Genomic DNA, 72,089 nt, shown 5'->3' on the forward strand with positions numbered 1-72,089 from the left:
ATAAACAAATAAAAGATAAAAATTGATAAAGTACCTGATGAACAAATTCTTGCCTAGGTGGCTCCTTAGAGTTATGGGAGAAGCTACAGAGTGAAAAATCAGCAGGTGTAGGATCCAGTATTACTAATTACTCATAGGATTTTAGGCAATCTAAGATCTCTTTGGGTTTTAGTAAATGCAGATGTTGGAGAAAAGGAATTTTCCAGTTCTAATGCTTTATGACGTTACAGGAGAGATGTAAGTTCTAAATAAATGGATAAATATCAAAGTCCTTTGAATAGTATAAAATATTTGATAAATGAATGTTACAAAAATCATCCCATGAAGTACACTCACAATATGCTTTCAGGAACAGGATCCTGGGAGGAGAATGACCAGAAGCATTGCTGCTTGCTGGCATCATTTACCCTTTGGCCTCTGGCATTCAACCTGCTCAGCCATGCACATTGATTATTTTACCCATTTCCGCCTTCCACACATGGGGGATTAATCTCAATGCTAAGATCTCATGTGGCCTTAGAGCTCTATCTCCATAGAGATAGAAGAGGAGCTTTTTGACAAATCACCCGCAGCCATGGAGACTGTAGAGCCATGGTCAGATTGATTTGCTTTTTCAAGACAAAATTGGAAATTCAAATATTATGTTACAGACACTGTGCCTCCATGCCACAGTACATCTCACCTCTTTCCTTGTTATCTGTCTCTGTCTTGCCAGTTATTTCCATCATAACGGAGCAAGGCTAACAATGTGGGCATGGTACCAGCTCCTATTGCTGTCCGATGCTCCAATGGGCTTTGGATATATGCGCATGTTGAGGGAACATTTAAATAATGTTTGTGTGCTGCACAGTCATAGAAACAACATTTCCACACCAGCTCCTTTGATCTCCTAAAAACCAGCTATCATAATGCAAGCAGATGTTTGAATGGGTATAAATAAATCCAGGTGGCTCCAGCCTACCCCGTGGGGCCTCATACGACTCCATTGGCTCATTCAGATTTGCCATTCTCCTGATCTTAGTGGGCACAGTTATCACATTTCAAGTAGGCCTGAGTTCCAACCACAAAATTAAAACAAACAAACAAAAAAACCCTTTCTACTAGAATGGTAAGGGGTCAGTGTTAGAGTTGGGGGGGAAAAAAGCAAGGAGAATCAGTTTCTTCAACTGAAAAAATCAAGGAGAGCAGTCTATGTCATGGATTATTAGCAGCTCTGGAGCAAAAGATGTGCTTGACTTTAGTTTAAACCTGGTGCCAGTGTCAAAATACAGATGGCAGCAAATTGTAAATACTTAGCAGGTTGCCAAATTTGTTTGAAGCAACTTGGAAGTGGAAATAATTCAGGAGGGAGCCAGAATCAGAAAAGTCTCCACAAAGGAGATAAGAGCGTATGCTAGACCACATATTTTGTGAGGTGGGGGTGGATAAGGAAGAGGTAAGGTAAACTAATAGGGAATGTTTGGAGTCAGATTGAGGAATTGATGAGGAACTTAAATAAAGATGCCAGTAAAGTTGCAAATAACAGGAGTGAAGCCTTTGGTATCTATGTGAGGGGTAGGATCAGTAGAGTTGCAAATAACTATTAAAACTCTAGTTCGAGTTACTAGTTGGAGTTATAGGACTAAAAATACAGGAGAAAAATGTGATTGGGTGAAAAGTTAAAGTTTGTGTGTACTGCATCAGATACACACGTAGGACTTCTACATGGAATACTTAGGCTGGAAATACAGGTCTGGATGTGAGGAGAGAGAGAAGAGCTGAAAATCTGATGACAAGAGAAGTATAGGGAATGGAACGTTAAATTTGTATGAAGTTGGGAAGTTTCAAGGATAGGAAGATGAGCGTGATCAGTGTGGTGGGAAATGAGCCAGCATAAATGAAGGAGATTGGGTTGTTTGTTTTTTTGATTTTGAGCTGCATGAGCTGCCTGTATATTTTGGAGATTAATCCTTTGTCAGTTGCTTCATTTACAAATATTTTCTCCCATTCTGAGGGTTGTCTTTTCATCTTCAATACAAAAATGGGCAGAAGACCTAAATAGACATTTCCCCAAAGAAGATATACAGATTGCCAACAAACACATGACAGAATGCTCAGCATCACTAATCATTAGAGGAATGCAAATCAAAACTACAATGAGGTATCACCTCACACTGGTCAGAATGGCCATCATCAAAAAATCTACAAACAATAAATGCTGGAGAGGGTGTGGAGAAAAGGGAACCTTCTTGCAGTGTTGGTGGGAATGTAAATTGATACAGCCACTATGGAGAACAGTATGGAGGTTCCTTAAAAACCTAAAAATAGAACTACCATACGACCCAGCAATCCCACTACTGGGCATATACCCTGAGAAAACCATAATTCAAAAAGAGTCATGTACCACAATGTTCATTGCAGCTCTATTTACAGTAGCCAGGACACGGAAGCAACCTCAGTGTCCACTGACATATGAATGGATAAAGAAGATGTGGCACATATATACAATGGAATATTACTCAGCCATAAAAAGAAACGAAATTGAGTTATTTGTAGTGAGGTGGATGGACCTAGAGTTTGTCATACAGAGTGAAGTAAGTCAGAAAGAGAAAAACAAATACCGTATGCTAACACATATATAGAGAATCTAAAAAAAAAAAAAAAAGTTTCTGAAGAACTTAGGGTCAGGACAGGAATAAAGACACAGACATAGAGAATGGACTTGAGGACACGGGGAGGGGGAAGGGTAAGCTGGGACGAAGTGAGAGAGTGGCATGGACTTATATACACTACCTATATGCCTATAGGCCACATGGGTGAATCAGTCTATTAAGATGTTGGAGTAACTAAAGAAAAAAAAAAGGAAAAAATTATGTAAATAAAATAAAAAGTAGTAATTATTCTATACATTAGCTATTAAAAAAATACTTATTGCCCTGGTATTGGTGAGGGTATTTTGTCCATTTATCATCATGTGGTCCTAATTGGCCTTAGTAGGGAATTCTCATCTGTTTGGTCTTTATGTAGCATCACTGCCCTTGCTATGTCCACCATGGCTGTCATATCTCACACCTTCTCTGTGGACTTTAGTACAAACTCTAGGCTTCCAAACTCTTCAGTCTTCCAACTCTGACTCTTAAAGTCCAGATGTTTGAGAACCAAAATCTTCTTGGTCTCTAGTAGTCAAAAACCATGGATCTTTATGCAATTTTCTCTACTTTGAGTTAAAATAAGGCTGTTTAGAAGTCAGAATTAGACAATATTTTTCTTTTAATATAGGTTCTATTCTCATCTTCCTAAAAGGATCAAGAGCTGTGGGACAACAGAAGTGATCAGGAGGAAACTCATTCAAAATATTGTTATATTACTCAGGAATCCCACATAAAGATGGGCAATTTTGGGAATTTCCAGGATAATTTTGACTATATGAGCTAGCTATAGATCCTAACTGCTCAGTAGAATGCTATCCCTCTGAATGTGTTAGAAACATCCTCCTGTCAATACGTATTATAGTTTCCTGAGGCACTCTTTATTTTCTTTCATAGCACTTACCAAATATATATTTAAGTATATTTTAATGTATGCCATTATTAATGACTTTTCCTCTCTCTAGTTTTTAAACTCCATGAGGGTAAGGACCATGTTTGTTTTGCTCATCACTGGATTGATTCTTAGTGCCCTGAGTCTAATACTTAGAAATTGCTCATAAAAATTTGTGGAATGAATAAATAAATGAATGGATTAACCAAGGAATATCAAATAGAGGAATACTAATAGAAAGGGGCTCTTGTGTTCTTAGGTAAGAGTTGACCAAAGTATGAAGTTATCTTTATTGTTATTGGTACCCATGCAAAAACCTTTGATTTTTTTGGAGGTGGATTGATATCCAGCCAGAATATATCAGCATGGTGTCTCTTTTGATTGGCTGATTCCTGTGCTATGCCTGCTCATATGTATTTTGTACATCATCTCTATTGAGAAATATTTTCATTCTGAAATGATCACACTAATAGTCAATTATTTAATTAATTAGAGGGAAATGGGCACTTAAGATAAATAAATTATCACTTTATTATTAATTTGTTATCACTGTACTTCATGAAAGGATGAAGGAAGTAAATATACTAATATATCTTCAAAGATACTTCAGAAGAATAAAATGTACATGTATCTTGAAAATGAATGTGGTAAATTATTTTAAAAAAAGCTTTTAGAGTGACTTAGTTCAATCTGTCAGTACCCCAAAAACTAAGGTGCTAGAATAAATGTTCTAAACTAAACACTGTGGATCATTTAAATGCTACAGATTACTTGAGAAAACCCTCAACAGAAAGACAGGTGAGAAATGTGGGGAAAGGGAAATAAATGAGCACTCACTTTGTGTCAGAGAAAATTGGAGTAGGTTTTACTTTTAGAAACAACTTTTAGCATTCATATTTCTTCATAGTATACATCAGTATCTTTAGAATCATAAAATTTCTGAATGTCTTCTTGTTGACTAAACCTGTTTCCTTCTCTGTTTGAGGCATTATTCTGAAAGTACACGGTGTGTTTTATTCTTTGTTTAACAAGACAAGGACATTCTATGTTAAAGAATGTGTATGTACATAATAATGGATATTTCTGATGAAATTTTTATATTTTCATTTTCCTTTTAATATATATTTGCCTCTAATGTCCCAGTGCAAACACAGAAATAAAGAACATAGAGCTTCAGTCTAGACACCCAATGAAAAAACAGATTTCTTCATTAAATAGTCATTGTCTTCAGCATGGTAAAACTGGTCATTTTGGAGGGTGAGCTAATACGTCCTTTTTCTAGGGGCAAGACCATGTAACACCGTGAGACTTGACTGAGCAAGACAGCTGCCTACCTGTACGACTTCAGTGCCTTTTTGCCCCAGATCTTACCTGGGTCCTGTTGGTTCCTTTGAAGGCTGAAGTAGGGCTTTATTCTTTTAACTTAAATTTTGATCACTATTAAAATACGTGCATTTCTTCTCCTCCCCTTCCCTGGGAACTCTTCAAACTATTTGCAGTCATTTAAAGCTTAATGAACTGTTTCTGAACTCTTCTGAGAAGCAGGCTTGGGTGGGTCATACAGAAGCACCAGGAAAGAGGTTAAGCCCCCTGTAGGGGACAACAAGTCTGTGCAGAGTAGCAGGTCAGTAAATGTACAGGAGGGCTGAGAATGAGAGGATTAGGGTGATCACTGATGCTGAAGAGCCCATTCCATATTTTTGCGGATCTGTATGTTTAAACAATTTGCTTTAGTTTACTAAAAAAAATGCATGTCTTAGATTGATGATTAAATATTTGAAGAAATGATTTTTGGTTTGAATTTTCTATTTTTCTTCCCAACTAGAAGAGTATCATACACAGTAGCTCATATGAAGGTAGTAAATTTAAAGAAATATGAAATTTTGATGAATTGTTTCTGCAAAAGTTTTTTCTCGAAAGTAGGTAAAAGCACTTTTGAACAGATTCACTTTTTCTCAGGTCACAGGGGTGCTGTTTAATAAATTACTTTTCTTGGGTACTAAGAGCCAACTTTATTCATCTGAAAAGGTTAATGCAGCTGTTCAAAGTGTCCAAGTTATTCCCAGAGAATAATTTATGCACTGAAAATCTGTTTTATTTGGGAAATGCCTAAAGAGAAAAAAAAAAGTGAAGTACAAATTAAACACAGGTAGATGTGGTAGTTCATAAATGAAGTTGTTTTTTTCCCCCCGAGCTTCATTTATATGGACTGATTTATATCCCTGACCATTTAAAAGTTCAAAACTCCCTCTCCTCCGCCCCAGAATTTCCTATCATTCCTTTTACTTTTTCTCCATAGCACTAATTGTAAATATACTCTGTACTCCACTTATAGATTTCATTTTCTTCTGACTTCCCTCACTAGAATGTAAGTTCTATGCAAATAATTCTTTCTGATTGCATTACCTCAGCTCCCCTGGACACTACCAGGCACGTGTAAGCATTCAATAATATTTGATAAATGAATGTAGGAATAAATCAATATTGATTAAATTTACCAAGTAATCGCCAAATTTCCATTTGACGTACTGTTGTAAGGGTCATTTTCTGGAAGGCAGTGCCATATAATAGTTGAGGGTGGTTTCTGGAGTCATTGTGCATTGAATCTTTTTTAAAAATTTTTATTGGAGTATAGTTGCTTTACAATGTTGTGTTAGTTTCCGCTGTACAGCAAAGTGAATCAGCTATATGTATACTTATATCCCCTCTTTTTTGGATTTCCTTCCTATTTAGGTCACCACAAAGCATTGAGTAGAGTTCCCTGTGCTATACAGTAGGCATTAGTTATTTATTTTATACATAGTAGTGTATATATGTCAATTCCAGTCTCCCAATTCACCCGCCTTTCCCCCCTTGGTGTCCATACATTTGTTCCCTATGGCTGTGTATCTACTTCTGCTTTGCAAATAGGTTCATCTGTAGCATTTTTCTAGATTCCACATATATGTATTAATATGCAATATTTGTTTTTCTCTTTCTGACTTACTTCACACTGTATGACAGTCTCTAGGTCCATCCATGTCTCTGCAAATGGCACAATTTTGTTCCTTCTTATGGCTGAGGAATATTCCATTGTATATATGTACCACATCTTCTTTATCCATTCCTCTGTTGATGGACATTTAGGTTGCTTCCATGACCTGGCTATTGTACATGATGCTGCAATGAACACTGGGGTGCATGTATCTCTTTGAATTGTGGTTTTCTCTGGGTATATGCCCAGGAGTGGGATTTCTAGATCATATGGTGTGTATATTGAATCTTGATTCTCATACTGGTCGTCTGTTTAAACTTGGGCAAATTCCCTAACATTTCTGTGCCTCATTTTCTTCTCAGAATAAGGAGAATAATTTACCTGTATCATGGTTAGAAAATATACTTAGAAAATATGGTTAGAAAAGTGCTTAAAAAAACATTCTTGTGTATAATCAGCCCTTAACATTCACTGGCAGTATCATTAAATCAATTTGTGAAAATAATAATATTTTTTATGCACTCTGCCTAAGTGAAATAAAGTCATGACAATTATGTAGATATTAAAAATATTTTGCCTCAATCATCTGAAGCATCTAGCTCAAAGCATATTTTAAGAATTCATTATTAATATAATTTACTTTCTGAAAATTAACAAGACATGAATTTTATTTATTTGACAAACTCCAATTAAGTCGAACAGAGTATTACAGTAATTCCAAAGATCAAGCTTAGTTTTGAATTCTTCTCTGTCATTTACTAGGTCTGTGACCCTGGGCAAGTCAATTAAAAACCTTGGCTTCAGTTTCCACATTAGTAACATGGGTGAAAATTAAATCTATGTTAGTAGTTGAATATTAAACGTAGCACAGAATCTGGCACTTAACAGATCTTAATAAAAGGAGGGTCAAAAAATGATTATTAAATGTATAAAATCTAGAGAACAGTGTGACAGAACTATCTCAATTTATATAAAACTGAGTGAGAATTAAAAGTGAAATTCTGTTTTTCTGACTCCAAGTTCAATCTTAAGCAAATAAATTAGAAACTCATATTTTAGAAGTTATTTTAAAATGAGAACTTAATATGAGAAATATTGACATTTGATAGCAAGTCACTCAGCATATGACTTCCTTTGTATCACTAAGTATAAAACACAGAGCCTCAATACCAGTTTAAGAGACGCAAGTGTCTCTTTAAAATCAACACTTCTGAATTCCTTAAAATTCAGTGTTATACATACAATCCTCTCCCTCCCCTATCCCAATCAATTTAAATTTTTGGAGGTACTGAGTTAAGAAAGATGTACAAAAACCTTGTGATACATGTCTTCAAGGTCAGCGTTATCTAAGAATGTGTTGCTAATGTTTTGTAATATTGACCATGTCAGACAGTCTTGTACAACATTGTTAAGCACCAAAGTAGGGTCACTGGATGCTGCACTTAGTGATGGTGGAGAAGATGGGAAATGCTTCTGCTCAGGTTCTCTAATCAGAGTTTGCTGGAGCCACAAGCATTTCAGGTCATCCCAGGGTAAACCACAGACACTGGGTTCTACCTTGTGACATGAAGCTCAACTAAGTTTTTTAAGCCAGATTGAGACTGGAGTACACATGTCTAGAATTGCACATGTCCAGGAGCTGGGGAGTCTGAGCAAACAAGACATTATGCTTTAATGAGTGTAAAGAATCTGAACACAGTCTCCAAACCCCAAGCACTCCCATTTCAGAAAAAATTTTAGAAACTGTGGCAAGTAACGTCTCCAAGCTTGCTACTACTGTGAGTTAATACTCAAGTTTTCTATGTACAGAGCAAATGTTGGAGATGGATTGAGGATGGGGAGTGTACAAGAAAATAGTTCATTAACTCCCAAAGTCTTGAAAATGCCATGAGCACTGCCAATGTTATAGGGATCAGAATGTGGATACTGCCTATACAAAAGTTGTGGTGTCCTTCAAAATTCCCCTGCTTAATGTACCATAATATGAAAACACAGACCAATACAAATAACATTATAAATATAATAATGTGATGCAACTAATCAGGGCTGTTACTAGCCCATGGGACCCCTTTGTATTATTCAGTCTAGCTCCAGAGCATGTGGCTTAGTCAAAGGAGCACAGACCCTGTCACCATCCCTCTCCACAGGATTGAGAGTGCCTTCTGTATGTCCAGATTGTGCTATGTCCTTTACATGTTTGTAGTTTATAAAGTCTTATGATCATCATCTTGGTTTTCAAATGCTAAATCTAGAAAATGCCTGAGGGGGAATTTGAATCTGTATCTGCTGATATCAAAATCAATGGATTTTCTGTTAAAGCAAGCTGCCTTCTACCTCTACCTTCTTCTTGTCGAAAAAATATTTATTCAGAGTTTTAATCTCCATGACAGAGCTCTAAGTCTTATTCAAAGTGTAGAGATATGTCTTTTGGACAACCTCAGATCTGATCTAATGTTGTAAAGCAAAGACTTTACTACTGCTATTAGTGGTCCATTTCAAGTAGCACGTGTTTCTTAGCCATTTTTGCTAAATATAGATGTGTCCAGTTTAGTCTGTAGTAATAATTCTCACTGTTTCCACAATCAGGACCTCCTCTCCCTTTTTAAAAAATAATTTTCTTCCTCACAATGCCCATATTATTGAATACATCTATTAAACAAATTGCATTCACTATGTAAGAATTTGTTTATTTTTATATGAAAAGATCTAATAAAGGGTACATGATTTTAAAAGCTAAAGAAAACTGATGATAAATGGCAACCAAAATAACATGAAATTTATTTAATAACAGATGATATTTAGGTAGCTTGTGCAGCAAGCTCTTATCAGAAAGATCTGGAGTTGAATTCTAGTCCCTCCACTTGTTTTCCATGTCACTTTAGCATCCTGAGACTTATTTTTCCTTTTCTATACATGGAGTGGTGATTCCAGTATCATCCAGTGTTTATAAGGATTTGAATGAGAGACTATAGGTAAATGATCTGGCAACACACTGCCTTCTTTGTATACAGCATCCACTCGATAAGCATTATTTTTCTCCTGTGAGACAATATAAAACTAGAAAGCCTGGGCTTCCCTGGTGGCGCAGTGGTTGGGGGTCCGCCTGCCGATGTAGGGGACGCGGGTTCGTGCCCCGGTCCGGGAGGATCCCACATGCCGTGGAGCGGCTGGGCCCGTGAGCCATGGCTGCTGGGCCTGCGCGTCCGGAGCCTGTGCTCTTCATCGGGAGAGGCCATGGTGGTGAGAGGCCCGCGTACCGCAAAAAAAAAAAAAAAAAAAAAGGAAAGAAAACTAGAAAGCCTTTTGGAATAATAAAAATAACTCACTCTTGAAAATTCCTGACTCTGAATCCCTAGGGGTGGGAGACTTCTCTAGATTGAGAGACAACAGTGTGAGTCTAGAGTCTCCAGTGCCTTCTAGGAGTTAATGGGACCCATCATGAGAAGGAAGCGGTGGGGCATTGCATCGCTGTGTGTGTGATGAGATGTACCGTTCAGACACAAGCTGCTGTCTTTCCTAAAAGTCTTCCAAAGACTCCAAAAGAGCAAAGCTGTCTTCCTCTATTTGGAGTGTCCTGAGGAGCTAGACATTGAAGGCATAGGCATGGCCAAGAGACCCCAGGGTCTGGGTCAGCCATTTGTGTGAATCTTCTGTTTCTGGAGTGTCCTAGTGGATCAGAACTAACCAGACATGTGGCTGTTCTTCCTAAAGTGACTAGGTTTGTGCCTGAGTGGTATGTTATAGTGCCTAAGGAAGGAAGCTCCTGTTTAATTAATAGTTTTTGTGTCTATTTTGGGGAGTAAACTCATGCTTTCCTTTCCCACATCCTCACCAAAGTGACTTAGTTCACCATAAACATGTTGTATTAAAATGACGATTCAAAAGCAAGACGTATTTCCTTCCTTTTGCTAAAGACTTGATTGATCATCTAAGGGCAGATCTTTAAGGACAACTAAAACATCATTTTTTTTCCCCGAGCCCAAAGCTTTAAAAATGCAATAAATTATTTGAATAAGCCATTTGCAGTTTTCTTTTCTTTTTGTTTTTTATACATAGACCAAAACCACCAACCCAAAAGATTTTTTTCCAGTGCACAAACTATGCTCTGAGAATAAGTTGGGCACTTCTGGAAGATATTTTAACTTTATCAGGACAGTAAAAGGCCATATAGGAAAAGAAAATTAAATACCAGACTGACTGGAATTTAAGTATTAAAGTCAATTTGTATTTGTTCAACACACATTGACGATTTCCGTTACACTCTCCTAAGAATTCAAGGTTTTCATACTTCTGTATCAATTATCAACCACCAATGAGCAGCCATTGGAGAAACCAGGATGTCATTCTACACGTAGTATTTTTCTGTTCTCCCTTTTGCTTTATTCCTGTGTTTCCTAGGAAAATGATATACAAACCATTGATTTTGAGAAGCAGTAGTATCCTGGAATTCCTTTGTTGAGAGGAAATTTTTCTTGACATTATTTGGTCATTGAGAGTATTGAGAATTCTCTGAAAATCAACTATTGAATGTTAAATCCCTCTGACTATGGATATTGGTACTTTAAAGTGTAGCATTGCCTCCAAATCAGTCAGTCTGCCTAGCTATGCTGTTCTAATCTGCTAAATACTTGGTTTGAGTTCTTCCTATTTATAATAAAAATCTTTCTTTTGCAACTGTTATGATTTATATCTATCTTAGTTCTTCTACTACAAAAGCCTAGCTTTGTCACGCTTGCAAACTGGAGTCAAAGAATAAAAATAATTTTGAAATATTGTAGCCAAAATCTCTGCCTCATTGTTGATGATTATTTCTGATAATCCTTAGGTCTTTAATGAGCTTTGCCTGCATGGATGTAGACAGCCTGCCTATCCAACAGTGAGTTGAGATCAGCCTCAGTCTTCCCAGCAAGTGAGAGTGAAGGCTGGTGATGTCCACATGAAAAGTAACTCTTTGCTAGGTTTTGCAATGGAACGGATATGGTTGCTATTGCTTCTAACAATTAGAGTGCTTCCAGGGTCTGCTCAGTTCAATGGCTACAATTGTGACACCAACCTCCACAGTAGATTTCCTGGTAAGTCTGAACCCAATCTTTTCTCTAATTGTATCTGGAAAGAGCGATTATGTTTGAATAGTAAATCCTTTAAATACATATGGAAAATGAGGGGGATATCTGTCTATATTAAGTGGATGTTAACAAATGGCAAATGACAAAAGACATTTTTCTGAAGTTGTAACTTATAACCACATTAACGTACAAAGTGTTCATTGTAGTTTATATTATTATAATGACTGCTCACAGATGTGAAAAATATTGGCTAATGGTTGATAAAATTGGGAGAGGCTAATGCCATTCAAAATTTGTCTAATTGAGGGCTTTTTTCTCATAAATTAATTCAGACTTTAAAAATTGCCCTTATATGCTGATAAATTTATTTAGGAAGAATACTCAGAAAATGACTGTGAAATATTATGCAATACTCAAAAAAATACTATTTCAATGAAATGTTGGTCACCACCAAAGTACACACGCCAGCTTCAGAATGCATTTCATAGCAACCCATCAATATTATGACAGACATGAGATTTTGACCATATTGATGGACGTGTCCCACAGGTTCCTAAAATCTGCACTTTGTAGAGGTAATTTAAGGTTTCACTTAAGTAGTCATCTTTTTATATCAGCTAAAGTTATAGAACCACAGTTCAATAGTTATAAAATAAGAACTAGATGATCTGAAACTACTTTTCTACTTATGTATTGCAAACTGAAATACCTTCTGCAATGTTTTACATGCTCCTGTGTTTGGAGCATGCCAGAGTAACAACACACCTGCATAGAGCAATCAGTAGGTAGTTAGGTAGTTGATGTGAAGTTTCTAATTTATTTGAGGAGAAGTAATCTGGCTTGCTCCAGAATAAAGACAAGAGTATGTAGGAATGGCTTCATGAGCCCAGACCTAGTATGAAAGTACTTGACAGGTTAAGTAAAATAAGGAGGTCAGGATGGGGAATGTCCAAAGACAAGTTTACAAAGATAAGTTAAGGCAGGGTTCTTAATGATTTTGAATACCACAAATGATAAGATTTTTTTTTTACTATGGAAGATTTCAAACATATGCAAAAGTAGAGATTAGTAAAAAAGCACTCATAGTAATCATACAGCTTCATCAGTTGTCAGCATTTATAAATTTTGTTTATCTCTCCTTCTTACTACCTCCGTCTCTGAAATATTTTAAAATAAATTCATTATTCATGTTTCATTATATATATAAGTGAAAAGAACTTTAAGAAGTCATTACACTTGTATATCTAATAAACTTAACAATAATTACTCAATATCATCTTATACTCAGCCAATTTGCCTCTAAATCCACCTGGTGCATTTGTTGACATGTTTAAGTCTGTCTTAATTTATAGAAGTCCCTTGCTTTTCTGAAATGCCATTTATCTCTTTAAATAACTTGGTAATTTGTTTCTTAGAATTCCAACACTCTGGATCTGGTTGACTGTAACTCTTATGTGTCATTTAACATGCTCCTCTTTTCCTGTATAACCTGTCAACTAATGAGAGCTAGAAGTTTGAATAAATTCAGGTTCAGTTGTTTTGGCAAGGATACTTTTTGTATTATTTGTGTAATAAAAGTGTTTTGTCTTCATTTTGTAAGCAATGAAGAGCCATTGCATCTTTTTAAACATACCTTTTTAAGGATTTGATGTGGTCACATTTTGTTTCAGAAAGCAGATGTTGGGGAAAGTATGAAGGACAGAATCAAGTTAGAAGAGACTAAAGGCAGAGAGAAATGTCACGAAGGCAGTGGCAGTGGAAGCAGTAGAAGGAGACAGTTATTAAGAGATGCAGTATTTTGTGGTGGACTCTCCAGAACTTGAGAACTGATTTGACTTGGGAAGTGAGAGAAAGAGAAGGCTAGAGATTGTTTTGAACTTAGATAACTGGATGTCGATACTGTTAACTGACGCCAAAAGTATAGGGCATTTGCATGTTTTAGAAAGGAAGTTTGGGTTCGAAAATAATGACTTTGACATGCTCTTAGAGAGTAGAGTGGCAGCCTCTACTCAGAAGTAGGAAATATGGACCTGGGTCCGAGGAGAGAGGTTGAAACCGAAAATAGCTGTGTGAGAGTTGAATCCTTGTGCAGTGAGTGAGCAATGAATGAGGGGTAGGAAAAGGAAAGTTGTGGAAATAGACTACTATTTAAATAACCCTGGTGGTGAAAGAAAGGGAGGAGTATACTGAGCCAGCAGTTTAAATGAGAAAGGAAATTTTTGGATTAGAGGACTAGAGACACCTGAGTCTACATGAGCAAAGGGTAAGTATTCAGAGACTAGGAATACTAACAAAGAAATAATTGCTGTAATGAGGAAAGAAAATATGGAAGAGATCAAAGGTACAGGTGGAGGAGTTAACCTTGGAAAAGTAGCAGCTGTTTGTTTGATTTAGGAGAGAAGAGAAATAAAAGACAGAGGCAGAGAAGTTGAGAGATGCTAATTGTGTTCATCTTCTTGGTTGAAGTGGAAGGCAGAGGCCCTCAGAGAGTGAGGGGCCAGAGGCCTGGCTGGGGCCTGGGAAGGGTAGTCAAGTCTTACCCTGTTATGGATAAAAGAGAAGGCCAGAATGTAAGAAGATTGCTCGGCAGAGAGGAACTAGCTGATGATGTATTATACTTGTAAAGGTAAATAAAACCTGTAAATAAGCCAAGGAGTGACTAGGATAGCAAAAGGCAGTATTTTTTCATATGGTAACATTTAAAAATTATGTTAAAACTTCCATTTACAATGGTGCCCACTGACCATCAGCATCAAAATCACCTGAGATAGTCGTTCAGTGTGGACTTCACTGCTTTCCCCCAGATATGTAGTGTCAGAATCTCTGAATATGGTGCTGGGAATTTGTATTTTAAACCCTGCTGATGAGTCTCCTATGCATTATGATTGAGAACAGCTGACAGTATTCTATTATTTTCTTGAATCTATTATTCCAGTTAAAAGCACAGTCATGTTTGGGGAAATATAACTAAAAACAAAATCTTCTCCCAACCCAAAAATTCCTTCCACAAGGATAGTAGAGATGAGAACACATTTATCATTGAATAAGCATTAAACCAGAATGTGATGCTCAACACAGGCAATTCATTAAAAGTTTGCAAAGACAGAAAGGAATCTCACTCTTTAACATAGTCAAGCAGAGGCAACCCATTGCATACATGTTTTCAAAATAAATAATAATCAGTCCTCAAGTAAGAGGACTCGACAGCACCATTTGTCACGTATAGTTCATCCTGAATTTATCTGGTAATTAAGGTGACCATCTGTGTTAGTGTATTAGCTTTCTCCAGAGGGAAGATAAAATTCTCATATCTTTATGAAAGGAGGTACTTTTGTGATTTGGAGCAAGGCTCCCACGAAGTGAGGCTCCCACCCTCCCCAGACTGTGAGATAAGGATACTATTTTCCTTGATGTTTACATTTCTAAGAGATGGTTCCCAAGTCCTTGAGAAAGACGTCCCTGCATCGTAAAGCTGACAAAAGTCCTATCTAGTTTTCAAAAGGATTTATATACATTTCAAGGAGAAGAGAAAGTACTTACAAGTTTTCTGATATAAATGGTCTCTTCCTTTATTTTCAACAGGGAGAATTAAACCTCTTTTTTTAAATTTGTATTTGTCCTTACACATGTTAGCACTTTTAGTACTTTTGGGCTTAGACAACAAATATCCAAACTTTCCAAATTTATACACACACACACAAATTGTTGCAATTTAAAATTTATATTTTAAAAAATCTAGAATTTAGATAAATCAAAAGTTCCATGAGAGGCTTTAAGTTTATATGGGTAGTCTTTTCAAGTAAGCCCATTTTTGCAGGTTGTTTGCAAAAGACCAGAGTGAGCAAATTAAGCCTGAAGGTTAATTGCTCACTCCCCTCTTGACCTGTGGCTTCCCTTCCACATCAGGATCACCCTTGATGTCATTAGGAGCTCCACAAGCTGCTCAGATACTAAGCAATGGGCTAGAATGAGAATGAGTCTGGCAAAAGAGAGGAGCTATCTAAATGCAAAGTAATGTTAATAATGATGAGAGTAATCATTTCACCCTATCTGGCCTTTGCTGTTTCATGACATTAGAACTATTTTCTTTAATTTCCATGCCATTTATCCTTAAGCCAAGAGAACCACCATGACCTAACTCATTTTAAATTTAAAGGGATACCATTTAATTTTAAAGGTAGTTAACTCTTGCCTATCTAAGCTAGTAGCAGGGAATAGACTAATGCCCAACTGGCATTATAATTATGCTCTTCCAAGAATAAAATGCAATCCATAGTTGACTTTTAGAGTACCAAAGAATTATTTGGCCAAAGTGAAACATACAGATAAATGCATTTGGCCTCTGCAACTAATGGATACCTCTGGAACTAGCCCCTCTTTTAGAAGATGGTATATGTAAGGGTCAGCCTAAACTTTCAAGCCTCTAAAGAAGTCTTTAATGATAAAGGCACAATCAAGGAGAGATTAGGTTAATGACACCAGAAACTTTGTGGCCTGACATTGTTTTATGGTGCACTAACCAGTCATGGGAAACTGAACGTAAGTCAATGTTTTATGACTTGTCATTTTGTATTCTATTTGAAATAGTGCTAAGAAGGAATAAATTCCATGTATAGAATGCTAAGCACATTATGTAATTCTCTCTTTTATTTCTTACAATAAACCTACAAAACTTCTTAATTTTTACTTTATGATATGGAGATTGAGGATTAGAATTTTTCTAATACTGCAAAGCTAGCAATTGTCAGAGATATAACACTAGAGCTCTTTCCATCAAACCATGATGCCTTAAAGTGAATCTTGAATACTAAGTTTAAAAAATGAGGGCTTCCCTGGTGGCGCAGTGGTTGAGAGTCCGCCTGCCGATGCAGGGAACACGGGTTCGTGCCCCGATCCAGGAACGGAGCGGCTAGGCCCGTGAGCCATGGCCGCTAAGCCTGTGCATCTGGAGCCTGTGCTCCGCAACGGAAGAGGCCACAACAGTGAGAGGCCCGCGTACCGCAAAAAAAAAAAAAAAAAAAAAAAGATTTATACCAAAAACCAAATAATCCAATTACAAATGGGCAAACAAATGAATAGACATTTTTCCAAAGAAGAAATACAGATGGACAGTAGGCACAGGAAAAGGTGCTCACTAATCCTCAAGGAAATGCAAATTAAAACCACAATGAGATGTCACCTTACACCTGTCAGAATAGCTGTCATCAAAAAGACAACAGATAAATGCTGGTGAGAATGTGGGAAAAGGGAACCCTTGTGCACTGCTGGTAGAAATGTAAATTGGTGCAGCAATTACGGAAAACAGTTTAAAGATTTCTCAAAAAAATAAAAATGAACTACCATATGATCCAGCAATTCCATTTCTGGGTATATATCTGAAGGAAGCAAAATCATTATGTCAAAGAGACATCTGTACCCTATGTTCATTGCAACATTATTTACAATAGCTGAGACATGGAAACAACCAAAGTGTTTATCAACAGATGAATGGGTTGTGAGATACACACACACACACAAAAACACACACACACAATGGAATATGATTCAACTATAAAAAAGAAGGAAATCCTGCCATTTGTGACAACATGGATGGACTGCAAATGTTATTATGCTAAGTGAAATGTCATACAGAGAAAGACAAATACTATATGATCTCATTTATATGTGGAATCTAAAAAACAAAAACAAAACTCATAGAAAATAAGAAGAGATTTGTGCTTACCAGATGCAGGGGTGGGGGCACGGGAGAATGGATCAAAGTGGTCAGAAGGTACAAACTTAACACTATAAGATAAATAAATACTGGGGATGTAATGTACAACATGATGATTATAGTTAACACTGATGTATGCTATATTTAAAATATATTAAAAGTGGCTAAGAGAGTAAATCCTCAAAGTTCTCATGACAAGGAAAACATTTTTTTCCTTTTTTTGTGTCTATATGAATGATGGATATTAATTAAGCTTATTGTGGTAATCATTTCACAATAAGTGTAAGTCAAGTCATTATGCTGTCACCTTAAACTTATATAATGCCATATGTCAATTGTATCTCAATAAAACTGAAATTTAAAAATTATGTGTAAATGGAGAATCACGATGGAAACTGCTACGTTAAAGAATTTGAAAAATCATATGGTAGGAAAATTTGTTTAGCTTTTTCAGGACCAGCTTGACTAAGGAAATTTTTTCTCTGATAATATTTATTAATATTTCAATGAGTACCAGTGTTCCCCAGGAAATAAAATAGAGAATCACCTATTTCAGTGATAGACTTCATGGGCAGGTCAAGTAAAATGAGCTGCCTGATTTTGTGTTAGGCTTTGCTTAACCATTACACTTTTCTGTGCCCAAAGACAAAGTAAGAGTGGATTATGGAATAATTATCCCAGGGAATATGTTCTGTCTCTCTGTGTAGGTAAGAAAGGCCAATTCTGCTGCCTTCCTACATAGTAGTAGTGTTTTGGTCTCCAAGCTGTGAAGAGGATGCCTACTTTCGCTTTGCAGCTGTGGCTGCAATTACTACACCACATGAGGCAGAAGAACTGATCAAGACAGCGATTGCAGATCACATCCTGATTAACCTTCAGTGATAAAGTGCAGTGGAGAGAAGAGGAATTAGTCAGCAATTTCAGTGACTGAACAATTCAGAGTTCTGAATTGTTCTTCTTTATTTTAATAACAAAAGTCTTTTATGCATGGTTTTTCATTTCCTCTACTTGTATAAGTAAAACCTATATGCTCTTTTCTGCTTGAAAAAGATGACCAAACTCTCCTAGTTCTAGCAAGTGTGAATAGAAGCCTGCAAAGTTTATCGAGGACTGCGTATGTATTTCTTTCAGCCCTGCAGACAACAGCTTGCATTTGCTAATGAGAAACTGAAGGGGAAAACTGAGGTGGTGAAGAACCTGTTCAATACAGAGGGGAAACCTGAATTCCTAATCCACTTTAAATTCTTCATCAGCTGCTGGTATTTTGGGTAGATGAAATATCAATATCACTTTTAAACTTCTTGCTCAATATTGTATAAAAACTTGAGGAGAATTAACTTTAAAAATTGTGTTAAAACAACAAATATAACATCTGTTTTCTAAGCAATTTTAAGTTTATGTAGTGCCAAATATTGCTACTCTCATTTTATAGAGATAGAAGTAGAAATAATATATAAATTACTTTTATAATCTGCTAAGATTATATAGTCTTGGAATATCTCTTGGAGTCCAGGAAATAAATGAGAGTTGACCTTCCATATCCAAGGGTTCCACATCTGTGGATTCAACCAACCTCAATGAAAATATTCAGAAAAAAAATTCCAGAAAGTTCCAAAAAGCACAACTTGAATTTGCTGCATGCCAGCAAACATTTATATAACATTTACATTGTATTTACAGCTATTTACATAACATTTACATCATATTAGGTATTATAAATAATCTAAATATGATTTAAAATATATAGGAAGATGTGCATAGGTTATATGCAAATACTGCATATGCCATTTTATGTAAGGGATTTGAGCATCCATGGATTTCTTTTAAATTTTGGTATCCAAGGGTGGTCCTGGAATCAATCCACCATGGATACTGAGGGATGAGTGTCCTGTATTTCCAAGTGAGATTTCTGTGGTACTACAAAGCAGCACAGTCTTCAGCATACAGAAAAGATTCCTCCTATTATACTGAATAGGTTTTGGTTCATACAATTAGTTTTAAACCAATGCTACCTTTAAGTGTGTATAAACCAGCCCATGGATCCAGGTGCAATCATATTCATGGGAATACCTGCGTCTGAACTGCACAGAGCCGTCAGTTGCTCACAACAGACTCACGCAGCCTCACACGTCTCCTTCAACTGTTTCGAGGAGTGCCCAGGGCCTAGTTGCCATTTGAGGTAACTGTACCGCTCCTCTGGTTATTAAACTGCTATGGTTTGTAGCATGGGGTAGAGGTGGGGAAGGAGAAGACTGACCTTCTTCCCAATTTTATTTCACACATTGCCACCTGAGCACTAAAGTAGACTCATTTGGGTTCAGTCTCACAAAGTCTTTCACAACCCTCTTTCATTGTAATTCAAACCAGTTAGTTCCTCAAAAAGGGACTCAGACACACACCCATGCCCTTTACAATTTGTTTCTCTCTCTTTCCTGTCCCTTTTTCATCCAAACCTCTCCCTCTTGTAAGCCTATTATAAATCATAGTTTGGTGGGAGTGCTTAATCCCACCTGATAGAACCCACCTAAGGATTAATTCCTGCCCAATCAAAATGTATAGTTATGACTAAGTAACTCAGTTGGTTAAGAGACTTGTGTAGGGGAGGAAAGATAATTTTCCCTCTACCCTTCTAGGTTCTTAGCTGAAGCCCCCTATAATAAAAGACAGATTAATAGGAAAAAAAATAGAAGTTTAATAACATGTTAACCTGCTATATTCATGGGTGATACCCAGGAAAACTGAGTAACTCCCTGAAATGGCCCAAGCCACTACCTTAAGTACCATCTCAAGCTAAAGACAAAAGCGATGGTGGTGGTGGGGAAGCCAGTTATGGGAGGTCATCAGGTAAATCACAGTAAACAGGAGTACGGTTGTTATGCAGATTTAGGTCTATAGCCTCCATTTGTAAGAGTTTCTGGAGGTTTAGTTTCCCTCTTCCTTCCTGGTAGAGAGAAGGAGATGCACTTACAAATGGAGATTTCCCTTATAAATGTAAATGTCTCTTTCAGAAGAGTAACTTCCATTTGTTTTCGGGGATTCTCCTATGTCTGCCATTTCTTTTTTCTTTTTTTAAAAAAAATATTTATTTATTTATTTTGTTGCATTGGGTCTTAGTTGTGGCACGTGGGCTGCTTAGTTGTGACATGCAAACTCTTGGTTGCAGAATGCATGTGGGATCTATTTTCCTGACTAGGGATTGAACCTGGGCCCCCTGCATTGGGAGTGCAGAGTCTTAACCTCTGCGCCACCAGGGAAATCCCTGCTGTTTCTTAAAAATAATCAAGTTAAGGTAATCCTTATGCCAAAGAGGCATATTTTGGGGTGGCATATCCTGCTCCCCTTCACTTGCAACATTGGCATCACCTGGGAGCTTGTGAGAAATGTAAAGGTCAGGCCCCATCCCAGATCTACTGAATCAGAATCTGCATTCTAATAAGATTTTCTGTAATGCATATTCATAAGAAGTGCTGATTGGAGCCTGGTACTCATGATGTCTTGCCAGCTTTATGTTGTTTATGCTAACCCCAACTGGCTGTCACGCACTTGCTTGCTATTAATGACAGTAAGGATTAGCAAATCCCTTGCTGTTAAGAGGAAATGATTTTAAGAATTTATTATTAATAATAAAGCAAGATAATTAATTGCCAGACTAATGCACTTAAAAAAGCTAAATACCTATGGGGCTTCCCTGGTGGCGCAGTGGTTGAGAGTCCGCCTGCTGATGCAGGGGACACGGGTTCGTGCCCCGGTCCGGGAGGATCCCACATGCCACGGAGCGGCTGGGCCCATGAGCCATGGCCACTGAGCCTGCGTGTGTGGAGCCTGTGCTCCGCAACGGGAGAGAGGCCAAAACAGTGAGAGGCCTGCGTACCAAAAAAAAAAAAAAAAAAAAAGCTAAATACCTAAACAAATAGCAAAAATCCATTAATTTCATATTATTTAGTGTGTTGAATTAGAAAATATCTGACATAGAGAATTTTGATGTTCCTCTGAACGTCTGAAAACAGGAATCATCTCAGGTAGTTGGCAGAGTACAGATAGGAAATATGAGTTCTGGATGAACAGTCAAGATGAACCTATATCATTGAGCACATATTTTCTTTGTGAATCTTGAAAGTTGATATTAAAAAGTTAGAAATCATGCATGCTGTTTGTGAAAGAGTTTAATTAAACATATTTTAATAAACACTTGCTGAGTGTTTGTTAGGCATGCTGGGAAAACCCAGAGCTTTCAATGAGTTCATAATCTAGTGGGAAAACAAATATCCACTCCCAGGTATAATGTAGGTGTTATTGTAGACTCATAGTTAGCATGATGTGGGATAGAGCAGAAGAGAATGACTATATATCATTGGAAAAATTAAGTCTTATAAAAGGAAGGCTTAGAAATTGTTTTTCTTTTCTCAGCCCATTTCTATTACCTGAGTGCTCTCAATGGGTATTTCATCTATTATTATTGTTTATAATTGATGTACTGAGTATTGGTGATTATCAAATTTATAATTCTTACTCTTTTCTATCCTTTAAATATTAGACTCTTATTTCCAACTACCTGCTGTATATTTCTGCTTGAATGTCCCCTATGTACCTCAGCCTCTCAAAAACTGAGCTCATCATCTTTTTCCTTCCTGTATTCCTTATCTCAGGGAATAATCCACCCAGTCACTAATGCTAGAAACTTGACCATAAGTTTGACATCCCCTTCTTTTCATGCCATCATCTAATCAATTTCTTATAAAATTTAGCCACTTGGAACTGTTTCATTTCTTCCCAACAATCCCTTCCAAACAGCTGTGCCCTACCAAGACATGTCTGTATATAACGTGGTATTCAAACCTCTATCATATCATTGTCAACTGCATTGCAATTGTCTGTTTTTTTCTCTGTGTCCTTTACCCAACCATGAGTCCTTGAAGTGAAGGAGTCCTGCTAATGTCTTTATCCTCAGAGTTTAGCACAGAGACTAACATACTGTATATAAACAAATGCTTTTTTGGGATACTTTGTTAACATGAAGTGACATGTAGTTTAGATCTTGAAAATAAATAGGACCAAATAGCCTCTAGCTTGTGTAAAACTGATGGCACTGATTTTGTGTGTTCAACTCCTGTGCACCCCACCCTTTGTATACAATCTACAATGACACCCAGAATTGCTTTTCATACAGATTTTTACATTTTCAGGTCAATAGTGAAGGAACATTTTTGAGCCACTGCACTGCAGTGCTAAGTTCAGTTCAATTCTGGGGTGTTTGTGTTGCAGAATATATGTGTGCAAATTATTTGAATACTTGCATTGATCTGTGCCCTTATTAATCCAGGTAATAATTAGAACATGTTAAATATTCTGACACTACTGAAAGGAAATGTAGGTCTCAAACTTAATAGTACTGAGATGAGATAAAAATCATTCCATGTATCAAAAACTAGGAATCATTAGCCTCATCTGGATGCCATTGGATGTAAGCCAGTTGAGTATGGAATTGTTGAGAAAAAGAAAATAGATATGTTTGTTAAATATGTGAATCATATGCTGAGAATATATTGTCATTAATTATGTCTAAAGGGAAAAGTATATTAGGTGTTCTAGGAATGGAACTTTCTTGGAGATAAATAGGTAGAGTGATGTTTTTATTCACATATACAGAATTGGATCCATTCCCTTTTTACTCCATTTATAAGGTAACCATATTTTATGAACCCCATATCAGGCTATGTTTTTGTACATGGTGAGATAGATAGTGACAGGATATTTAGTGTGACAGGATATTTAAACTTGCATAATTTTAGAAAATCTGAGACAAACTCATTGCCTGATTGGTAGGTAAGAGGAGTGCAGAACATCTCTTTATTTTTATCTGAATTCAGTTGAATACTGCATTTTTAAATTTCCTATGAATAACTTAGCTTGGTTAAATATCAGGGGAAAAATCACCCTTTTGGCACCATAACTGCACATAAACTCTGTATGCAGGCCTACCATTTTAGACATACTTGGTATCTTTAGACCGAAAACACTAGAAACCAAACCTCTAAAGATGTTTATTCCTTGATTATTTTTTTGTCATTAGCTTGTATTCATTGGATTGTTTAATACTGCAGTGTTGTTCAAAGGGATATTACAATTCAGGCCAGGGATTGGACAATAAAAAGGCTAAAAAAATTCAGTTGTTGAGAGCAACTGTTATTCAGTAACTGAAAAAAATTTCTCTACTTTTGGCAGAAATTGCTCTTTGGCAACTTGAAGTAGCATTTTTGTTTCCCTCAAAGCCTCACAAATGGAAAAGTTGTGCTGAATAGATGTCTTTAGTATCTACAACCAGGGAAAAATGTGTTCCTTGGAAGGGACAGTGAAAAGTCTTTAGAATGCTAGGTTAGGATGGATTTGAACGAATCCTTTCTTACACTTTAAGTCTTTAGTTTGTTATCATTTCTCCAAGTGGGATCAGCTTGTAGCAAATTCAGTTCCACTACAGGGGTTACAAGTCTCGAGTCATAAAGCAGAAAACGGAAGAGAGCACTATGTCTGGACAAAGCAATCACTGCCATTGTTAAGCTAGCATAGGCATCAATTAATTCTCGAACAAAGGTGAGGAAGCTAAAATCTTTAGTTGGTTTAAGTTAAGGGAGTGATACCTCTTTTGTAACATATTTAATGATATGTATTAACTTCCATACATTTATGGTATGCCAAGTAATGCAATGATACTCATTCTCTGTTTCCCCAGGCATAAAGAGTTCTTAGTGCACGCTCTAGTAGTTGAGAATTTGATTTCACATTTAAGTAGACATTTTGCTACCTTACAGAGACCATTTTGTATGTGAAGGTTTCCTGTGATCTTGCCTATGTGCTTGCTACTTGGCCTCATTGCCTACTATTTCCTCCTTGCTTTTTAAATTCAAATGAAAATGGAACTGTCCAGATCCTAACCAGCCTGAGCATATTTATTTCACACTTCTGTCATCATTCATGCTGTCCTCTTTGTGCTGTAAGTTTCCCACTCTTTTTTGTAGCTAACTCCTACCGATACTTCAAAACTCAGTTCAATGCCATCTTCTCCAGGAAGCTGTTCCTAATCAACTGGGCTGGGTAAGGTTCTCTTGCTATGCCACCCCATGGTTCTCTGTCCAATCTTTCTGTAAATGTGGGCCACATCTATCTCCTCTTATGGACTGTGATCTACCTAAGAAAAAGGACCACTACTTTGTACATCCTTAGAGCAGTCTATTGCCCCATACTTTATGTGAGTAATTAATTGATTACTCACTGGAGTACAGCAATGAATATCATAGCTTCCTGCTTTCTGGGACTTTCAATTTATTGAGAAGACAATTATACAAATACATATAAGATTCCAAGTCAATTCGACAACATAAGACAGCATAGCATAATTTAGATTTGGGATCAGGAAAGTCTTTGGGAAAAAGACAATGAAATTCAAGACCTGAGGGATGAGTAGGAGTTCCTCAGACAAAGATTGGGAATAGCAGAAGCATCCTACGGAGGGGAAAAAATAGTTATCGAAGGGGGCTTCCCTGGCTTCCCTGGTGGCGCAGTGATTGAGAGTCCGCCTGCCGATGCAGGGGACACGGGTTCGTGCCCTGGTCCGGGAAGATCCCACATGCCGCGGCAGCGGCTGGGCCCATGAGCCATGGCCGCTGAGCCTACACGTCCGGAGCCTGTGCTCCTCAACGGGAGAGGCCACAACAGTGAGAGGCCCGTGTACCACACACACAAAAAAATCTCTCCTGAAATAACTAAATCAAAGACTTAAACAGACCAAGGGGATGAAAATACCTCAGGGGTTTTTAAAGTTATTCTTGGACCCCATGCTGTGCTTTTGTGATTTGTTTGTTTTTTTAATATTTTTTATTTCAGCTGAAAGAGACATCAATGTCTACTGTGGGGTCCAGACCATTACAATGAAGATTAATTTTTGCACAGTACTTTTCTCCGGTTATTCTGAAACAGACCTGGCACTGAACGGAAGGCATGGGGATTCCCACTGCAGGGGGTTCATCAATAACAACACCTTTCCTGCGGTGGTCATTTTCATCATCAATCTCAGCACCTTGGAGGGCTGTGGAAACAATTTAGTGGTAAGATTAGTGTGAAATTGTGTGCTAGGTTTGGGGCTCATAACTAAAAAAACCCTCCCAATTTCATGAAATAATCAGAAGCCCAATCTACCTTTTGGGAAAAAATTCCAATAAAACTGAACAAATAGCTTTCCTTTGCCTGTTTGAGGCTTCTGCTCCCAATCATACAATTTTATTTTCCAATAGTGGTTCTGTTTATTGTAGCTGGTGGTTGAGGGACCTGAGATTAACTGTGCTACTCTAACCAACATTATTTTGTGTGAGTGACGCTGAGGAATATGTCTCTACAGTTTATCATTAGCTATGTTCCTCATGCTTTTTATGGCAGTATCTTTTATATTCCAGTGAGTTTGGCAATGGATCACTTGGCCTATTGCTTCTTAGTGACCTCATTCAGGAAGAAAGATGAAATATAGAATGAGAAACTTAGAATCTTCTAGGTATCATGTTTACCATTGAATGATCCACACCAGTGTTTTGTAAAAGAGGGCTGTTAGCATTTCCAGTGTGAAATTCTTCATCCTGTGGGACTGTCCTTTGAATTTCAAAATGTTATCATACACAATCTTACCCATGAAATCCCAGTAGCACGCTCTCTCCAGTCATTGTGAAAATCAAAACACCACTTCAAATATTTCCACCTTGAATGAGAACCACTAGTCTACACTATTCATTTATTTATGCATGCATTGAACACCAAAAATAGAATTGAAAGAGGCATTCACTCTCCTGGGAATTAAAATTAATTGAAGTAAAAATATTGTGATTTGGAGGGTGTTACACTAAAATTCATTTAGCACTATTTTTTTCTTTTGCTTGTTTAAATATAGTCTTATTGGTTAATCTTAGCAAAGACAAAAAGAAGATTCAATGAGCATGACCACTTAGCCCAGTGAAGAAGGAGAGATCACTTTTTCCTCTTGATAAATTATTGTTTGGGATTAAGGGGGAAAGCTTGATTATTCTAAGGGCAGGGCTTTTAAAACGTGGTGGGAGATAGGAGACAGGAAAAAGAGATTTCTTTGAATCTCCTTTATCTTTTCCCAGAGGGCAGTTAGAATATTGTGCCCATGACCATTTCCAAGTCTACAGCTTGAGTATTGTTGACTCTTTTTATTGAAAACATTTATTCATCTCTCTGGGTTGTGTGCAGAGAGGTTATAAAGTGGGCCTAAGGGAGAGTGAGGGAGAGTGATGCAGGTTGATTATTACACATCCAATTCTGTGTGGAGGGAGGGAGCCCATGTGGAGAGCAGCACCACTGCCCCTCCTCCCATGGTAGCCCAAGGCCTCTCCTTCAAGGAGCTTTCTACTCTTGACTTCAGTCTTACCCTGCTGCTGGAAAAACAATTTGGGAGAAATGCCAGACAAAGCCTGTGTGTGTGTGTGTGTGTGTGTGTGTGTGTGTACATGTTCATGTGTGTACCTTCATTTTTTTTTTTAGAGCTGAATTACTGTGGTATAAAAATTGAGATATATATTATGTGTATATATATAAATATATGTATATACTTTTTTTTTTGCAGACGGAATTTGCATGTTTAGCTAGCCAGTCAGGCAAACGATGTGTAGAGAGGAAGAATCGCTTCGTTTTTTATTTTTGTCTTAGATGTCACCACCTTTGGAGTTTGCTCCAAGGATAGTCCTGTATGGGAAAAATTAAGTAGACTACTAAATCATCTGGATTAGAATCAAAATGTTTTCATTCATAATGATTTTAGTTCTCTTCATGAGTCAGCTAGATAATTGCTTCAGCTTTGCCCATGTGCTCCTAGGTTCATGTATAAAGTGTATTCTATTGTTGAAAATTAAATGTTACAGGTCTCCATAATATCTGCTAAAAATATTAATTGAGCATCATATTGTATTTGACATGGTGGGAGAAGCTCAATTGTATTATGAAGGTCAAGAACATTATTGATTATTCCTGAAATGCTGGTTCTTAAATTTTAGTGGGATTGGAGAAATGAAAGCTAATCAGTCCCAGGAAAATATACACATGGACAATATTTTTATATAAATTCTAGGAGTTCATGATCCCTCTGCAACCCACCTATGAACTATTGTCCTGGAAGGGGATGAGAATCTCCAGGTACCACAGAGGAAGACCCTGAGAAGATCGACCCTAAGAAAATTTGTGACCTTAATTCATTTGTTCAGAATTTATCTCGAGGACCCCAAGATGCTGGTGTCACTGAGCTATGCTGAAGGGACAAAGGCAAACAAGACCAGGAGGGTCCCCTGCCCACAAAGAGCTCTGATTATGGATGGGGGTGTGCTGAGTCAGACTGCTCATGCACTGTGAGTGCATGAATAGAAGCTGTGGGGTGTATCAGGAGAAGTTTCCAGGGAAGATGAGATCCAGGGGAGGAGTGGGATATGTCATGGGGAGGAGGGGAGAGTGGAGGCAGGAGGAGTATGCACAAAGGCCAGAGCAACAAGGGCCCTGGGGCTGGGACATTATTAACCAAGAGTGGGAGCCTGGAGATGTGAAGCTAACATGGAAAACAAGATCAGATTAACAGGGGTCTTCTAGGCCATGCCACGGAATTTGGACTTTACCCATGAGCGTTTTCAAATTACTTGCTGTAGCACAACGAGTGACATATAGTCTCTCTACTTTCTTATTTATGAAATATGAGTATAGTGTCTTTGGTTATATGCAGTTTTATTTAGTTAAAAGACACATATGAGTCAGACAGAGAAAGACAAATATCATATGATATCGCTTATATGTGGAATCTTAAAAAATGCTACAAATGAGCTTATTTACAAAATAGAGTCACAGATGTAGAAAATAAACTTATGGTTACCAGGGGAGAACAGGGGGAATAAATTGGGAGATTGGGGTTGACATATACACACTATATATATATATATATATATAAAATAGATAACTAATAAGAACCTACTGTATAGCACAGGGGACTCTACTCAATACTCTGTAATCACCTACATGGGAATAGAATCTAAAATAGAGTGGATATATGTATATGTATAACTGATTCACTTTGCTGTACACCTGAAACTAGCACAACATTGTAAATCAACTCTACTCCAATAAAGACTAATTAAAAAAGAATAAAATCACCCTCTTTATGAGAGGAAGAAAAAAAAGACCTATGATCACTTATAAGTAGCATTATATGTGTATAATTTCAAAACCATGCCATGTTATAGTTGCAACAGACCCTAGAAATGATCTGTCTAATGTTTTATTTTGCATATGAAATGCCTAGATTTACATGTAACTATTTAATAACTGAGCTTGATCTACCATTCTAACAGGTATCCACAATTCCTGGAGTCAGTGCTTATGGAAATGCAACTTCAGTACAAATAGGAAATATTTCAGGATATATTGATACTCCAGACCCACCAACAATCATCAGCTATCTACCTGGACTTCTTTACAAATTTAGTTGTAGTTATCCATTGGAATACCTGGTTAATAATACCCAGCTTGCTTCGTAAGTCGCATTTTATTCTTGCTTTCTCATATTGTCTTTTGGTTTGAGTCATTTTTACCCTTGAGGGACTTATAAAGATAGTAGGATTTGTTGAGAATAGCTAAACTCAATCTAATGGAAACCATATAAGGTCTTATCTATCTATCTACTTACCTACCTATCTACCTCTCTATCCATCTGTAAGTGTTATTGTTATGATGCATATCAACAGCTCAGTTTTAATCCCCACCCCCCAATTAAAATTGGCTTAAACTAATCAGGTGTCTGCCTTGGGTTCTCCTAGCTCCCTTCAAAACTGCCCAAGAACCCAAGAACCCTGGTTGCTTATGCAGTCCAGAAGGGCCTGTCCTGTTTCCAGTGTGTAGAGCATTCGGTCACTGCATTTTTGGGTCTTGTTTGGCTTCATTCTCTGCCGTATCTCTCACTGGTGGACTCTGCTGCCCAGAATCTGAGGTCTCCCTGCCTCCTGCTGAGGTGTCACCTGCACAGTTGCTGATGCTTCCCAGGAAAGGTGGTATCACCCAGAACCAAAGAGCATCAGACATGGACTGCGGTCATTGCCTTTTGTTTATAGTCATGTATTCATTCATTACTTCCAAAGCACATACTCCAAGACAGTTATACATCCACGTTACAATATAACCATATGGATTTGTGAAATAGTTTTGACAAGATGAGGTGATTGAATAAGAACTTTCCCTCTCCAGTTCTAGGGTTTTCTATCACAAAAGTAAAGTTATTGTTTAATCTTAGTCACAGGGAACGTGGAGGACACATTTTGCTTCAGGTAAAAAATATTCATAGATGATTTAATGGCACAATGATGACAAACAACTTGGTCAAAAGCAAGATTTTGATGTGGAAAACAAGAAAAGAAAGGCCTTGAGTCAAAAGGATACAGGTGCAGAGGGAAGGAGGTCATAGTCTTTCACTCTGCTCCCCTCAACTTTCCCACTATATGCATTCCTGAACTTCAATGCACTTGGAAATGTATTCATTTATTCAATAAATATTATACACCTACTACGTGCCATGCAATGTTCCAGCAGTGAACAAAGTAAAACAAAGTCCCTGATCTCATGAAACTTCTACTGAAGTGGAATTGATGAAAATATATATGCATCAGATTCAATTTTCTTTGGAATGAGGTTTTTCTGCAAAAGCTTCATGTAAGTAATAAAATATGTAAAAAAGTTTCCTTTATAAATAAAAAGATCATAAAGAACAGTTTGTCTTTACTTAGTCCCTCTTGCTTTTTGATTATTTGTCTGTTCAGTAATTTAAACAGTATGCACACTACAGACCTAGTTAAAAGTATGTCAGGATTGCTCAAGAGTTGTTTGCATTAAATCTAACATTAAGATATAACTGAAACTTTTAAAATCTCATCAATGCCTTCCTTTTCCTCAATCTGTTTTAGGTCCTCAGCTGCTATTTCTGTGAGGGAGAACAACGGTACATTTGTCAGCACCTTGAACCTGCTCCTTTATAATGTAAGTTGATGGGCGAAGGATGTTATCTTCTCTTTCACTGTTCTGAGGAGCCATTTATGAGAATGGCTTTTATATAAAAATCTACCAAAAGCCACACTAACCTTGTTATACTTTGGTAACATTTATTCATCTTTACCACCATTTTCATATATCTTAGTGATAAAAGTATACTAAAAAACTCCATTATTTTCTAGAAGTTGGTATATGATTTAAACTTTATTTTATAAATGTAATTCTGCATAGTTACTCCAAGTGTCTATCTACATTTATACATATATATTTATTTATGTGTGTATGTGTGTGTGTGTAACCATAGTCAGGGTCAAGATTTTGGAAATAATATATTTGTGATAAAAAGATAGGAAAAGTCCAAATGATACTTGACTTGAAGACACGATGCTTGGTGATGAATGTGTTAATATTTTCAATGTGTGTTTTGGCTGTTGTCAATTCTGTCACATCTGAAATAATTTGGGTTGACTGCACAGTATTGTATAAACTTTTGTCATTTAAATATCAACAGTGGCAGCAAAAACGTGAAAAATACATGAATTTCTATTTATAACTCTAACATTAATCTCACAATGATATTTTCATGTTGATTAAAAATTTTTATTCATACATGGTAACTGCCTGATTTAAATATCAAATTTCAATCTATCAACCAACACTTTTGTAAATTATGAATCTGATTTTTACATTATTATTCATGTCATCATGGCACTGAGTTATAATTCATGCAACTGATTTAAAAGTCATTGCATTATACTTTGAATATAATGTGCTATAAATATTGTAGTAGGACATTTTCCAAAGGCATTTAAAAAAATCATGTTTATAAGTTTGTAGTCTGACACCGCAGAGCTCTAAACAACAAATTAAAATGTGTTGTAATGGAGATTGCCTTTCTGTCATTTCTAAACTTTCTTCTGCAAGGAGAAGCTGCCAAGATACTTGGTTTTACAATACTCAGCAAGTATGGGCCAGTATTCATTCCCAGTATGTCCAGATATTTATTATTGTTGTGAGCAATATTTTTAAATTGGAACCTTTCTGTTAATTTATACGTGTAAGGTCCCTCAGGTAGAACTGTGATGAATGGTTTGGATTCAATCTTATTTGTTATAATTGAGTGAAACAAAGATGAGAATTCCTGATCCTAAAAAAGTGAAAAACATACTCATATGACATTTAAGGATACCACTGTTTTCTGTGAAATTAAACTATTCTTTCAGCAGAAAAGCAGAAAATAAAAATTTAGAAGTGTGGATTTGAGGAGAGCTTTGCTATTAAGCTCTTTCCTTTATCATTAGAGATAGTATCATAGTCCTGTTGCTAACTAGACCTAATCCTTTAAAGAGTTTCTAGAATCTTAACGCCAAATAAAACTCTGTAATTTGATGATAACCTTAAGATTTTAATTCTATGGTAAAAAAGGTAATTGATATCAGAATATAAATGAAATATATAGTGCCAAAATCCTTCTCATTTTTAACCAATTTTCAATGAAAGTATTACTAATGGTTGAATACATTAAAATTTAAAAGTTATTTACTAACCAGTTATTTAATAAAATTCAACCACTTCCCTACAAACTAGTGTTTTAAAAATTAACACACTTATTTTTTTTAGAGCAGTTTTAGATTTACAGAAAAGTTGACCTAAAATGTACAGAGAGGGCTTCCCTGGTGGCGCAGTGGTTGAGAGTCTGCCTGCCAATGCAGGGAACACGGGTTCGGGCCCTGGTCTGGGAGGATCCCACATGCCACGGAGCAACTGGGCCCGTGAGCCACAACTACTGAGCCTGCGCATCTGGAGCTTGTGCTCCGCAACAAGAGAGGCCGTGACAGTGAGAGACCCACGCCCAGTGATGAAGAGTGGCCCCTGCTTGCCACAACTAGAGAAAGCCCTCGCACAGAAATGAAGACCCAACACAGCCAAAAATAAATAAATAATTGAATAATTAAAAAAAAATAATGTACAGAGAGTTCCTATAGACCTCCAGTGCCTGCATACAACTTCCTCTATTATCTGCATCTTGTATTATGGGTCATAGGGCATATTTGTTACAATTGATGAACCAATACTGACATATTATTAAGTAAAGTCCATAGTTTACATTTAGGTTAATACTTCACATTATATATTCTATGGCTTTTGACAAATGTATAGGACATGCGTCCATTATTACTGTATCATACAGGAGAGCTTCACTGCCCTACACTAATTTCTTAACATGGCACCACTGTAGTATTTTGCCATCTTACAGGACATTAAAAAACTAGTAATTTATACTGAAAAAAATTTTGTGTACTTTGACGAATTGATCCCAAACCATATTTATTATGTGTTTGGAACACTAACATTTAGCTACCCAAATGTAATTTTATTGCAGCATTTCAAACTAAGTATTATTTTACAACCATTGGGGGCCATATTTTCCTATTTTACCTGCAAAGTTTGTGATTTCTAACCCTTAGGAATGATGAAAATTCTATTACATACCTACTCCTCTTATTCTATAGTTAGTTACTTGGGAAGGAAAAAGTGCAGTTGTTTATTTCTATGTTTTCGGGGATTCAGTGAATGTACTTAGGAAAATTTTACTTATAATAAATAATGACATTTACTGACTGTGTGATTTTAATATATGGAGTTTACTTCAAGTTGAACTATGACCTTATTTTTGCATGGTAAAAATAGATCAGTTTTCTCCTCTGTGGAAACTGAAAGTGAAGATGACCTTGTGAATTTGAATTGTACCTAAGTAATAATGTCTTCTGAGCAGATAAAGAAACAGAGTAAATCTAAAACTGGGTTATGGTAATTATGAATTATTTTTAAAGTTGAAGAAAAAATTTAAAATAAATATAATTGATTTTAGGGACAATATTGTACTAACAGGAGTAAAGGCAACTAAACAAAATAAAATCAAAAGATTACCTTTTAGAAGAATAAATTTGATGTCATGATTAAACCACAGCTGAGTCATATCACTTGCAAATGACTTTGTAGTATAATACTTGTAAAAAAAAGTAAGCATTCTTCTGGACAATATTGATGCAAATACAAGATGAAAGAGCTGTATAGTTAATGAAATGTGGATAACTTGGAGAAGTTGGAAAAGGGAGCCAGAAAGATAATGAAATAAAAATACTACCTATCAGAAATGGTTAGAGGAGCTATTATCATTTATCACAGAAATATAGAAAATAAGTACAGCATATAATCCCTCATTTATCAGGCTCTATTTGAGAATGAAATATTCCACATGAATGTAACTTTTTCAAAAGTGAAGCATCCAAATTATTATTGTTTTAATTTTAAAAATTCAACATCTGTTGTTTTCTTCCCAACCTTCTTAAATAGAGTAGCTCTGTGTTTTGCCTTTGCTTGATGATGTTGAGATTTCATAATGAACATTAAAAATTCCCCTTTGCTGCAAAATAGCATTATCTTCAGAGTTACTGAATCTGGGGGAAACAATTTGCCTCCATGCTAAATGATTTGACAGCTTAGATTTTGAGAAGTTTTTTCTTTTTTTTTTTTGCTGTACGCGGGCCTCTCACTGCTGTGGCCTCTCCCGTTGCGGAGCACAGGCTCCGGACACACAGGCCCCGCGGCCATGGCTCGCGGGCCCAGCCGCTCCGCGGCATGTGGGATCTTCCGGGATCGGGGCACGAACCCGTGTCCCCTGCATCGGCAGGCGGACTCTCAACCACTGCGCCACCAGGGAAGCCCGAGAAGTTTTTTCTTTATTCTACATTTTTTTCTGTTTTTCTTTACTATCAAATTAAAGCTGTCACTTCTCAATTTCTAATTTGCTGCTTTCATCTACTGTAGATTGGGAAGTGATATAAATAAACTCTCCAGAATTGGTCTAAACTAAGGGTAAAAGGTAGAAATGAAGTCCTAAGACACCCTTCTATAAGTCCTTACCATGTAATCTAGTACAGGAATTCCAGGCCATGCATTTTGGCAACTCAGAGACCATACTGGTCTCTTTTTAGGTTTTTTATTAAATTTTGCTAATTTCAAATTGCCAGATAAGTGACTTTGGGTAAATAAGACATTATTTAAAGTGTAAAGACTTACATCTCCAATGGCAAAGGGCTTAAACTGAAGCAGATATAATTTAAATAAACTGAATATTAGCCACTAATATAATTTAAATAACTGGAATATGAATTTAAGTAAACTGAATATTGATAGTTGAATATTAGACAAACTAAATACTAACCTCTGACTAGTAACCATTGCATATAATTTAAGTACACTGAACATTAATCATCATAAATGGTAAACTATGGACACAAAAAGATTTATGCATGAATTTGTTACTTGGATATGATTTAAGAACAGTTCTGCCCAAAACTAGAGGATTAACTAGGTCCTTTTTGGAGTTGATTCTGTAAATTGATGTTTTCTTTTATATGACATTATTGTCTTAAGTAAATGTGCTGTTAGGGTGGATTAATTGCTTACTTTTTTCATCATTAGGATTCAACCTACAGTCAGCAGTTAATTATCCCGAGTATAGGATTACCTTTGAAAACCAAAGTATTTGCAGCTGTACAAGCCACTAATTTGGACAGCAGGTATTTTCAAACCCTTATCTTTCGTTGGTTAAAACATTTTGACTGCCTAAAGCCTCATGAATCATAAAGTTAGCTCATTCACTTAAAAAAAAATATTGCCATTGCCATTCCATTTAGAAATGCTAAACAATGGTTCTTAAAGAAGTAGTTAGGGGGGACTTCCCTGGTGGCGCAGTGGTTGGGCATCCACCTGCCAGTGCAGGGGACACAGGTTCGAGCCCTAGTCTGGGAAGATCCCATGTGCCACGGAGCAACTAAGCCCGTGTGCCACAACTACAGAGCCTGTGCTCTGGAGCCCATGAGCCACAACTACTGAAGCCCACATGCCTAGAGCCCGTGCTCTGCAACCAGAGAAGCCACCACAGTGAGAAGCCCATGTACAGCAAGGAAGAGTAGCCCCCACTTGCTGCAACTAGAGAAAGCCCGTGCACAGCAATGAAGACCCAATGCAGCTAAAATAAATAAATTAATTAAAAGAAAAGAAATGTAGTTAGGGGCATAGGCCTGAGGCCACTCCCCTAGGGATTTTAATGTCTCCTGCCCTAACCAGGTACAGACATTTCAGTCTCACCATCCATGGCTACGCATTTTTGCCAAACATAGGCAAGGCTTATGCCATTGCCTCTGACCAGACTCTCTCTCCACCACCACCCTCTTGCCTCACACACACCCTTCCATTTTATTTCTGCCAGCTCAAATCCTACCCAGTGTTTCTGGCCCTGATCTAGTGCCATCTCTGTCTGATACCTATCCTTATCACTCCAAACAAGAGAGCAGTCAGAATGGGGTGAGATTAATCAAGGGAAAAGACACGTATTTAAAGGAAAAGAAGAATAACAGTGGAACCACTGTTCTCCCAGTTTCCAAAATGGGAAAATCGACCCTATATTAAGGTGACGTAACCTCACCTTAAATGTCCAAAAAACTTCTCAGGAATTCACCCCATCTTATTCTTCAGTTTTCCTTCCCAAGTACCTCGCCTATTATGTCTATTATTCTTCCACCCATGCAGCCACCCTCTGGTCCAGCTGTCAGCATCTCAAACCACCTCCTGCACTCTCTAGCACATTCACCCCAAAACATCCCTGCCAGACTGGGGATTGTGACCTTCCTTCATCCTGCTGCTCCTCCCTCAAAAATGTCAGTGCCTAAGACTTCTGTCCAGATTTTCCAGTGTCTCCATGCTGCTCGCATCTCAGCCCTCCCACCTGACGCTCCGCCTGAACCCCAGGACCTTCCTAGTCCCTTCTGGTCTTTCACACCTTTGTTCACATTACTCTTCCCACCTGAATGCCCGCCCACCCATAATCGCCACACCTTCTGAAGCCATAGACCTCAGATTCTTCAAGAGAGGGATGATTTCAAATATTCTGCCTCCTGTCAAACTGTATATCAAATCATGTACTCCAATTTTTGGTTTAGAAGGTAGTGCCTATATTTTTTGGTTTGCCTATATGTAAAAATACATATATTTTCCATATTTGCCTAAATTTAAAAAAAAAGAAATGCTAATAAGTAGAAATAACATATTACAAGGGTGCTTCCCTGGTGGAGCAGTGGTTAAGAATCTGCCTTCCGGGGCAGGGGTCGCGGGTTCGAGCCTTGGTCCAGGAAGATCCCACATACCGTGAAGCAAATGGGCCAGTGCTCCACAACTACTGATCCTGCACTGTGGAGCCCACGTGCCACAACTACTGAAGCCCGTGTGCCACAACTACTGAAGCCCATACGCCTAGATCCGGTGCTCCTCAGCAAGAGAAGCCACCGCAATGAGAAGCCCGCGCACCGCAACGAAGAGGAGCCCCTGATCCCCGGAACTAAAGAAAGCCCGTGTGCAGCAACGAAGACCCAACGCAGCCAAAAATAAATAAATAAATACATAAATTTATCTAAAAAAACCCAAATTACAAGGATTAAAGGGTGACACCCACTTTATATCATTAATTGGAAAATAGCAATTCTTCCCATAAAGAAGGAGGGGTAGTGACTGGAAGAGGGCATGGGGAGAGCTTTTGGGATACCAGAATGTTCTATGTTTTTCATCTGAAAGATGATTAATCAGATGCAGTTATTTTGTGAACACTTATGATTCATGTATTTTCTATGTGTGTTATTATTCAATAAAAGTTTATTAAAAAACAAAAGAACTCTCCCCATAAGAATCTGGGCCAAAATTATATAAAACGATCTCCAGAAACATCTCTGCAAAATAACAAAATCAATCAAGTTTCATTTGACACTTAGAAAACCCAGAATGATCAAAATTGAAAAGAAATTCAAAAGTAAAGATCCGTTTCTGTCCTAATAAAAAAATTGTAGCATGTAAATAGTTTATTTTGGGTTTCTCATATATTATTAATTAAACATTGCATCCTGAAGAGATTAGTACACTCTAGAAATCTGGTTCTACTTTAACTTCTCCCTTTTTGTTTTCTTGGCATTTTTATTCTTGGTTGTATGTGATTCTTGATGTGTGACAGCAATTTGTTGCAGACATTTAAATACTTTGAGTTTAGGAGAAAATTTTAATAAACAAGAAGTCTCTGCAAATAATATAAAACTATGTTCCCTGGGATAAGATGTTTGTCAATATCTACTTCCCTTGGATTAGTAACTAATATCCAAAAGGAGATTCTGACTCTAGATTATTCTTACCTCTTCCTGTAGATGGAATGTCTTAATGGATTATTGCTACACGACCCCATCAGGGAACCCAAATGATGATATTCGATATGATCTCTTCCTTAGGTAAGTGTCTAAGTCTTGTATTGATAGCAATAACCCTACTATAGATAATTAAAATAGAAAAGCTAAGTCAGATAAACAAATTATAGGGTACTTTTATAGCTTTTAAATGTAAAGTTTTACATTTTGAACTTTTAGTCCTTATATAGTTGGAACTATAAAAGTGGAGAACAATTTTCAACATGAAATGCTGATAAGGATGTTGTTGAATGACAGTTACAAGTAAGTTTGCCCCATCAAAGATGTTTTATTAATGTTTAGGTCATGTGGGAATATTTCACTGTCTTAGGAAAAGCATGGCTAGTGTACTATTGACAATATGAGAAAGGCAGTGAGAGGGTACTATTTTTCAAAAACTAGACTGTCTCATGGTATGTCAAAAGGAGAATAAAATTAAAGTAATGGGCTAGATAATTTAGATCCCAAAATGCTTTTCTTCATTTATCAGTATTTAATATGAAAGTGTAATACAGCCTACCACTCTTTTTTTATCAGAGCCAATAACTTCAACTTTATTCCCCAATAGACAGTGATAGAGTGAATGTAATCTACATTTGGGGAAAGGGGACATTGATCATAAAATCATTCAATCATCTCAGTTCCTTTTCAGCATTTTTATCTGACAGGAGAACAGACTTGAGAGTCAAACAATGGCTTCTAATCATGCTTATAAAATGCAGTTGGCTCTGATCACTGCCACTTATTGACACATGACGGGAGTAATATGATGGGAAACCAAAAAAATAAGTTTTACTGGCTAATCAATGTTAAGATGATACTCAGAGGGTATGATCAAACTGACACTCATATTCTATTGCTGGAAGTGTTAATTTGGTTAACATTTTTGGGAAAAAATATCAGTATGTATCAAAAAACCTTAAAAGATTTCATATCCTTTGATTCTACTTTTGTGAACTGGGAAGCATATTCTAAAATATTTATGACTTTCTTGTCTATCAGTGCTATTTAAAATAGTAAAACATGAGAATCGACTGCATGTTCAGCAGTAAGGAAATGGGTAGGTGAATTATGGAGAACCAGTAAGTTGAGAGCTCACACAGACATAATAATCATATAAAATTACTTATAAAATAGAAAAAAGTAGTTGGTTCTATTTTATCTCTTCCCCTTCTGTCTTCTTGATATTTCTATCTTTAGAAATATGTGGTTCTTTAAAATTTAAATGTATTACAATATGAAATGAAAGAATTAGCATACACGATTGCACAGTTGACCTCATTTATATAATACATGATAGAAAAGACTCTAAGGAAATACATCAAAAGGTTCACCTTTGTTATTTATGCACAGTGAGATTGTGGATCATTTTGTTTTGACATTTTTCTTATATTCCAAAATTTCTATAATGATTACGTATTGATAATCTAGAATAAGATCATCAGACTTTTGGTATGACTATGGCTTCAGCTTAATTCTTTCAGTTTTCTTCTTGGAAACTATAGAGACTGAAATGGATAACTAAAAAAAGTCCCCTAAGTGCCATTTTCAGTGAGATAAGGAGGAAAAGAAAACCTAGAAATTCCAAAATATGTGTTAGTGTTGATAAAAGCAGTTAAGATCAAGACAAAACAGAGCAGGAGAAGGCTGGCAGGAAGCAGAGTGGGAAGAAGTGGCAGGAGAAGCAGGGAAGAAAAGTGATTGCTGAGGGGTCCCAGTGCCATAGATCCCAGAAACAGTCAGGAGAAATGCATACCTACAAGAACAGAGAGTCACAAGCTAACTGAATCGAGAAAAAAGGGATAAACAAAAAAATCCATAAAATGCCAAAGAAAGGGGGAAATCAACATCGAAAGGAGGAGGGTATGGCTCTACCAGATATTACAGTTAATAGAAGCTCTGAAGTTATTAAAGGGGTATGATATTATGTGAGGCTAGACACATAGACAAAAATTTAGAATAGTAAGTTGAAAAATAGATCCAAAACATGGGAATTTACTATATGACAGAGTTTGGTAACATGCAAATCAGTGGGATTGACAGAGATTTTTAAAAATAGTGCTGGATAGTAGATAATCTTAAGGAAAAAAATAGCATAGGATCTATACTTCACTCATTATACCATGATAAACTTTAAATAGATTAATTTAAATGTAAAAACTACAGCTTTAAAAGTGATGGAAGAAAGCATGCAAAATATCTTTAGAAATTTGGAGTAAGGAAAATCCTGTTTAGCCCACATACTAGAAGCTATAAAATAAAATATTTAAAATTAAATTATGTAAAAATAAAATTTCTGTGCACAAACACACACACATACAGACACCCATTCACACACACACACACACACACACACACACACACACACACACACACACACTGGGAGGAATGTCCAAAGCCAAATAACAAAGTTAAAACAACTTATGTAACAAACAAGGAACCACTCTTCCTAAAAACCAAGAATTTATAGGAATCTTAAGGAAAAGGTCAACAGTGCAATAAAAATTTGAGCAAGGAACATAAACAATTTTCAGATAAAGAAACACAAATGGCTCTAATATATATGAAAAATGCACACATCCATTCACACTAAGAAAAAGGTGAAATGATATTATATAGTGATAGTTTATTGTTCCTACCAAATAGGGAATAATCCAGAATTTCATACATATACTTTGTTGATGTAGCTCTGAGGGAAATAAGTATTTTTTATACATTACTGGGGCAGTACAAAATGCAACAATATTTATAGAGGGCGGTATGGCAAAATCTGCTGAATGATCCTACAGATATATAGATAACCCAGCACATGTTCAAAATGATATATTAAGACTATTCATTATTACTTTGTAAAAATGCAAAATATTCAGATTAATGCAAGAGTACATAAATAGGACACAGGTTAAATAAACTCTGACGTGTGCATGATGAAATAGTGTACAACTGTGGAAAAAGATGAAGGAGGCTCTCTAAATATTGATATGGAAAGATCTCTAAGATACATTGTTAAGTTAAAAAAAAAGGCAAGGTACAAAATAATATAGAGAGTGTGCTATCATTTGTTTAAGAAGAGGGGAACATTGAGAATATATTGCTTCTGCTTCTATTTGCATATGCCCTGTGAGTCTGCAGTAACATGTGAGGTCACCACGGGAAGGTTTGTGTGTGGACACGGGAGAGCATGGACAAGGGCAGAGATGTGGGGAGAGACTTTTTACTATATATATTTTATACTGTTTGGATTTTTGAACCATATGAAAGTATAATTCCTCTAAAATTTGATAATAATACTATAATCAGAAACTGGTCTGCTTAAATATTGTGATCTAGGTCACATATCTGTTGAGTTAGTTTATTCTCCTATTAAGTATCAATAACATGGCATAATTTTGTTAGCTCTTAATGTAATAGGGTACTCTTAATACTGCAGAAATTAATTTACAAGTCACGGTAGGTTGGTACTTTCCAATAATATCGTTTTCACATTCTCTAACGTGTAGCTGTGACAAAGATCCTCAAACCACCGTCATTGAAAACGGCAGGAGCCAGCAGGGCCGCTTTTCCTTTGAAGTGTTCCGATTTGTGAAACACAAGAATCAGAAAATGTCCACTGTCTTCCTGCACTGTGTTACCAAGCTCTGCAGAGCTGATGACTGCCCCTTCCTTATGCCAGTATGTTTTTAGCAACTTTATTCTGAACTGTTGAATTGATCTAAGCTGAAAGTTATCAAGTGTTAGGAACTAATTTCTACATAGAAAGTGGATATGCATCAGCTCAAATTGATTGAAGTACAATTTTTTCATTCATCCAGGAAAGATCTATTGAATGCTGCTTTGTGCCAAGCATTATGCTGGTAATACAGAGATGCATGAATTGTTCTGAATTCAATTAGCTTATCCTTTAGGATCATGAGATAATCATGGAATAAAATATGACAAAATGTTATGGTGCAAAGGCAGACATATATATGGGCTGTAGTAAAAGGCATTATTCATCATTGTGAGAGAGATGAAACAGGAGAGGCTGGGAGGCTCTGTGGAAGAGATATGACTTTGAAGACAGATGAACCCCAAAGAGGCAAAATCAAGAGTGTAAGAGACACTCCATGCCAAAGGATGGTCAAAGTCACAGACACATGAAACAGAGTAAACAGGGAACTTCCAGTCCTTCAGTAGGGCTATGGAGCAGAGTAGAATATCTAGACAGTAGGCCCCCTAGTGTTACAGCAATATTAACCTGAGAAAAATGCAGTCATGTTTTTTGATTTGAGATAGCTTTAATGTGTTTATATGTGTGCTCTAATTCATGCATTTCTTCACAATCATTAATTGCTTTAGTCCTAAGTAGCTATATCAGTTGGGGTTAAATGGAGATTCCACATTCCCTTGGCTCTGTGCTGACCAACATTTCAGGGAAAGATTTATTAAAGCCTTGAGAGAAATAAAAGTAGAAAAGTTTGATAAACACAGCTCTTTTTCAGGGGAGCCATTGAGCTATGTAAATTAATGAGGCAATGCACAATTACAACGGGAGGAAATAAGAAATGTGGCCCAAGCCAGGATAAGAAATACTGTAGCAGTTATATGCAAAGTAATTAAATAAATGCACAGAAGTAAATGAATAAAAGTAAACATGTGGTATCTCTTCTAAAAGAATCTACTTTCCAAATGGCCATAAAGAAACAATTTTGTGCTGGTGTGGAATTTCATTTGTTTTCTTAACTCCTTAGATTTGCGACCACAGAGAAAGGCGAGATGCGGGGAGGAGGACCACCTGGAGCCCCCAGAGCACTTCTGGAAATGCTGTCCTTTCTGCAGGGCCCATCATTACTCGGAGTGGTAAGAGCGCTCCTCCTTTTGTGTGTAGTAATAGACGGTTCCAAAATGGCTTGTTCCTTGGCTTCTAAGGAGAACTCAAAGTGATTCTTAAAGAGCGCTAATTAACTGTGAGACAAAATAAACTGCTAGACAACTTTAATTTCATGATAGTTTCCTGTTTATTCAACTTACTAAGGGAAATATTGTCTTTACCACATTTCCCTTCACACACACACACACACACACACACACACACACAAGTATATGGTGCTGGACATGTTTCATTTGCCCATCCGGATCCACTCTGCCCTTCCCAGCCCCTCTCTGACCTTGAACACCGGTCTCTGTGAACTGCATCCCCTGGCTGCCTTGCCAAGTAGTTTCTGGTTGGACTTGGCCAATAGGTGGCGCTGTCAGAAGTTGGGTGTGAAGTCCACACAGCTCCCACCAGACAACTCTCTCCATTCAACTACTCTGAGAGTTCTGGAAACTCTTCCTTTAACCCATAGCCCAGGTAACTTGACTTTTTCTTGTGAATTCCCTCCATCTTTGTAAATAGTACTATTAAATCTCCTTAAATTGCTAGTTTGAATACCATTTGCTTCCTCCCAGGATCCTGAATTGTAGTAGTATGTAAATACACCCACCAGTGCACTCATTTGTGCTCATGACTCTAATGGACACAATTGCTTATACAATACATTTTCATGTATACAAATATTTGTACGTGCATGTCCATACACATACATATACACATACACACACAGTCTCCAAAGGGATACTGCTTTACAAGCGTGAACCTGGAGATATCCAGGATCAGTTGGATAAAACAGACATGCATTGTAAACAACACACACTGAAGTCTGAAAAACTGGTTCTAGTTCCAGCTTTTGTCCTAATAAACTGTGGAACTTGGGATTTTCCTCCACTTCTCTGGGCAAACATTTCTTTCTTTATTTTTAAAATAAAGGGTTTGAAAAAGTAGCCTTTCAGATTCTTTCTAACTCTATGGTTCTAAATTTGTCTAAAAAGGGAAAGCAGAATTCTGATTTGGACTATATGCTAATAATTTTTCTCTATTTTATAATAGCCATAGGCAATTATTATGTTTCAATTAGATTATCTTTACCTTTTCTCCCACTCCTCCTGTCCCACAATGAAAAGAAAGTTTTGTCTGAAAGAGGTGATTAAGCAAAAGTCATTTGGGCCTGAAAAATCCAGACAATTGCTTTAATTATTCACTCCTTTGTGTTTGTGTACACGTATTAGTATTTTTTTAAAAGCCTAAGAGGCCCTTTAAATAATACAGAAATTTATTAAATATAAAATTTCAAACTTAGTCTGTACTTCTTGAGGGTTTGGTATGTTTTGAATGATTTGAAAATGACTGGTTTGTGGTTTGTCAGAGGCCCAATCCTTATCTCTATCTAGCTGTCGGAAATAGCTCATAGAATTACACTGCATGGAAACTCAGCTCTTGCTGCCAATAATTAGGAATGCTTTTGGGTAGGCACAATAAAAAATATTCTTATTTCTATGGAGCATATCTGGAGTCAGTTTGCCATAAGGAAAGAACCTTGAAAGTGGCATTTCTCTGTCCATGTTGAGTAGATGACTTTTCCTCCTTTTTAACTTCTTTGCTTCCTTCTTACCTGGACAAAATCAAATTTAAATATTACAAAATTTAGATAATTTACTAGTGTAATATAATTTTAAAACAGACCAAAATTATTAAGATCTCCAAATCCCAGTAAAGATTACCAAGGAGCAGTTTCTAATCCTACTGTAGCTCACCAGCTATTCAGGTTTTTTTTTTTTTTTTTTTTTTTTTTTTTGCGGTACGCAGGCCTCTCACTGCTGTGGCCTCTCCCGTCGCGGAGCACAGGCTCCGGACGCACAGGCCCAGCAGCCATGGCTCACGGGTCCCAGCCGCTCCGCGGCATGTGGGATCCTCCCGGACTGGGGCACGAACCCACGTCCCCTACATCGGCAGGCGGACTCTCAACCACTGCGCCACCAGGGAAGCCCAGCTATCCAGGTTTATAGGTTTCTTCCACATCACGTCTAGTCGTCCGAAATATATATGTTAAAACCTCAAAGAGCTAATGCCTTTGATAACAATACCTCTGAGGTCATGCCTGGATTTCTTCTTTTCCAATTTTGACTTGTTTCCACCTCAAAGATGACATTTATTTCCCAATGCACTAAGGTTCTCTCCTAGTCACCTTGGTCTCTCTACCGGTAAAGCCCCCAAAGGATAATGGTTAACCTTCCTTCATTTCTCTCTCACTCTCTGTGGATTTTTTTTTTTTTGTAACTTTGATAAATAGCAGTAGGATGGTCCTTATTTTTGGATATCATGGTGGCCTCACTGCCTAGAGGACCATGTATAATAATGATTTCATTATAATACTATAATATCCTTAAAATTTTTTAATTTTAAATTCCATACAAACACAACTCAGAAATCAAGCTATAGTCATTCACAAGCAAATTCTATGTAAATTTAATGTCCAGCTTAATGACCAGGACTACCTTCTTCTCTTAGTTTTACTTTATTTTTTACCTTAATTCAGCTAGAATTTATCTCTGCAGATCCTATGGCTGATTTTCATAGACAAGTCCAATTTCAGGCTTGATTTGCTCTCTTCAGAGCTCTCTGATACTTGGAATTTTTGCTCTGTTTACTCACTGAACCACGCCTTCCCCTAGACATCTGGCTTGGATCAAGTTTAATAAGTTGTTAAACCTCAGAACTTCTGTTTTGTTTTGTTTTACTTTAATGAAGTCAAATCCGTTGTGGTTATTTTTACCCAACATTGTTAATCCTTTTCTTAGTTGACTTAGGAAAATATTCATATCCTCAGAATTCAAAATCCTCAAAATTCATGAAATGTTCTTATTTTAAGCTCTGAAATGCTAAAACTATTTGGTAGGGAAATGCTTATCATGGGGTACAATCCTGGAAATTTAAAGGTATAATCACTGGAAAATAGTAGTACCTAATTTTTTTTTTTTTTTTTTTTTTTTACAAAAATTCATATGGAGAAGTTCAAGCCAAACTCTTGTCCAACTAGTGTCATTGAGTTTCATTGAATAATTCATTCTAGTATATTTATTTAGCCCCTACAGGGACAGCCACTCTGCTAGGAACTGGGAATAAAATAGAGAACAGGCCACAGTCTTTGCCCTTGGGGAATCTTAGAATTCAAATGTAGAGATAGACTATTAACGAACATGACCCAGTGGAGAGTAAAAAGTTTTGAGGTTCTCAACCTGAAATATGTGGTTCATTTTACCACATAGGTAAATTGAAGACTTAAAAATATAGTTTGTGCTTAGAAAGGAAAAATATTCATTCTGCATATATCTTTGCACTTATGTTCACCTTTTCCATTTATTTCAGCTACTTATCTGAGAGAAAAGCAGAGAATGACAATTTATCTTCCACTTCTGGCTTTTAAACAGCTGTGGTATTGCTGCTCTCACTTTCCTCCTATGGGTCCTCAGCTAGCTATATGTTTTTTGAAGAGCTCACCAAGTTTAGAATTCCAGTCTGTTCGAATTCCATAAGGTTTCTTTTAGTGTACATGTGTATAAGACCAAGTAGGTGTGAGAGAAAAACAGAAGTGTGTGGTGACAAAAAGCTCCTGAAAAATCTCTACCTGCCTTTTCTAGACAGTTCTTTGATTTTCTTTTAATTGCAATGATCCTAACTGCAGGATACCAGAAACAGAAGATAACAGATAAATTTATTCTAAGCTTATTCAGTATCGAGTACAATTCCAAACAATATTCAAATATTACACACTCTGATTTCAGCCATCTACCAAAGGTAGGATGCTTTCAGTTTTTCAGAGTCCTGGAGCCTGCAGCTGATGTGGCTCATTTGGCATCTTTGTCCCCACACAGAGCTTTTGTCCACAGCCAAGTCCTTGTAGATGACAGCTGGATGTTGTTCTTACAAAAGCGCTTTGGTAATGTAAGAGAGGAGTGGATATTCTGACTTCTTTTGTTAACCTGAAATTGCAGAAAATAGTGGGGGCATACAACCATAGAACTTTTGCTTAATTTGGGATACATAGGAGGAAACTTTCTATTCTTTAATAGAAACCATTTTTTTAAGTTCAAATAAATGTAATTCCTAAGCAAAGAATAACTTTTAAAAAGGAATTTTATAGCATTATATATTCTCTTCCATGTTCCAGTGAGGCAGCTTGTTTTGGGAAAGGGGCACACAGATCTTTTGGTTGAATTAATCACAGTTTATACATCCCATCTATTTCCATGAGAAGCTATTGTCCTTGTAGGATGACATTGGTTAGAGCTTAGGATTTTCCTAAGGATGTCTTATAATAAAAATTTGTATTTTGTTTTCTTTTTGTCCTATAGCAGTGCACTGAACCATTCTAAAGAATCCTATGAATGAGTGCTCTATTTATTTTGGACATTATACTTCAGGATCAAACAGCAGAACCATTATTTCTGCCAAGACCCATATGTCTGAAAAGAAATGGCATCAGATGTTTTATAAATATCTCACCAGGTTCTCCCATCCGTTATTTCAAATACTAATCCTGGAGTTTTATAGTTTGAGATATTTATCTCTTTTACTAAAAATATTTCTACACTTGCTAGTTTATATTATTTTAGAAAAGGGAGTGAAACTGAGCTTTTATTTAAGCCTATGTTTACTTTATCATGGAGGCTGTGACAGATGGAAGTTTCTTCATCTGTAAAATGGGAGTAGCAATAATATCTAAACCATATGGCAATTGGTTTAGAATTAAATGTGATAACATATGAGATAGCACTTTGTAAACTGTATGAAATTACACACATATTAATTGTAATAGTATTTATACTCCAGAATCAAACAGCCAACTGCACACATTTTATGGTTCAAATAACAAACACTCACAGGCACATATACACCCAGGTATTTAAACACAAATATCCACTCATTGTGTATGCTCAAGGGTTAATTGCTATATGATTACAAAATGGGTAACAAAAACTGGGAAACCAAGTGAATGTGTTCATTGCATCTATTATGTTTGTCAGGGAAAAGTGAAAAATCAATGGCTTCAGTCTTTTACTTAACAGATGCAAATAAGACTGCAACTCAAGTTCAGGAGTGGTTTTTCTTTTCATTTAGTTATTAAGTAAGAATTTATTTTCTTGGAACTTGATGTTTTTTGCAGATTATAATGGGCAAATTGGCATCACTTAAAATAGAGTGGCACTAAATAATGAATGTTTCTCTATAACAGAATAATAAATGGCAGGTTATAGGGCTCTAAAAAATGTAATGGCTGTTAACAATTATTGCCCCCACTAACCTGACTGGAGAGATAATGATGAAGCAAAGTCAGCAGGAAAGAATACAGCACAGTATGTTTTGCGACTTTATTTGTATGCCCAGGGCAGTGGCAGGGTGTGGGCTTGGAGGAATAGATAGATGATGAAATCTTGGACACATGGAACAGGAAATGAGAAAGCAGAAGGTTTAGCGGGACTTTCGTTATTGCCTTTCCCAGGGAGCCTGTGGGTGAAGGTGAGGGGACATATAGGTAAAAAGTAATTATAGAATTATAACAGATATTGATAAATATTTGGAGACACAATATTGCTTTTCTTTTTCTTTTCTTCCCCCCAGATGAGACTCCAACCAACAATTCACAGCTTGGTAAGATAATTAACATATATTGAAAATTAAAGTATAATTTTTTTAAATGTTAAGTATTTTTTGGTGATTAGTTACAAAACTGTAATCAGCGAAAAATAATGAGCTCTGGTTTAACAAGCTTGTTATATTTTAAATAACAGTTCACTGAGGATTTCTGAACTCATATGCAACCTGTTGGTCAATTTTTAGAGCATTTTATAGATGACTTTTTTTGGCTGCCCGGGGGATACCAGGCCTCTAAACCATACAATCCTTTGGGTATTGAATTGAATTATAGTCAAATAAATTGTAGCATAATTGTCTCATCCTGTTATTCTATAAGATACTGATGGCAGATGCTTTGCAGGTTTAAATTGGGATAAGGTGAGTTAAATCTGATACTGGACCTTCCCACTGTGTGTGTTTATTACTTGCAGGTTCTCCAAACGAACCTCATTTCCAGCTGAACGCCATCACCAGTGCACTGATATCAGGAATGGTCATTCTGGGAGTCATGAGCTGTTCCCTCCTCCTGTGCTCACTGGCCCTTCTACACAGGAAGGCACCCACCAGTTTGGTATTGAACGGCATACGAAACCCAGTCTTCGACTGACTGTTACAGGCCCCTGCTCTCGGGAGAAGGCTTCACTGGCTCTACAGTGTGTGACTGCAGTCAGTGTTCTATCTGAATTGAATGCCAGCCAGCATTTGATATTTGTAGGTTTGATAGATTTCAGTGTAGCTTGTTAGCATGACAATAGTGAGAGAATTTTGATAATATTGCTCTCGTCACTTACATTTGTGGTCAGCCCTGTTTGTATGGCACCCATGGGTCTACTGAAAATAAGCAAACAACATTCAGGACTTAGATCTTACAGGATGCGCCATTATTTCAGTTCATTTCAATTTTCTTTTGATTATTGGTTTTATAGATAAAAGGTGACCATAGGAAAAAAAATAAACTTGTTGCAATTTTATCCCTTAAGCATTAAAATCCACTGTGATGGCACTTAGATTTGCATATGTGGTCCTGAAATGAAAGTTGCTTTTTGTTTTATTCCAGATAATTGCAACTTGGGGTAGGTTTTAATTGGACCAGCCAATTTGGACACCTGAGATTTAATTTCTCATTCTATGACCTCCTATGTTTTTGGCTGATTTCCGTGTCTGAAAACATTCATTTGAAAAAAATAAAATACAACTCTTGGGTATTGTATCCTAACCTGGAGGGAGCATCCATTTGTGTAGCAAATACTAAAAATAGTCGTTAACCTCTAAAGGATACTGACACTAGGTCGTTATTCATTTGATAGAAGAATCTGTGATCAGTTTTCTCCTGGTTCAAGTGAGAACATCAACACGTGTTCCCTCTGCTCCCAAGTAAACCACTCAGCTGCTGCTGCAGCTGTGCTTCCAGACTGCAAAGATTACTCTTAATTCAGGAACCATTACGTGGGAAAACAAACAGTAGTTGTGGGAAAGGACATTGTCCCCACACACAAGCATAGCGTTCCTATGTGGGTTTTTAAAAACCTAAGTTCTGTTTTTTTCCCTAGAACAAAGAGGAAACAGGTTAAATGTTTTTGCAGAATTTTGTTGGAGTCTTCATGAAAAAAATGTCGCTTTTCTTACAAATTTCTGATGTAGACAAAACATATAGTCTGGAGGAAGCCTACTTTTGCAGGTGTCTCCTTTAAGGCGTCATGATTGCCATGGAAGAAACAGTATTTTCCCCAATAGTAAACTGCAAGAAGCATTTTATTTTTTATCAGTTTTGCAAAAAATTTTAAAAAGCCAAGTTTTAAGCCTAAATTCTTACCAAAAAATCAAGCTTCCCTTTGTTCAGTCTATCTACACAATGGAACAAATAAAACAATTCAATGACAAACACCAGAACCTAGCATGTGCAGCTACTAGAAGTGCTGTTTATAACTGTAGAAATTGCTGTAGAGACTAATTGTTATTCAACATTTGTGACCTATTATTCAGGACTTAATTTTACTATACTACATGCAAATCACTATGCAAGCTTAGATTTGTTTCAAATGAAGTGTCTATGCTCTGATGTTAATAATTAAATCAATCATCAAATCAAAAGAATACCTTTTCTCCAATTTGCCTGAATAGTGCAGAAGAAAGTATTTATATTACTCTAATTAGCTATATAATTGCCTCAACTTTCTCTTTCAAGGTGTAGACACAGTCAGAGGGAAATGGGATCTGAAAAGTCTCCTGATAATTTCCTCAATATAAGAGTCACAAACACTTAAAAAGCCAATCTCCTCTTCCTCATGTTACTTCAAAATAACTTTGAAGTGACCATTCTGAACTTTATCAGTGTTAGCAATTTATTTACTGATTTAAAGGGGGAAATCTTACAGAAAAAATATGGACCATGCTACTTATGTGACCCTCCATGTACAGGGATAGTATTGAAATATTCTGCTAAATCTATTTCAGATACTTTAAGTGAATTGCCATTGATCCAAGGATTAAATCCTGTGAATAGTACATTATATCATTGAAACTGGTTTGTCAGTTTGATTTTTGTGCTTTGGGTATAGTTACTGTTTCAGCTATTAACCCGTTAAATTCTATACACCATTTTCTAAAACTGAATAATGCACATATCAGTTTGCAAGCAACTTAAATCTCATATTATTTTTGTCACCTTTATAACATAAGTGGGATGTCCAAAGCTATAATGAGACAAACCAGGTTTGCTTAAATAGCTTTGTTCTTATAAAGCTGCAGTTATATGTAATATTTAGTTATACTGAATATTCCAGTTACTATAGTGTGAAAACCTTACAAAATATGTGCAAATATTCCTTCAGTTTTTTTTTTTTTTTTTTCGGTACGCGGGCCTCTCACTGTTGTGGTCTCTCCCGTTGCGGAGCACAGGCTCCGGACGCACAGGCTCAGCTGCCATGGCTCACGGGTCTAGCCGCTCCACAGCATGTGGGATCTTCCTGGACCGGGACACAAACCTGTGACCCCTGCAGAGGCAGGTGGACTCTCAACCACTGCGCCACCAGGGAAGCCCATTCCTTCAGTTTTAATACCTCAAACTGTTTTTTGCATTTCAGGGGTAAGGTCTGATGACATGTAAAAGATGATTGTTCAATAAAATAATTGTAAGTGATATCTTTAAAACGGTGATTTTTTTTGTTTGTTTTTAATTTTTTTTTGTTTTTAAGATATATCTCCATCCTACTCTCACCATTCTATTCCTACTTTCACAAACATTAAGAAAGGTTAAACTTAAAATAAGCTGCCTAATGCAACAGGGAAGTGCAGTAGCTCTAGGCTAGATGAAGCCTGCCCTCTCTACACTGAACTTCCGCAGCCCTGTGTAGGGAGCATATTCATGAGATCAGCTGAGGGTAAAGAAGTGCTTTACCTTGCGTCTGAGCTCTGACTAAAACTGAGCCTATGACTTTTAAAACTTTGAGGGGAGAGTAAAAACTGGAAAGACAGGAGCTCAGCTTCTGCCCAGAGTTGCATAGTCTCTCCTGACAGTTCTATCAGGGTCTGGCTGCCACCCCTTGTTTTGGAATATGACAAAGAGTTGAGGAGAAATCCTTTTCCTCACTCAGGGAGAATCCAATCTTACAGAACTGAGTACTAGTCTGGGTCCTCAAGTATTGGCACTTAGCTTTGGGAGCATCACAGACATGATGGTCCATGAAGGGGCATTGTTAGCTGTGGAAAATGTAAGGCCGTGAACTTCTAGAAGTGAGAAAAGAGCAGGAGAAGAAGTATATGGGAGACATTTGTGAACACACACAAGGTGTAGTTTGAAGGATTCTCAGAGCACTTGGCAGGAGAGAACTGTGACAGGATGGAGAGCCTTCTGTCAAGATGATAGAGGCTATTAGGCTAGCACACATTTGCTTTCATTTTATATTTATAAGGAAAACAGGAAGCTGACCATAGATCAATTGCTTTTGAAAATGATGTTCCTCAATTATTTACAAGCGGGGAGACATTTAATACGAAACAATCCAAATTTGTAATTTAGGAAAGTATATACTTGGGTAGTAGAAAAAATAAGTACCAGGATTGTCTGGTGTATTAGGGTTCCCCAGAGAAAAAGAACTAATAGGATGTATGCATATAAAGAGATTTATTTTAAGGAATTAGCTTTCATTATTATGGAGTCTGACAAGTCCCAAGATCTGCAGTGGGCAAGCTGGAGACACAGGAGAGCTAGTGATGTGTTTCCAGACTGAAAGCCAGCAGGTGCAAGCCCCAGAAGAGCTTTTATTTCAGTTCTAGTCCAAAGGAAGGACTAAACCAGTGTCCCAGTTGGAAAGGCAGTCAGGCAGGAGGAATTTCTCGTAGTCATGGGAGAGTTAGACTTTTTGTTCTATTCTGATTTTCAACTGAATAAATAGGGTTCACTCACATTAGAGAGGGCTATCTGCTTTACTCATGTATTCAAATGTTAGGTCTCACCCAGAAACATCCTACAGACGCACCCAGAACAATGTTTGACCAAATGTCTGGGCAACCTGTGGCCCAGTCAAGTTGACACAAGATGAACCATCACAGCTGGTAAACTTGCAAACACACCATTATTTTATGTCACACTACTAAAATATAAAACGTCCTAATGAACCCAGCCACATTAAGGGAATGAATAAATAAATTATTACAAAATTTGATAATCTCCTCTTGAAATTATTTTGAAATATTTAATGTCTGGAGGTAAGGGCTTGTGAGCAGGGGGTCCTCTTTCATATTAGCTAAAAATATGGATCAAACAGAGAAAAGACAGGGCTATGAGTGGGTGGGCAGTGATGTGCTTGGAAATTATGCTGAATTATCTCTCCTTATCATGAGAAACAGGGCAGAAGGAGGCCTGGCATCAAAGTACTGATTGGACCTACATCCTACAGGGTTGGTATTGAGGGGGCGGGTGGCCAAGGAGTGGAGTGAGTGATGTCATCAGCAGTGACAACAGACCAGAAGCAGTGAAAAGCATAAAACAGCAAAGCAGAGATAATAGGGGGCAAATGCAGCAAGGAAAGTGTTGAACCCTGGGAGGAGAGGCAGCTTCTCAGAGGGCATGAGTTCACTGGTAGAAGACAAAAACAAATCTCTGGTAGCTGTTACCCATGTTTCTCATGATGGTGACTTGTCTCCTCCAGAGACTCAAAGGAAGTGGAAACTGGATAAATATGTTATACTTTCATGTTTGTGAGAATATCTTGTCTGATCTTTACAAATTTGAATAATACAGGAGAACTAAAATTGCCTTGATTAATACCACTTTTTGCTGAGATAGCAAGGAGAGAATTGGTTTGGGTACTAGACACAATATTTGGAAATCTCTGTTCAATAAACTTCATTTAAAAAATGCTTTGTATTCTTGGCGAAGTGAAATTGAGAACTCAGATTGTTACCTGCATGGTTCAAACCTCCAATTCCCTTTTACCTCAAGTATCTGGATATTTTTTGTTTTACTTAAATTGCCAACATAATTATCTCAATTTTCCCTTTCATTTTCTACGTTGAAAAGAGAAGTGACATCATTATATGGAGGTTTAGTCAAAGGGAACTTGGATCAAATGTTGAGGTAAGTTTTCATCAGGAGAATGGCTGTGTTAGCAATGCCCAAAGCACAATCTATTACTGAATAATCCTGCTCATTTGGCTAATCAACTAACATTGGAAGATCCTGGGAAAGTTTGGGTTTGACAATTTCACGCAACTCTGACTCAAAGTTATACAGGTCCTGAAGCCATTTCTCCCTTTGCGTGTAGTTTTCTAACTTTAGAAATTATTTACCACTTGGGGATTGGAACTGATTTTATTATTTTTTTTTTCTTTTTGCGGTATGCGGGCCTCTCACTGTTGTGGCCTCTCCCGTTGCGGAGCACAGGCTCCGGATGCGCAGGCCCAGCGGCCATGGCTCACGGGCCCAGCCGCTCCGCGGCATATGGGATCCTCCCAGACCGGGGCACGAACCCGTTGGAACTGATTTTATTTTAAAAGCTATTGTTTTGCTAACATATATTTTGTTGTTCATAAAATGAGATGGCAGAATGCCCACTGAGAGAGAATTGAACCCAGTTATTTCCCTTAAATTCTATAAAGATAAATCACAATTCGTTTTTGCATCACCCTCACTCTCAAAACGCAATATGGAACACAGGTGATTCACTATCTCATTAAAAGATTTATCAAAACTTTAATGCTTTCTTTCCAGTTTGTCAATGGATCCATAATGAGAATTTCTCTTATTTCACACTTCACCATCTCTGGTCTGTAGCCCTTGTCTTGTGGTCCAAGATGGAGAAAGGTCCAAAAATAGAGGCAAAGGACATACACACATCATCAATAGTTTAAGGAAATTTCCTGGAAGCTGCCACAGGAGACTTTCTCTCATTATTTAACTTGCCAGAACTTAGTCACATCACCACACTACCAGCACGGGTGTCTCAGAAATGTACTGTGGGTGTCCATGTGCCCAGCTATCATCAGAGGATCTGACTTAAACCTATGTTACTCAAGTCATGTCATCATTTACTCACAGCTTTAAAACATGAGATACATTGATTTATGTACAAGAATGTTTATCACTATTATTTTTAATAAAAAAAATTAGATGCCACTTAAATGTTTCCAAATACAGAATTCTTAGATGTATTATGGTCCTTTGCTGTGCTATAATGATATGTAAATACTAAAATCAGTTATAAAAAGCCTTTACCCAAATGGAAAATGCTTATGCTATAACATGAAAAGAAAAAAGCAGAATACAGAACTGTATATATAATATGAGCTCACACAGAAAAAAGACACGAAGGAAACTGATAGAAAAGTTAACTGTGGTCAGTTAGGAAAAATAATTGGTTTTGATATTAATCTTCTTATACTACTACTCTCTAGAATGTTTTATTTTTTTTTCCTTTTTTTTTTTTGAGAAAGTATCCAGATAATTTAAATGAGAAAGTAATTTTAGTGATCTGATAATTTGGAAGTTGAGGAAAGTGTTTTGTCTATATTATTGACATAATTGCATCAATTCTCAACTTCATCTACTGAAAAAAAAATTCTTTGCACTTAATCTAATGAGCATGTAGGAAGAAAACAAAAATCCAAACCTTTCTGAGAGGCAGTGGAAATGCAACTGCTTTATTTATTCTAAAGCAATTCTAACATTTTATTCAACATGCAAATGGTCTGCAATGCACTTAAGATTATACAATGGCAGACACTAAGCAGATTTGGGGAACTCTGGATTCTATTGACAGAAATGAATGAGCTATCTGACTCACTGTTTTTCATTTGTGCATTTGTTTTTCCCATATCACTAGCATTCGTTATGGTCACACAGCCAGGCTCACACTCAAACCGAGTTTATGCTCTGGGAAATGCTGAAAAGCATTATCATCTTCATTATTGTCATCAGTGAAAATTATGTTCGTCCATGCTCTCTGGAGTTGATGGCTAGAATGTTTGAAAACAACATACAGGCATTTTCCCTCTCACCCTGAGGGAAAAAAATACATACCAGTGGTTTTTTTTTTTTTCATTTTATTTTACTAATAATCTGTTTTTCCTTTGCCCTTTAGAGTTGACAAAAGCTGCATGTAATGAACGCTATTTGTACATAAAGGCAATTTCCAGAATAAGTATAATGTCACTGCCTGGCATATGAAACAGATACAGAAATTCTCCAGATTAGCTGCCTTAGTTGAACACTACTCATATTTTGAAGTAAACAAATAACCATTTCCTGTGCATTTTCGCCTCACCCCATCACCTCATCAGAAGAGTGATAATTGCTTTGGAGACTCTTGGTATTCCCTCCATGCCCTACTCAGTATCCCTTGGAAAGGGTGGCCAGGACTCCATTGTAAATACAGCTATAAGGTCCGAATTCCTGCAGGTGTGAGGAGAAAGGTTGTAGCAGCTTTGCCGCGCTAATTCATGAACTCTTTTGAGTTAAATTTTATTTTTTCCTCAAAAAGGGATCTTTCCTCAAAATGGCAACCAGTGTAAGTAACTTTGTACATACCCAGAGGATTTGAAATAATGCCTTGAAGACTGTGTGGTTTTTCCTAAATTGTCAACTGTAGAGTTCAAAGGGATCGCATTTTGCCTCAGCTTAAAACCAACACTTTTCTTTCTTTAAATGGGATTAAGAGAATCACGGAACCCTGAGGCCGCGGGGTGGGGGCCGCCCTGGCGCGGGGCGGGGCCGCCCTGGCGCGGGGCATGCTGGGTCCAGCGCCCGGGTTGCTGGGAAGGGGGTGGAGCGCGGCTGCTCTGGGGCGTCTAGAGGGAGAAGTAGCGGCCGTGATGGACGGGTTCCTCACAAGACTGCTATGTTCACGGACGCCAAGGAGTCAAGCACCGTGTTCGAGCTGAAGCGCATCGTCGAGGACATCCTCAGGCGGCCGCTGGACGAGCAGCGAGCGGCTGTATAAGGACGCCAAGCTTCTGGACGACGGTAAGACATTGGGCGAGTGTTGCTTCATCAGCCAGACAGCAGGGCCTCAGGCCCCAGCCACTGTGGGACTAGTCTTCCAAGCAGATGAAGCATTTGAGGCTCTGCGCATCGAGCCCTTCTCCAACCCACCCGAGCTGCCGCATGTGATGAAGCCGCAGAACTCAGGAAGCAGCCCCAATGAACAAGATGTGCAGTGAGAGACCCTCCCCCCACTGCCCCTCCCCCCTTAAAAGATATTTGGGTGTCCAAAAAAGAAAAAAAAGAGAGGTTATTCTCTTAATCCCATCTGAAGAAAGAAAAATGTGTTATCATCTTTCGCTATTCAGTTTAAATGACTTCCCCCAATATCTGAACTCTGTGCTAACTCTAAATGGAAGCCAAGAAGCAAATAATGATGTGCTGTTTTAAATGTAAATGGAAGATAAGATGTTGAAGCTAAATTTTAAAACCACACCAAGATACATGCATTCTCCTCTCACATTTAAATAATGCTCACATTAAATAATTGTTCCAAAGGAACTGTCAAATGAAAGAGTCAGTTATAGCTTTTCCTAGCTGAGCTCTGACAACTAGAAGTCTAAGGCTAACAGTGAAGTTATGAAAATAATGTTTTAAAAAGCTCATTTGCAAAACATGAGCAAAACCTTATTTCTATCTGATATTGGCAGAAAAATGAACAAGTTCTACAGTATTGATTAGGTGAAGCTTTCTAGGTTATATTGATTATGCAGGGCTAGCCCAGGGAATCTAAGCCATGTAGGACGAAATTGAGTTTTGAGGACCTGTGCATAAATTGCAAAGGTATAGGCATTATTGTTTTTAACTTTTATCTTAGATGTCATCTTTATTTGTGCTTTCTATGCTCTGGAAAAATGTGGAACTGACTATGAAATGCAGAAGCTCTGCAAATCAGAGCTTCCTGGGGGCCTTGAAGTCAAGGAATTGAGCACATTGCTTGTAAAATAGGTTGCTCATTCCTGAGAGCTGATATATTATGGCCGGCGTTGGTTTGGAGTAAAGAGAAATAAATTGGAAACTTACAATAACTCTAGAACCCTAGTCCTGGATGTATGATCCCCTGACCCTCACCATCAGTCTTACCCAGTAACTTGTTAGAAGTGCAGTTCCTCAGAACCCAGTCCAGATCTACTCAATCGGAAACTCTGGGGGTGGAGCCCCCTGTTTTCTGTTTAGCAAGCCCTCCAGTTGATTCTGCTGCATGCTAAAGTTTGAGAACCACTGCTCTGGAGTAAGACTGAAGGCAATTCCAGAAAGCTGAAAAGAGATCACCATAGATATATGGAGGTATCTGTATATCCCCAAACAGAAAGAAGGAGCCATACTACCTAGTGTCTAGAGCTGGAAATACGCCTCTATTATGAAATCCTCTATTATGTATAGCATTTTGACCCAAATGGTTACACTTATCCATCATTTATGATCACCAGGGCTGATTCAGCTGACCTGGCTGGGCAGTGGTGTACTTTCTCCCTCATTTCTCCTTGTTTATTATCTATGTTTAGTATTTTATATGCTTAGTGAAGGGATGAACGTTCCAGATCGAAAAAGATGGTTCTTTGGTCAAAGACATGAACATCCCTGAATTCCTCTGTACCATATTCCTTAAGGACAGAGAATGCTCCAGGACATGGAAGATTTCTGTGGTCTAGATTGTGTAGATTTGGTCTCTAGAAATATTCTGTATAGAAAAAAACCCTGTACTTTGGAATCAAAAAGACTTGATTTGAATCAGTTGTCACTTGTTAGCTGTATGACCTTGAGGAAGTCATTTAGCTTCTTTGAACTTCAGCTTCCTTATCTATGAAGTGAAGATTCTCATACCAACTTTTTGGGTTAATTTGAGGACTAGGGATAATCTATGGAAAGGCCTGGCACTTGGTAGATATTAGAGCTTCCACTTATCCTCATTTCCTCACTGTTGCACCTGTTCTTGGCCGTTATTGTGATTTCTGACTTAATTTTGTCCTCCATAGTGTGGTGGGAGATTAAGAGCATGCTCTGTGGGTCAGCATACCTGGGTGTGAATCCCAGCTCTGAAATATATTTTGTGTTTTGTTCATGTGTTCAATGTGAAAAATACTACTACTTACCTTCACAAGTTGTTCTAAGGAATAAATGAGTATAAGGTGCTTCTCAAATGACTGACAGAGAGTAAGCATGCCATTAATGTTAGCTATTACTGTTAACCTCATTCCTCAGCCCTGTTTTAACTTCACTTTTCTTCCTTATCCTACTTGTGCCCTAAAAATAGTACTTTAGTGGAAAAAAATCATCTATTCACCCATTCATTCAAATATTTTTGAAGATCTACTATGTGAAAGGATTTGAACACGGGTAGATCTCTGCCTCAGGTTTTTGAAGACAGATTTCATTTACCACTTCTACTCCAAGTTAGTTTCCTAATCTGTAAAACAGGGATAATAATAGTTCTTTCTGTATCCATGTTAAGAGTGTTGTAAATAAAATGAGATAGTAAATGAGATTCCAAAAAGTGAAATGAGAAGCCTCAAGACCTTGCACATATAATCAAACCATAAACACCTCCCCAAATAGCATAGAGTCAAGGTAGAGGAGTACGACTACTGCTCCTCCTTTCCAAACACATCCCCTAGCTTCCTAGTTGTATTTTCTTTAGCAGCCTTCATGCTCTTAGTAGGATGAGATGAGTGAGAAGAACAAACTATTTAACAAGTATGAAATAAGTAAGTAGAAGGACCAAGTTCAGAAGGTTTTCCTCTTTTTCAAAAACTTAAAGCTCTAGACACTACTGTAAATGTGTTGTATATTACCAAATTTATTTGTTGGAAAGAATGTTTATTACACTCTGAAAACAAGAACTCGATTTTTGAGCACTGAATGACATTAGAGGTTCAAGCTGCTGAACTGCATGTTACTACAGATCCATTTTGGAGCCAAGGAACCTGGCAGTAATAGGGGCCCCTTCTCCATCAGGGTCGTGATGATAGGGTCTTAAGTTTGTCTTGCTACTTCTCAGACTCATTGCCTCTGGATCTCTGGGAACTCCCTGGACATCTGTGTGTCCATCAGGCTGCACTCTTTCCTGTTATTTGTCACCTCTCATGACTGGACTTCAGTTCTAATCCCTGACTTGTTCTTCACTTTCCTGACAGCCTGCACAGCGCTTTTCTCTGCCTCTACTCCTATCAGTTGCTACCAGGTCCTGTCCTGCTATAAACTAGAATTATGAGCTGCAGTGCTCCTGACCAAAGGTGTCACCAGTATTGGAAGATTCCTCTTTGGGGTCTCTTCTCCCCATGGAATTTTACACCAGCCCAGATCACGTCTAAGTCTGACCCAGGTTTGATTTTTAATTTTAGATGGGTACCTCCTCCAGGGGAGCCAGTGCATGTGGATTCTTAACCATGCTTACTTCTCTTACGCTATAGTCCGCTGAGCAGTCTCAGAATCTTATTGCCGGGATCATGTGGGTCAAGACAGGGAATCTATTGAGGAGAAAAAGAGTCATTTCAAACTTCCCTAGACAGCAATTTAAGTGACCCAGTCCATTCAAATCATAAAATTTCTAAGAAGGCAAGCAAAAATATTGTTAATTAAATGTTTAATCTTTATTATAACTAGCATATTAATTTTAAGTAGTTTTAATTTATAGTATAGCACAATTTTATTTATGTGCAGCATGTAACCTTTATAGAGTAGAGTGCCTTCTTGTATAATCAGTGTGTATAGGATATTTATGCTCATTTTATTGGACTCTGAGTAGAATTTTAGTATTAAATATATGGAAGAATTTTATGCTTTGTTTTTATGATATCATTGGCCTAAGCTAGCCTTACTTTTATGCCAAGTCTCTTTCCAAGAACACAGCTCTCAATTTCAACATTATTTCTATGGGAAAAATACATAAATACACTCTTTCATGAACATTTGCTTGTCTGTAATTTCAATAAACCTAATGCACAGAGACCTAGGTTTTCTTCTTTCTGTTGGAACTTTTTTTCCTTTGGTATAATGATTTCCCTTCAGGTCATGTGATTATGCTATGTGGTGGTTGAGCCTTTTACTATGAGTGAAGCATTCATTTCCTTGAGTCACAAAATTCTCAGGAAACTAAAGTTCTTAAAAATGCATGTAAGTGTGTGGGGGTAGGAGTGGGGGGGCTGTACATATAAATGTAATACAACCAATAAAAGAATCCTTAATTAGAAAACAATTTCAATTTAAAAGAAGGCTATTGAAATAGAAAATAAAAGTTGATTTAACCCATATCTGTCTTTTATTGTTAGTACTTATTCTCTCAGTGTATTTTAATTCACAGCCTTGTTCAGAGACCTGGATTTTATATGGCCAGTGAGGCCTGAAAACCTTCTCCCTGGTCATCTGGAACAAGATGGAATCTGACAGATGCAGCTGCAGTGCATAATATCCTCAACAACACTGAACATCTGGTGGTCGATAACAAAGTAAGTTGTACCCAGGGTCTCAGGTAATATGCAAAGCAGTAAAAATTGGTTTTATGTTAGAAAGAAGGTTGAACAAGAAGCTGGGAGACTGACATTCACTTTGGCAAATCATAATCTCTCTAAACTTCCATTAGATTCTGTATTATTGTGCTTTATTAATTTCCTATAAGAAATGCAACTGGCATTTTTTCTGCTTCATGCATCAAACTACTTTAATATATTAACATTTTAATAAAAATAGTATAATTACATGTGGAAACATTCATTGCAACTTTAAGTTGTCTGTGCTTGGAAAGAGTAACTGTTAAGCCTAACCGTGAAGACTTAGGTTAAGCCAGCAATAAATGTAATTTGATATTATAAAACTCCCATCTTCAGACTTTATGGAATAAAATATACATGCTAGAATAATAAGATCTCATAAACAGCAAATACCTAAACATCTTTTGTTTGTAATTGAAAGATTTTAATTTTATGCCAGTTGTCGTCATTATATGTTGTAAGATGCAAATCCTCACAACCATCCTTTTCTACTATTGAAAAGTCATATAAATTTAGAAACTATTTCATTTCATCCATGCTATGTTCATTTCAATCCGGAGTAAGCAAACATTTCACATGCACACAGTGAATCTCTTATAGTCCCATTTTAAGGTTGTCATGTATTCTGATTTCAATCCTATTTGATCAATTTAAATTGCAATTTAAATGGTTAGATTCTACCATTAGATTTTAATTACCTTCAATTCTATCAGAATGAGTTCCGACCCTTTGTGGCAGATTCATTTCCTGCTCAACCAAAATGACAATACTCTTTAAATAGGCTTTTCCCTGCTGCTAGTGCTTTCTTTCTGTGGAAAGAAAGCATTTTAACGCATACTGTTGTTTATTTCCTCTCTTACTCCAGGACAAATTTATGTATAAAATAAGTAACACGCCATACAAAGGAAAGACAAGATGAGAAACATGATAATATTTACTTTGTGAAAAAAGATGCTCATCATTTCTTTAATATATGTAACTGAGTGGATTTGTCATTTTAACTAGGAACTGTAAACGCTCATAATAATATGACTCTCCACCTTTAAACCTTCCTTTGCCTAGGTCGTTTCAAATACAGCCTCTCTCTAGAGAATGTAATTGTGTAATTAAATGAAATACATAGAGAAGAATAAATCCTCACTTACTGGCCTGTGATTTCAAGCACAGCATAGAATAAAATCATAGAGAATCCATCTGAAGTGTACACATATACACTTACATAAAAATCACATTGTAAAAGATGTAGCAATAGAAAGTTTCATTCTTATTCTTGATGCTATCACTGGGTACTTCTGGACAAGTCATTAATTGCTTCATGCCATCAAGGTCCACTTAGTGGATTAAAACAGTAACCTTCTAAGTTGTCCCACTGGCCAGAAAGATTTAGGTTAGGCTCCAGAAGAAACCCCCACAATAGTTTATACAGGAGTGCTGAAAGTCGGGCATGTTGGAAATTACTTTGTGACTGTGTATAATAACTTTGGGAATACAGATACTGTCATACGTGAATAGGTGGTTAAAGGAAAATGGTTTTCTTTCCTTGACACTTGAGGATTTTCCATGTAACAACGTCCAGAAGTGAAGGTGACTCTGTTATGATTCTACAGCATTTTGGCAGAAAGCTTCCCATTTTTTGTACACCCTTTTAATTAAAATCTAGTGTGGCAAGAGATTGCCAGTTTCTTTAAATGGGATCTGTTGCCATTATAATCAATTCTGACAAGGCTCCCAGCTCATTTTTATAAGAAAGTACTGTTTATTCTTGAATCAAATAATGAATAACCTAAAAAAAGTCAAATTAAGTTCTTTATGAGATCTGCATATCTTACATAGGACATGCGGATATAAACAAAGAGTTTGCTTCTATGCCTGTCACTGACCCATATTATGGAAGTTACTACAAGCTAAAGTGGTTGACAGCTTTGGATTCAGACAAGTCTTGGCTCTGCCACTTGCCAGCTATGTGATGGACAAACTTCTTAATATTCCCTAAACCTCAGCTTTCTCATCTGTGAAATGGGGTGACCACATATAGCTGTGAGAATTAAATGAGATCATCTAATATAAATTTTCAGCACAGGATCCAAGACTTAGGATGTCCTCAATACGTTGTTGGTGGTGATGGTGGTGAATAGCTCTCAACTCAGACCGAAGTCCTTTGATAGTTTTCCCATTGTCCATGTTCAGGCAGTAGTCAGATCCTTCAGTTCAACCTCTATCTCGTATCTGTGCTTTATTTTTAGTCCTACCTTTCTGCCCTATATCAGGCTGTATTCAAACGAGAATGTATGCGAGAGTGAAAAAACTTTGTAAATTCTAACGCACTAAAGAATTATTGGTTATTTTTAATATTTTACTGAAACTTACCAGAACTATAGTAATTTATTAACTGGTATAATAATTCACTACACATACTAATACATTCTTAACAGTACTGCTGTAGATACATTTTAAAGCATTTCTTTTTAGATCACTCCCTTCCTCAAATACTTTCTATACCCGTAGGTGTGATGGACAACAGTGTACCAAAGTGGGTCATTGTCTCTCTTTATAACCTTGTCTTCAGACATTTCCCCTAAAATGCTACTAATACTCTGCTCTCCAGCACTTCAGAAGATGTCCTCCTCTAAATTTGTTCTGACATTGCCTTATGTGAATAGTTAACTTTTATTAAGTTAATTATTTTTAAAGATTTACATTTATTGAGGTATAATTGAGATATAACATTATATTCATTGATGAATACTTAGGTTGTTTCCGTATCTTGGCTATTGTAAATAATACTTCAGTGAACATGGGGGTGCATATATCTTTTTGAGTTAGTGTTTTCATTTTCTTTCAATAAATACCCAGAAGTGGAATAGCTGGATCATATGGTAATTACATTTAAAATTTTTTAAGGAACCGCCATGCTGTTTTCCATAGTGGCTGCACCAATTTACATTCCATTATATACATACTAGTTAATTCTTTAATTGGATAAATATTGGTTAAAAATTTTTTGCATGTTTTCTCTCTGTACTGAATGGTCTGTTACTCTTTTGACTACTTAAATTCCTGTCCTCCGAGGCTCTGCTTAAAATTTGTTTTTTTTTTTTTATTTAGCTTTCTTGGATCTCCCAGGTGGGAATCAACCTCTCCCTAACCTGTTCTCCATTTTCTAGACTGTATTTATGTTCACCCTTTTATCTTAGTTTGCCATTTACAACTTAATCTGAGAAGTCTGGAGGGCAAGGACTAGGTTGCTCTTTTCCCTCAACCCTCCACAATGCCTTGTGGAACATCTTTCACAATGAAGGTGCTAAATCAGGAGAAAAAGTATTGTCTTTTTCTTTATAGATGTATTTGCTAATACTAAGTTGTAGTAAAGGAATAGAGGAACAAAAGATAGCGCAGCAGCCGAATTTAAAAAAAAATCCCCCAACCCCCCCAGCGGAGAGAGAGATTGGCTTTGATGCTTCCTTCTCTTTTTCCATGTACTCCTCTTAGGCTGTACATTCTTTTGATATTTATTTTAACCGGAATTCGCTAGGATAAAAATGGTGGGTGAAGGTCATGGATGAAAGATGGAGGGAGAACAAAGATTCTCCCAAACCAAAGTTCCACTGTGGACTGAATCTTTGTTCTGAAGTGTTTTACTAAGACCTATGACCATCCTCACCATCATATAGCAACAACAAAAAGCACCTCTATAACTCTGAATTTTTTTTGCCATTTGATGATGACTTGTATTAGCCTGACCTGGTCAGCTTGGTATTCAGAGGTGAAAATTCATCACAGAACAACACAGCATTTTATCAATGGCCATTCTCCTCATTTTATGCATCCTATCTCTACCCCAATATTTTGTGGTTCTCTTTAGCCCCAAACTGCATTTTTGTGTGAGACGTTTGTGAGAAGATTGAAAGATGCAGTTAGAAAATACTTTATTGGCCTTCAACACCACCAACGTGCAGGATCATCAGTGTTTACCACATCTACCAATTACGCAACATTGAGAGGATAGCTTCAGGCTTCTCAAATCTTCTTTCATCCTTCATGTAAATCACTGTGAACTATGCAGAAGATGTAATGGGAAGGGTCATTTGGGGACCACAGTATTGACAGCTGTGGGCAAGATACTGTTATAAGTTTTCATTGTACCTTTCATAGAGTAATTATCTGGATAAATAGCATTGTCCCTTTAAGGATTTTAAAATCCAGCCAGAGCCATTCATCTTTCTAAATACATTAATGAAATTGGTCATCAGCTACAGTTGCATCTCGCCTTATGGACAATAAAAACTAGTCATCTTTTATTGTGAGGAATGTATGATCTTTTTTTTTTTTTTTTTTTTTTTCTTTTTGCGGTATGCGGGCCTCTCACTGTTGTGGCCTCTCCCGTTGCGGAGCACAGGCTCCGGACGCGCAGGCCCAGCGGCCATGGCTCACGGGCCCAGCCGCTCCGCGGCATATGGGATCCTCCCAGACCGGGGCACGAACCCGTATCCCCTGCATCGGCAGGTGGACTCTTAACCACTGCGCCACCAGGGAGGCCCGAATGTATGATCTTAATCACCCCTGCTTTTTTTTAATAAGATATACTTTTTCTACCCTAATTTTATTTTTATTTTTATTATTTATTTATTTATTATTTTTTTAAATTTATTTATGGCTGTGTTGGGTCTTCGTTTCTGTGCGAGGGCTTTCTCTAGTTGTGGCAAGGTGGGGCCACTCTTCATCGCAGTGTGCTGGCCTCTCACTATCACGGCCTCTCTTGTTGCAGAGCACAGGCTCCAGACGCGCAGGCTCAGCAGCTGTGGCTCACGGGCCCAGTTGCTCCGTGGCATGTGGGATCTTCCCAGACCAGGGCGCAAACCCGCGTCCCCTGCATTGGCAGGTGGACTCTCAACCACTGCGCCACCAGGGAAGCCCTCACCCCTGTTTTAAATCCCAGCTTAAATATAAGAATAGATGGACTGAAGGAAAAAGAAAATACATTCATCCTCAAATTAACAATTATGCTGGGCAAAACAAATAAGTTTGTTGTTGGCAGACTGCCTGACTGACAAACTAAATCAGAGTGGAGAAGGCATTGCCTTTTTTTTCCCATTTGTCAAAATGTTGTTCTGAGTTCTGTGGTTCCTGAAATGGCCCTACGATGATGACTTTCATTCTCCTGATATCACATGAGTCTTGCTTTGCATCAGATTGGGGAGAGAGATGTACTGAGTGCTTTTGTTTCTGTGACCAACTCCTGTCCTTTCATTTAAAGGTGCATTAAACACAGTTTACAGGGATAGTCAAATCACACAGGTTTTCCTTTTAAAGTTTTCCACTTGATAAAACAGAGCAACCATATCATAGCTATATTGCTATTTGTACTGAATCCACTGTTTCAGAAAGATATTGCCTGCAAAATTGCTGCTAGCTATAAAATGAATAAAATATCAATCCTGTGCTACAAGGTACACGCCAGATGTAGCCATGCTTTTCTGGAAACTATGCCCACCAACAGGAGCTACATGAGAAATTGGCCCTGAGCAATTTCAGCCTCATAAACAGGACTCTAATTAGAATGCTGATAAATACTTCAGCAACTAGCATACAGAGTAAGCATTCTGCGGTTTAATTTATACAGTTCTTCTAACATTCTCTGGTAGGGAATGATAAACCATACTGCAGATACCAGGCTTTCATGAAAGCAATAATAACATTAGCCAAACTCCATTTACAAAATAATCTCATTAAACCTCAATCGTGAATATCCCTGAAAATGCTGAACAGGAATAGCATGGATAAATGCAATTTATAGATACTCATCTCATATAAACTTTTAGTTTTCAGTTTTAGATTACTTGACCTCTTATACTTTTACTAAAATGCTTTCTATAACCTGAAATATGGACTGATGTGGGCTTTACCGTCACTCCCTTCTGCCTACTGTTGCTGAGTTACACCAGGCTTTTGCATATTCAGGAATAAGCCCATTTTGGACCAGATACAACAGGTTGATTTTATTTATTTATTTATTTGCATTATATATATTTTTTATTGAACTATAGTTGGTGTACAATATTATATGTTACAGGTGTACAATATAGTGAGTCAGTTTTTAAAGGTTATACTCCATTCATAGTTGGTATAAAATATTGGCTAAATCCCCTGTGTTGTACAATATATCCTTGTAGCTTATTTTATACCTAATAGTTTGTACCTCTTAATAGCCTACCCCCTCTTACTGCCCCTCCCCTGTTCCCTCTCCCCTCTGGTAACCACTAGTTTGTTCTCTATATCTGTGAGTCTGCTTCTTTTGAGTTGTATTCACTAGTTTGCTATATTTTTTTAGATGCCACATATAAGTGATACCATACAGTATTTGTCTTTCTCTGACTTATTTCACTTATTGAAACTTAACTTGTGTTATGCTCTGTCAGGTTGTAAGGAGCAGAAAGATATGAAGTTTTCTTTTCATGATAAGAGTTTTTGGTCTGGATTCACATAGGAGTCAAGGAAGTGTTGAACAGCCTAAGAAGATACATAATCAGGCCTCATGGAGAACTGGAACTCAGTAAGAATTCAAGCTGTTCTAGTGGTCCAACAATAATTCTAGTAATGAATTACGTCCATCCCAGTTTTATACTTTCTGCAGTTCTTTCTGTACTTCTGTTACTGCTATCAATTGGCATCAGGGTACCTTCTTCCATTTACTGACGGTTCCTCCTGTCTCATGGCTCCTGTTTATTGCAAAGTCTCCATGTGTCTTTCCTTCTGTGCTACTATACCTTCTGTGTCGCTCTTATTTTTATTCAAGTTTCTCAGGATAAGGGATCTAGTCAGGACAGATAATTATGGTTCAGCACGGAGTACCTACAATGAATAGATGTTTAACTCTAGGACACACCACAGGCTGTGTAAGTCATTGTAAGGTTGAGTGCCTTTGGTTTAGGGGTCCTTCAACTATATCAAAGATGTTGGGGTGACATGGTCCAAAGCATGGTGACATATATGCATTGGAATTGAGCATCTTTGGTTATGGAGAAGGCACTTGAGCTCTTTTTTAGCTTTTGAAAAAACTTAGGTAATTAATAAAGAAATTGTCAACCAAATTGTTCACCAAAAATACAGCATATAATTGTTAAATTTAGAACTTCGTTTGCATGAGATTGAGAATAGCTTCAAAAAAAAAAAAGCTAATTTGGCTGTCCTGCCACTCTACAGGAAGTCAGGTATAAGTACCCTAGAATTTTATAACTTAAAATTATAAGGGGATATAAGATGGTCTTACCCAAACCGCTTATTTTGCAGTTGAAGAATAGGCTAAGTGAATGGTCCAAGATCACACAGCTGATGAGTGTCTAGCTGCTGCATTATGAGGGACAGACAACATTTTTCCTCTAGATTCTGTGTTTTAGAACACTGTGAGCAACACTTCTTCATGCTTACAGGAGAATCCTATTAGTTTTGAGTGATTACTTCACCACTTAAAACCCTTAATCAAAGAAGGGCCACAGAATTCATTTGAGTTACTGACAGATTGCTGAAATAGCTATTTATCTCCAGATTAAAAATGCTTAAATTCATATATTCCTCCATGTTGTTTATACACACTAAAGAAACTTTAAATTATAATGCCATTTTACATTTTTCAAAGGATGTGATCTTACTCTGAATCACAGCATCAATACAATTCATAATTACTCTTTCTTTTTGGTTTATTTCACGGGACACATTGAAGCTTTGCAAAGATACATGCAAGGCCTTAGGCCAGGAATCAGTAGCATTGGAGGATTTCACATACTCTGATTACCCTTTATTATAGACATTGTTATTTATGTGCTCCCAATTACCATTCTGTAATTTTACCTTCCATGGAAAATATATCACATTAAGCCAGCCTTTTAAAGCACAAGAAATTAAATCAAGCTGAGAAATCCTAGGGTATAAATTATGTTCATTTAGGCACTTTCAGGTGCCCAGCTTAAGTGATAGATGTCTTCTTCTCTCAGGTTCACCCTTTTCTCATCCCTATGACAGGCAGCTCAGCTTTCTATTAAATTCCTGGTCCTTGAGAAAACAAAACCAGCCTTTCTGCTTCGTTTGAAGGGTGCAGTCCTAGACTGAAGATAAAATCATTTTCCATATCACTAACACCCCAAGCTGAGCAGAGTATGGCTTTGAGGGTAGAAAAGCAAAAGTGGAATCTCATTGTGAAGGAAAGAAAACAAATACACCTGTTGGAAAATAAAACAAAAACCTCTCACCCATCAAATGACCATTCTAGCCAGCCACAGAGTTTAAAGGGCTTCATAGAGCCATCCTAAGCTGGCAACAGTGAATTACTGGATTCAAATATATTGTTGGTGCACAGTCTCAGAACAATCCTCAGGTCTCAGCTTTGCTCCACTTATGCTCATATTTTCAATAAGTTATGGCCAACAATCACCTAATATGTTTTGACTGTCAAACTTTTATGCAGTTGGTAATGATCCTTCTAGAATGATTTCTGTAGCCAGTGAAGCTTTCACCCATAAACCATAGACTCAGGAAGGAAACAGGGAGTGACCAAGGCATTTTGTGTTTGCATTTGTATTCATTTGTATACAGACCCATAATTCCTAATGGTGCATCCTTTCATTCTCTAAATGTCACTCTTAAATGATAAGGTAATGGTTCTGAATAACATCAAGGATTTAAAAATAAAACTCTTGTCCTTGTTAAATCTTGGCTATGATTATATCAACTGTAGCCAGTTAAGACAAAGAGATGGGGTTGGTAAGTCCCAAACCTAGGGACGACTCCTACTTAACTTTATAATAAAAAAGATTGTAATATTCAGCAGGTGTAGCACAGTTCATCACTGGGTAATTCAGTAAAGCTGTTCTTATCAGTGAAGTTAAGGATGTGATCATTGTTAGTGGACCCCAACTATGGGGAATCTGGAACCAGGATTTATGAACAAGAACCCAGCCTCAGGAAGATGGAGCGTAACTGGCAGGATTGTTCAAAGTGAAAGGGGCAGAGGAGTGGATTGGGGTAGTGGTTGCAATAATAATAACACCAGCAGCAATGATAGCAAGCATAGTTAAAGCTCTTACTATATACCAGGTGCTTTGCTAAACATTCTTCTGTGAACTAGCTCATTTATTTATTACAGTAATTCTGTAGGTATTGTTATTTTCCTTCTAAAAGTAAGGAAACTGATGTCTAGAGAAGGAACTTGACCAAAATCCCACTGCTTATTTGTGTTTTTATCTACCGTTTCAGATAGGCTCTATTTGCCCCTTGGATCCTTCTCCACCTTGATCTTTACCCTAAGAGACTGACAGGAGGAGAATAGAGGGAAGTTGGAGAGAAGTAGGGAGGAAAGTGAGGTCAAAGTATTTTTCCCCCAGGTCCCTCCCTATAGGGTCATGTCAGGCTGCTTGTGTCCCTTGTCACCGAGCATCTGATATTAGAGCACATGGGGACACAGTGCCTAGCGATGTGAGATGCCCAGTTTTCATACTCTAGAAAGGGTTCAAAGAGAGCTGAACAACAAGGGGTGCAGAAACCCAGAATGTGGGGCAGGAACTTAGATCTCCTTTGCCTGTGATCACAGACCTGGGTGGACTGGATCTGCCTGCAGGGTGAATCAACTAGCTTCATCTGTGATGTCAGGAGAGCACCACTGACTCAGGCAAGGCTCAGGAGCAATTAGGCTTCTCTTGACATTGTGTGAGTTTGACTTTCTACCTGCTGGGAAACATATTTTTATCTTATTGTTCTTTTATCTAATTGTTGTTATGACATCATGATACTGTGGGGTTTCCCTTAGGAACTTTGAAGTGAGGAAAATCTAATTGCCCTCCCTGCTCTAAGAGTAAAATTTTAATGGCAATTGAGCTGAGAAACGCACAAAACTGCCAAAGAGGCAAACTAGCTCCTAGGTCTGCAAGACTTGATAGTAACTCATTGAAGTATATTAATACCAATTAAAAACAATGAATCTATGGAAAGAGGGCACTAACAGCCTCCAGGACAAAGAAAAAGGAGAGTTAGGAAGGTAAATGGAGACTAGATCCATGTTAGCACAGTCTGGTAAGTGGAAAAAGATCTTTGGCCAATGATTTTGACTATTCTTTCTGTCAAGACTTTCCTTATAGGAGATGGTGGCTTTATATGAATATACAAGTTTTCAGTTGTATTCTCATTCAGGAACCTTTTGATTATAATTGGACTTCTCATATGTTTTGTCTTTAGGGAAATAATGTGCCAGCTAGAACTGAGAAACTGAATCAAGTAGATTTTATACTAAAATGAATCACTCGTCACTCTGGTTTTGTTTATCAGTTTTGTGAGTTCAGTTAATGTATGTCTGCATCTGAGAGATCAGGGTATGTGTGCTGACAAACAAGGCTTCACTTTCTTCAAGATGAAGGGCCAGGGTCTGCCATGGGAAAATTATTAAGCTAATCTCTTCCCACAGAGCATTTTGGGAGGAGAACAAGTTGGTTTACCACAGGGGACCCCTCCCCCTCTACGGTAATCTGGCCTTTGGTTATTTATTTATTTTTAAAGGTGTTGAGTATCCCTAAAGGCACTTTGCTTTGTAATGGCAACATAGCGGTGTTCAAGACACAGTCCTGGCCGTCAAAGACCTTAGGGTCTAGTGAGATCACAAGCATGCAAGGCCTCTTCTGTCCTAACTTCTGCCTGACTGAGACTGTGAACACTAAGGACAATTTAGATGTGTAAGATGCTCTGGGACCCTGTGTGGATAAGTTGTGAAGACAGGAGGAACGTCTCTTGGTTCATAAAAATACTTGGTTGCCAAGCTTCTGATATGGTACGAGTATATACAGTTTTGTAGGATCCAGGATTTACCCCTGCCTGCTCCCTTAGATTTGAATGTTCAGAACTTGCCAGGTATCCTGGACCACCCTCACCTGGCACTGGGACTCAGTTCCCACCTTGCTCCTTGCCACAGGTGAGCACACCACCTGCCTTCTCCTCTACTCAGGACAGAGTAGATCCA

At 37.4% G+C, this 72,089-nt stretch overlaps 1 protein-coding gene and 1 pseudogene across 1 annotated transcript; both read left to right on the forward strand.

Moving 5' to 3' along the window:
• Positions 1-11,429: 11,429 nt before the first annotated feature.
• On the forward strand, positions 11,430-48,734 carry ZPLD1 (zona pellucida like domain containing 1). Its single transcript, XM_060099902.1, has 10 exons — positions 11,430-11,565; positions 25,151-25,371; positions 28,660-28,841; positions 30,262-30,334; positions 34,835-34,932; positions 37,600-37,680; positions 41,136-41,307; positions 42,366-42,474; positions 48,113-48,142; positions 48,559-48,734. Exons 1-10 carry the CDS (start codon positions 11,430-11,432, stop codon positions 48,732-48,734), a joined length of 1,278 nt encoding a protein of 425 aa, XP_059955885.1.
• A 1,003-nt stretch (positions 48,735-49,737) lies between these two features.
• Positions 49,738-56,785, forward strand: LOC132491215 (elongin-B-like; annotated as a pseudogene).
• The last annotated feature ends 15,304 nt before the right edge of the window (positions 56,786-72,089 follow it).

This window comes from Mesoplodon densirostris, chromosome 5, assembly GCF_025265405.1.
Source record: "Mesoplodon densirostris isolate mMesDen1 chromosome 5, mMesDen1 primary haplotype, whole genome shotgun sequence".
NCBI lineage: Eukaryota > Metazoa > Chordata > Mammalia > Artiodactyla > Ziphiidae > Mesoplodon > Mesoplodon densirostris.

Excerpts from the sequence above, each read along its gene's own strand:
- ZPLD1 (XM_060099902.1), top strand. The coding sequence starts at position 11,430 with ATGAAAAGTAACTCTTTGCTAGGTTTTGCAATGGAACGGATATGGTTG. Across the intron at positions 30,335-34,834 it reads TGAACCTGCTCCTTTATAAT|GATTCAACCTACAGTCAGCA; the intron begins GTAAGTTGATGG and ends TTTCATCATTAG. Across the intron at positions 37,681-41,135 it reads CGATATGATCTCTTCCTTAG|CTGTGACAAAGATCCTCAAA; the intron begins GTAAGTGTCTAA and ends TCTAACGTGTAG.